The sequence below is a fragment of the Ceratotherium simum genome, chromosome 11 (genome assembly GCF_057802395.1).
Source record: "Ceratotherium simum simum isolate JZ-2026a chromosome 11, ASM5780239v1, whole genome shotgun sequence".
Lineage (NCBI taxonomy): Eukaryota > Metazoa > Chordata > Mammalia > Perissodactyla > Rhinocerotidae > Ceratotherium > Ceratotherium simum.
Window position 1 is genome coordinate 40,507,345 of NC_141910.1, and position 70,665 is coordinate 40,578,009.

Genomic DNA, 70,665 nt, shown 5'->3' on the forward strand with positions numbered 1-70,665 from the left:
GGATATCTAAGATTTTTTTCATCTCTCAGAACCAAGTTTTGTCTTCTTGGGAGGATTGTGCCCCTGATGAGAAAGCACGCTGTGGAGGACTCCCTGAAGGTTTGGGCCCAACGTGTTCCCTCATCCAACAGAACAACAAATAGCTGAATATCTAAGAATGGAACTGGGAACAAAAAAGGAAAGTCTTCTCTTGCCTTCTCCTCAAGCCAAACAAAAGCTCAAACATGAAGTGGGGCAGTGTGCTGGGTGTGTTCCTCTTGCCCCTCCTGATCCACTCTCTCCCCTTCACCCTGTTTTCTGTCTCAGAGGCCCGACAATTACAGACCTCATATCAAGCTCCCTCTGGCTTCAAGGTGGGTTTGACCAATGGAGAGCTCCATAAAAGATGGGAGTGGGGGCGGGGGGAGAGTGAGGTGAGGGTACGTGATCTTCTCGCTCCCTCCTGGTCACCCGGCCCAGCTGTGTCATTTTGTCACTTGACTTCTTCCTCCTTCTGGGTTCTGGTAACAGATCCCACTCCCTTCCCTTGGGTAGAGATGGTAACAGCTCTACTGATACTAGCCCCAGATTACAGCACTATCCCTTGGGGGTCTCTTGTACCAACCCATTTGTAAATATATCTTATGTTCATTGTGTTCTCCGTTTCCTGTTGGGACCCTGAATGATAGAGGTGGGAGGTCTTGTCACTGCACCTCAGGAGAGACATCCTGGAGCTGGAATAAGGCCAGCAGAGGGCAAGTGAGAGGATGTGAGGGGCTGAGCAGGGTGGGGCAGGAGGACAAGGGGTCACAGTCCTAAAAAAAGGATGGTGAAAGGGGCCTTGATCTGGTTTATGGAATGGGGTGGGAGAATGAACTTCCCCCTACACAGTCATCAAGGACCCTCTAGAGCTTGAGAGTTAATGTTAAGAAACATCATGGTCCATCCCCTTCACATAGTTGGGACTGATGTAGCACTGTCTCCACCCACGGGGGGAGCGCTGGCCTGGATTCACAGAGAAGTGAACAGGGGAAATAAAATTCCTACACAACAGACCTCTAAGGCATCCTTGAAACAGGTTGGGCCCTTTGGGGATACCCTCACCCTATGGAATGATGCCAGAGAGGCGGACCTGGTCTCCTTAAATTGCCTTTTGGGCTTCCCACCAACAGTAGGGTGTGGGTCTGGGAATCTTTCCCAAGGGAAGTGGGAGGTCTGAGTGGATCATTGATCTTTTGGGCTCAGGGGGATGCTGTGGTCCTGTGTGAGACAGTGGGTGGAGGGGAAGGGACACAGGCTTTCAGGGGCAACTGCCTAGGCTTGAATCCTGGCTCTTCACCTCTCTGGGTCATCACCCATCTCACAGAGCTGCCATGAGGATTAAATGAGAAAATGCAGGTAAAGGCAGCCTGGCCCCGCTTCCTAGCAGTCTGAGTAGTCTCATGCTCTGAGTCCACCAAGTCTTCCCAATTCTGTCCCCGGGAGCAGGGGGCAACAAAGCCTTACATGCTCCGGGCTCCAGAAGCCACAGAGTGAAAGCAAGAAGCCGTTGTCATGGATGGGAGGTGGGTGGGCACATTATCCTGAGGCCTCCTAATCCCATTTTCTGCTTTCATGTTAATCCTCTTCCTCCTTCTGTTTGCCACACACTCATCTCCCAGGGCAGTGACCCGGAGAGCTCGGCTCCACCTCCTCCAGGCGACGGCCTTGCTCCCTGTTGGGGTGCTGGAGATGGGGGGCGGAGACAGTGCCTTGGTCCTCCCCAGCCCACCTGGACACTCTTCCAGGCTGTAGATGAATGTGGAGGGCTCAGCTCACTCACAACAATAACAATGACAGTATCAGCCAGTATTTCCTAAGCACTTACTGTTTGCTGACACTGGCTAAGAGCTTTATGTACATAATTTCATTCAATTCCCATAACACTCCTGTGAAGCAGATATTATCATTTATTGTTATTTTTTTTCCGCTGAGGAAGATCCGCTCTGAGCTAACATCTGTTGCCAATCTTCCTCTTTTTGCTTGAGGAAGATCTGCCCTGAGCTAACATTTGCACGAATCTTCCTCTATTTTGTATGTGGGTCACTCCCACAGCGTGGCCACCGTTGAGTGGCGTAGGTCCATGCCTGGGAACCAAGCCCGGGAACCAAACCTGGGCCGCTGAAGCCGAGCACACCGAACTTAACCACTGGGCCACGGGGCTGGCCCCTGAAGCGGATATTATTAATCTGAAATTTGCAGATAGAGATGGAGGCTCAGGGAGTTGTCACGGCCCAGATCACACAGTAAGCAAAGAGCAGGACTGGCCAGAATTTCTCCAGAGCCTCGTGGGGGACCAGTGACACCATGGCCCCTCTCATGTTGCTTCCTGCTTCCCCAGCCCTGGGAAGGACCCACCTCCGGCTCCTCTCCTTTGGCACTGTCACCTGAGGCTTTAGTTGGGTGAATGCACTTCCGCCAGCTAGACCTGGGTATCACTGGCTGTGCAGTGGAATTCAAAGAACGTAGACTTTGAGGAGGGCAGTATGGTGCTGGCTTCCACAGGAAGGGGACAAGTTGTACCCAGGAACTGTACTCTTCCCAGAGAGACAGGTGGCTACTTGTAAATGGCCAACCATCTGGAGGGAGGAATGATTTTGCCAGAGGCTTTCACGTACTATCCCCTTCCTTTCAGGGCACTCCATCACCTCTCCATTCCCAGCTGCAAATGCTCTTCTCTCTACTCTGCAGGACTGAGCCTGGGCAGTGTTGCCCCCAGAAATAGGTTCTGAGGCAAGGCTTACTCACTGAGGAAGAAGCTATCTACCATCCCTTCAGCCACCTGCCAGTGAGTCTTTCAAAAAAGGTTTTATGTGCTATGGACCTCCATTTTAGTTTGTCACACAAAGTAAGCAAGGGCTCCCTAACTCTAACTTAGATTCCTCTTGTTTTAATTCTCCCCTCTGAGACAGGCTTGGAAGTTAGGGCTGGATTTGAATGCTCACTAAATCCCGTAGCAGCCGTGACCTGGGCTTCAGTTTTTAGGTCTGTAAATTTGGAATGATAATTGTACCTTGCTGAGGCCAGAGCCTGCCCCTCTCCACAGGCCAGTGAACCTCTTGTCTGGAAACTTCTAGAAGCTCAGAAGGCAGTGCCTGGTTCCTCTTCAGCCTTCTCTTTTCTCACTGAGCCATGCAGTTCCTGGGCTCTGTGGGCCTTTCTGCTGACTATAACCAGGGTCTTTGTTTCCTTCTTGACTGCAAAGACCCTGCAGACCTTCCTGTTCCAGCCCAGTGGCACCTCCTTGGGCCCAGCGTGGTGACGTGGTTCCTCCTGCCCTCAGAGCCCTCACAGACTGGTTGGCAGTTGGAGAAAAACACAGGGCAGTGTAAACTCTAACACTGATGGCATGCGGCAGGCTACACGTGTTGTAGCATGTGAATTCAGCAGAGGAAAGAGGTCTAGAGGCTGATGAAAGCCAAGGTCCTCCTTGGAGGGGCGGGGACTGTGGGTGGTGAGCATGGGCAGGATCTGGCTTGGTTGAGTCACAGTGTGAGGTTCTGAGGAGGCTCTGACCCTCCCCACTACCCACAATCACCGAGCCCAAGTAGCCAGAGGCAAAATGTTGGGAGTGTGGGTTTGGCGTGGTGGTGAGGTGCAGCCTTGAGGTCCAAGTGGCTTCCATGGTGAGGATGCCAGAGCTCACACTGGCCCCTCAATCACTTAGAACTACAGGGACACCTTGTATGTGAAAAATTACACCAACCACATCTGTTGAGGAGAAATTGGGTTCTAAGTTAAAGTTTGCTTATTCTTTTTATTATTATTATTTTTTTGTGAGGAATATCAGCCCTGTGCTAACATCTGCCAATCTTTTTTTTTTTTTTTGCTGAGGAAGACTGGCCCTGGGCTAACATCCTTGCCCATCTTCCTCTACTTTATATGGGACACTGCCACAGCATGGCTTGCCAAGCAGTGTCTCGGTACACGCCTGGGATTCAAACCGGCGAACCCTGGGCTGCCGCAGCGGAGCACACGCACTTAACCGCTTGCGCCACTGGGCCGGCCCCTGCTTATTTTTTTTAAAGCCCTCAAAGGTTTGTGCACTTTGAGAATATTCTAGAAACAGAATGGTGTACAGGAGAGATGTGAGATTTCAAGTTAGAAGGCTTGCATCCATGCTGGGGCTCTTTCTAAGAAGGCTTAGGTCTTCATTTTTGCTCTGGGCTTCCATACACTTGTGCCTTCCCCAGCTGGACCCTCCCTCCGAAAACCCAGGAAGAGGGGCTGGTCTTTCCACAGACCTTCCTTTCTCCCCACTTTCCCTATATTCTTGCTCAGAGAAAGGCTCTGAAAAGTGCCCATTACCTTGTGGTGGGCAGTGGTGATGATGGCCAGGCCCAACCCTGTACAGAGGCAAAGCTGACCCAACTGGAGGTTGCTCGGCGTCCCCTGACATGGCTGACATCTCATCATTAGGACATTAGTCCTTCGGGTAAAGGCTTTGTATATAAGAAGCAAGTGTATGTCAAAACGTCTCCCCGGGGAAGGAGCCCCTCATGTCTTTTGTTGGGACATGGACGTGGAGGGCCAAGGAGGGAGGTGGGTACCACGGGAGCAGGACCTGAAAACACACTTTGTTGACTTCCGTGTTAGCCATGCAGATTTCACTCCTCCAAAGGTCATCCCCCATGACATGCCCCCCACCAAACACACACCCAAGACAAAACTGAGGACGAGTAAGTCAGCCCAAGAAACTGTGGCTTGGGAAGAGTCCTTGCCGTGAAACATCATTTTATTGATTGATTTTTTTACAAAAATAAACATTTTAATGAACAAGAAGTACAAAAGCTTCTGGATATACAAACTCCAGGAGGGGGGAGAGGCTGGTTTTGGCTGCTTTGCGGCTTTCACTGAAAGCAAATGAGGCAGAAAGGCCCCGGCCCCACCCCCGCCCCAGGTCCTGGCTCAAACTGCAACCTGCTCCTCGACCCACATCTTGGCTCATACCACGTGTGCTCCTCTGCCCCTGCCCCTGGGCTGGCCCGAGAGCGCCCTCCTTCCGGTGGCCAGAGCCAGCCTCCCCAGGTACAGGATGGCCTACATCCCAGAGAAGCATCTCCATCAAGTCTTCTGTCCAGACCTTGGCTGAGAGAGCACTTGTGACCGATTGTCCCCACGCAGCCCCTGCCAGGCTGTGGCACGTGCAGCAGCAGCAGCAGCAGGGGCTTTGGCTACATTCTCACACTACGAACACAGTGATGGGGCTGCCCAAGGAAATGTCCAGTGAGGGGCAGAGGCCTCAATGGGGAGACCAGCCTGAGTCTTGCTGGCAGCCCAGAGGGTTGGAGAGGCAGTCAGCCCCCATGATTCCTGGCCCTGGAGCCAACAGTCCCATACCTAGACTGGTCAACTCACATTTTAACGTTTGGCATTATTGCACGTTGTCCTGGTCACCTCAGTCTGTCTGGGGTGTCAGCCTTGTCTGCAGTGCTGCGAGTACAAGTCACCCCCCCCCCCCACAGCAAGCCCAGCTGGCAGGGATGGTCAGCTGGTCAGTGGAGCCCTCAGGTCAGCCAGAGGCCCTCACATACGTGGTCTTGTTGGGATCAGGGACCACTTGGCTCCATCCTGTCTTGAAAAAGACCAGCTGCCGACCTGGGGGCAGAGGTGAGAGGTAATAGGACTGGATGTTTCCCTCCCTGCAGGCAGGCCCACTCTCCCTCATGCGACTGCCTTGAGGACACGTATACTTGTCTCTCATCATCTCAGCTCTCTTGTCTTATCATCTCTGGCTTCTGATGGGGGACCACTACCTGTCAATCTCTTCCAGGGAAGTCCAGTCACCTCTCTCAGGATGTCCTTTCCCACTGGCTCACCTGTCCAGGTGGTCTGGTTGGTGACCACAAAGGCTTGGCACTGGGCATGGCTCTCACAGACATCCACGGCCTCGGCCACATTGAACACTGAAAGGAGGCAGCTTCCGTGGTGGTAAGACGGCCAGCAGCGGTAGTCTTCCTGGGGGATGGTGCTCTCTGGGAGGTGCTGGTACTCTGTGGGTTGGGGATGGAGTTCAAATGAGAACTCTGTGTGCCCAGGGGTGTAATTCATTTTCTAGGTGAAAGCTGAAATCCAGCCCAGTTTCCCTAGTATGCAGATGAGGCCAGCTACCTCTGTGAAACTGGGCTGACCACTCAGTAAGGCCAAAGCTCAGATTTAGTTTTTGGGAGACACACATCTCTCAAATCTAAGGGCACACAGCATGTTCAGGCAGCACATGACAGCAGGCACATGCATGGCATAAATGGACACACAGAGCCACTGGCTGTCCAGGCTGGCTGCTGAGGTCAGGACACTGTAGACATTTAAGCTGGGCTTCTCAAACTTCAATGTGCATTGAAGTGCATGTGACTCTCCAGGAAATCTTGTTAAAATGCAGATTCCAATTTAGAAGGGCTAGGACGGGGCCTGGGAATCAGCATTTCTAGTTCTGCTGGTCTGCAGAGCTAACTTTGAGTGGCAAGAGTTTGGAGCACCCCTGGGTCCTACTTCCTCCTGGCCTTGGGGAGAGAGGTTAGGCAAGCTCCTCAGATAGGGAGGCAGTCAGGGATTTTTGAAGTTAAGAGGCATGCAAATGAATGGAAAACACAAAAATTACCATTTGGGAATCCACAATTTGAGTGTTTGGGGAGGAGGCTAGAGGAAGAATCTGAGATCTCCCCGTTACACAGAAAGAGCCCCCAGAGGCTCTGAAACCTCCTCAACCAGGAAGCTGCTCAGTGGCAGGCCTCCTGTTCACCCGAGTCTTTCCCGCTTCCTGGGGAGCCCCAGCTCTGGACTGATAATGCAGAAGCCCCGGGCCTCTGGCCACCCCGCCCTCCTGCCTCCTTCTACCAGGGACTAGACCAAAGTCCAGGACTGGCCGTGATTTATAGCCCCATAAACGGCGTCCTCAGGGACAGAGCCAGCCATTGTTCACCTCGTTAAACTTTATTTACAGGGCTAACGAGGGCTCCCCCACCCCTAAGACTGGCCAGAGCTCCTTGAATACGGAGGCTGCCCACCCCTCGCCCCCCTGCCAACCACGCTAAACCCCAGGGCCTCAGTGGAGGGACCACAGCCCATAAGCAGTAGCTAGAATTCTCCCCCTGCTCTGGGGCTTCTTGGCTGGCTTCGGTGTGGAGCCCCCCTCCACCTCCAGCTGCCCTCCTAGCCCCAGAAGGGTAGAGGAAGGAAAGAGAAGCAAACAAGTACTGTGTTCCAGCTGTGTAATAGGAATCAGGTTAATTGCTTTCACACACTTCACCTGGCATTTAATCCCCCATAAGAATTTTGTGAGGCAGGTAATATTGAACCCAATTCATAGATGAGCAAAGTGAGGCTTAGGGTGTAAGGAACTTGCTCAAAGTCACACAGTCAATACGTAGAAGGGTTTGGAGCCACCCAGAGAAGAGGTGTTAGTGCCCACCCCCCAGTTCAAGGCAGAATTATAGTTGTCCCCGCTCAGCTGGAGATGAGACCTCCAAGTGAAGGCTCATCAAGTTTAACCAGCGGTCTCTGCGTCACTCCAAGGGAGCCTTAGAGGGAGGATGAGCCGCTTAGCCCAATTAGGGCGATCACTCACTCTCCCACCTGCTCCCCACCTCCCCAGCCCCTGGATCCCAGCTGGGGCCACTCACCGGCTCTGCTGCCTACTGTGGAGTTCTGCAGATACTGCCCGCTCCGGTACAGGTGCAGCACCTTCTCCAGCTGTGCCAGGGTCTCATCCACCCCCCAGGTGAGCTCTCCTGCAGAGTGCGGTGTGGCTATGAGAGGGGACATGGGCTCCTACTCCTCCCTCAGGTAGACAGCCAGCTGCCTTTCCCTGTCTCCCCTCGAAGCCTGGGCCCAGATGACAGGTGGACTGGAGGGGGGTTGCCACAGAATGCCACTTTGGGAAATGATGGTTTCTGGACCATGTGCTGTCCTGGGTCACTCTTGTCCCCACACCTCCTGGGGGAGGGGCAGGGCCATGGGAAGCAGCAGGGCCCTGGAGAGCTCACCTGTGGCGTTGACGATGCTGTCCAGCAGAGGCCGTAGTGAGGGTGGGGCACTGTGGGGCAGGAGGTATGTGAAGAAAAACCTGGGGCAGAGAGAAACCAGGGGCTCGATGGTCCAGCCTTTGGGTCCTTCCTCTACCCCAACTTGGGACAGAACCCCAGTCTGGCCAGGGAGCCTGGTCCCTCAGGCCTACCAATGAGGCATACCCCCAGAGCGTAGCAGGAGCTTACCCAGACTCAGGATAGAGGTCTGGGCACACACAAAGGCCACGACTAACTTCATACCAAACTGAAATCCCCATCTACCCCCAGGTCTCCCCACCTCTCAGACCCACATTATCCCCAGGCTGACCAGTGACAGAGCAGCCCCATAGCTGGGGCCCAATGAGGAGCTTCTAGAGGCGAAGGGCCAGGGGAGGAAGGGGTAGTGCCGGTCCCACGGGCCCTAGGCTCTGACACTATTTTAAGAAGCCTCCAGCTGCCACCCCCCAACCCGGATTCTCCTTGGAGCTATTTTTAGGCTCATCCTCAGGAGCCTGCATGTTCCCTTCTCGACAGGGTGAAAGCCTTTCCCTGCCCCCGCCACTCCACTGGTCAAGGCTGAGTCTCCCTGCCCTGGTGGGCCTCCTGGACCCCATGTTGGCTGTCTCCCTGCCACGTCCTTCTGGGCCCACCCTCCCTCGCCGGCCTTCCTGAGTGGGGGACGGAGGTCACCTGTAGGCATTGTAGAGGTTGCGCTTCTCATTCATGCCCTCGCACCAGCCCTGGGCAGAGCAGGGCAGGGTGAAGTTCCTGGCTGGAAACTCGAGTATGCAGTCGGCGCTGCTTGCACATGGTGTCTCCTCTACACGTGCGTCATCCAGATCCGTCACCTTCAGCTCCCCATCCACCAGCACAAACTGTCGGGGGCGGAAGTCCAGCAGAGTGACCGAGCCCAGTGGGGAGTGGGCCAGGTGGTGGAGGAGGCGGCCCAGGCTCAGGCAGATCTGAGGGGCAGACACAAGGCTGCTCACTGCTTCTCTCCTGGGGGGGTTACCCGGGGGTCTCCAGGGCTCCCTCCTTTGGGGCTGTGAACTCAGCTCGGGGTTGGCCTTTCTCTTAAAGGCCCCAGTGCTCACTAAGGGCTGAGGCCAGGGGCCTATAGAACAAGCCCGTGGTTTTCTATTAACTCTTGCCTGGGCTGACCCTGGAAGTAACACGGAGTGAGTGGAAGATGGGCAGCAGGGAAGTCTGGCAATAATGAATCTCCTCCCTGAAGGTGCATCTTGAGTGGGGTTTTAGTCCAGTCTATGGAAATAGAGGGAGGATCAAGATGACCTTAGGTCTTTTCTAGTCCTAGGACACTGGCCCTCCTGCAGCCAGGCTGAGGAGGGGGCGGTGGGGAGTGTGTGTGTGTGTGCGCGTGTGTGTGTCTGGGGAGCAGGAGCTCAGAAACCTAAGGACCCTCTGTGTCTTGCTTCTTTTTTTTTAACCCTTTGGCTGATGGCCGAGTCAGCATTGCTCTGTCCTTCCCCCTCCTCCCTCAACTGAGGAGGAGTCGAAGCTGCTCTGGAGGGCTGGCCTTCTAAGGGAGAATCATCCTAGCAAAGAGCCCAGGGCCCAGGCCCTCCTCCCTGCTCACTCGGAATCGATCCTCCCAGGAAGTCTGCAGCAGCTGGATCATTTCCACAGGGGCGCCCAGCTCCGTGATGGTCGTCAGGGTGTCCGGGATGTCCTCGCTGTCCTGGTAGCAGTAGCCATAGAGCTGGGGAAGGCCCAGGGTGGGTCATTAGGTCACAGGGTGGGGGTGGGGACAGAGAAGGGCTGGGCTGTCAGCTGCCCCCTCCCTCTGCCTACTTGGCCATCCCTAGGCCTTTGCTTCAGCTCAGGCCAGAAGAGAAAAGCAGCATTGCCTGGGAAGCCTGCTCTCTGTCTCTCCAGCCCGAGTTCCTACTGACTATGTCAGCCCCTTACCTCTTGCCACTCAGGTAAATGGGCAGATCTGGCTACCATGTGTTAACCACGTGCCAGGCACTTTGTTAAATGCTTCACATGCATAACTCAATTCTTATAATAACCTTAAAGAGGTATAGTAAGTAATATTATTATCTCTAAATTACAGGTAAGGAAATCAGCTCAGAGAGGTTATGTTACTTGCACAAGGTCACACAGCGAATTAGATGCAGAAGCTAGGATTCAAATTTATGTCCCTCTGATTCCACAGCCTGGTTTTTTCCAAGAATACCGTTTGCTAATTGGTATTAGCCAATTAGCCAGCAAATGGTTATTCTATTTCTTTCCCTGCTCCAATCCTTGTCTATTCCTCATAATTTCCACTTTCGGGCAGCTCAGTTTTTCTCTACTGAGGTCTTGTGGGAGGAAAAGCAAGCTCTCTCAGAATTAGTAACAAGCAAGGATAAGAACAAAGTATTTAAGGGGCACATCCTCAGGTGCTCCTTGCATACGTTGGTGTGTGGGGAAGGTCACATGCATCAGTGGTGGTGGTAGTCAGGGATGGTTCCAGCAAAGATTAGTTCTTTGGGGGCATGGTCACAAGGGGCTGCCCACTCCATATGATCTGGGGGAGGGGCTCGGTACAGCTCCGCTGGTTGGGGGCTTCTGGGAAGCACAGCCTGATTTTGTCACTAACACCTAAACCAGCATCCACAGAGAGCCCTGCTTCTCCCACCACACTGCACATCAGCTAGGGGTCAGATGGTGCTCAAAACAGCCAGCACCCTGTGGGGTAGGAACACAAAGGCCGAGTTGTCCAGGCTGGAGTAGGGAGAGGGGAGAGCTGCATGGGGGGCCAGGAGAGGGTGGGAGGGGGGCAAGCCCATGGGCTAGATGTCTCTGCATACTATCACCATTCATGCTATCATTCACACCCTTCCGAGCTCCACTGTGGGCCTCACATACCCCCTCCCATCCCAGGAGACCGCTTTCAGCTCCCCCTCCCTGGAGCCAGCTCCCCACTAGGCCTGCTGGTGTGAGGGAAGGCACGACTCAGTGTCCCCATTGGATCACTAGGGCTGCGACTTGGGGGCTAGGGGGGTAGTCCCAGGCGCCCTCTTCTTCCCTCTCTCTCCACCCTCCCCAGCCCCCCCACAGCCCAGGGAGGCCCCAGACCCCAGTGGGGGGGGATAAAGGGGAGCAGCCCTAGGGCCTGGTTCTCATTTTCTTGCCCAGAGTCTGAGCCTTTGTGAGAAACTTCTGAAGGTTATTAAACACCCGGAGGTCGTTAAATGCGCTGTTAACGAGGTATTAATCAACACCCCTCAGGAAAAAATAAAAAGACACCATTAACTCCCCCAGGAAGGGTGAGGCTGAGCATTTCAGTCGCATCTTTTGTTCATTTGGGAGAAGAAATATACTCTAGCAGGGCCAGAATCTGAGCCCAAGTAGGCCTGGGGCGCCATCTGAGGCCTGAGGCCTGGAGGGATGAGAGGTGGAGGGGAGGGAAGACCCTTGTGCCCTTTGACCCCGGGCTATAGTGGCATCTGTCATGTGAGGGAGTGTGTGTATGTGTCAGGGGTGAGTTGGGAGGGATCACAGAAGATGGATAGAGAGATCTTGCCCAGGCGGTCCCCAGAGACCAGAGCAAGCGCTGGGAGGTGCCCAGTGGGACATGCTGTCCTGGGCATTTTCTATTAGAAGCCACAGCACTAACTTTGGGGCTGCCAGCGAGCAGGAGGGGGCCTTGGGAGGCCTGGGGGAGTGGGAACTCGAAGAAACTTTTTCTGGCTCCTCCCCAGTTCAGCAAACAGTCAAACGGTTTTGAAATTTTAAATGAATCTGAGGTATTCACATTACTTTTTACATTTAATTACAATTACATTTAATTAATTTTAATAATTAAAACAACATTATTTCTAGTTCCCCGCATACTGGCACTGAAGCCTCCTGAGCAAGAAAACCCCACTGCAGGCTTCCCTGGCAGCAGAGGTGGCATTGCTGAAGTCAGAGGGACACTGGCCTGGGGGTCGGGGGATAAATGGGGAAGGCCCACCCCCAAAGCAGTCCCTAAACTCACACTAAGGGACCCCTGCCTCCCCCTAATGGTAGCTTGTCACCTTTCCCCGACAGAAAGGACCTGGGACCGTCCCTACCTTATAACACCTGTGTCCTAGGGCAACTAACTTCAGTCTCTGTCCCTCTAAGAGTCACACAGGCAACCCCAGACAGACCCACTCTTGGTCTAGTGAGGGAATGGGCGAAAACCATTCAGTGGTAATTTTTTTCTTTGGCATCTTCAGCATTGGGCTGGGGGCCTGACATTAAAGTGGAGGACCATTCTGTGATATGTGTGGGGCGGTTAGCTGGATGCTTGTCAGAAAGTTCAGGTGGGGTAAGTGAGAGAGGGAGAAGTTCCTTAAGAGACAGGAAAGCACAGCAAACCTCAAACTTGTCCTAAGGGAGGGGGGTCTTGAGTAAATTAACTAACACTTAATGTTCTGCTAAGTCACTCAAGACCTTCTCCACTGCCTCAGAATCTCAGGGTTTCCAAAAAGTTCCCAAGAGCCCCTTGGAAGCAAAGAGAACAAGATCCTCCCAGTTAGAATGGCCACGTAACCAGCTGCTCACTCCCCGAAGCTCCAGACACAGTGTCAGCCATGCAACTAGGCATAACCACTTACAACTGCTGGCTCTGCCCGGCCTCCTGCAACCAGTTCAGGGCCTGGGACCCGGTCACAAGTGTCTGACCAGGGCTGGGGTAGCCTGGGGCCACGGGGAGCCAGCAGGAGTATAAATAGCTCTCTGGCCTATTCTCCTATTCTACAATGCCCACCCAGGCCGGGGGTCCATCTCACTCCTGAGGAAAGGAGGGAGGGATTCCTGGGTTTCTGGTCAGTTCTGCTGGTGCAGAAAGGTTAATCTGAGTGGGCTGGGAGGTGGAAGGTGTGGGCAAGGTTCCTCCGCTGGGCAGTCTGCACACACCCTATGTTCCCCAGGCCCAGAGCAGTCAGGGATTCCCCTCTCAGTCTGCTCAGACATGTGCAAGAGGAACGGTTTGTCTGATCCTACGGCCGAGTCAAGGAAGGTGAGCTGCGGAAGAGGAGGAAGTGGGTGTGTTAGGGCAGTGCTGGGACTGTGAGAGGCCCACTCTCCTAGTCCAGCCTGGAGGGGACAAGGTGAGGTCTCATTTTCCTGCTGTGCCCCCAGTGAATGGGAGAGACAGAGTGCCATTTAGTAGGAACCTGGGCATCTGGCCTTCTCAACCTTCCAGCCTCTTGGCCACATTTGCTCAGATAATTGACATTCAGACCCCCAGGCCCTCAACCTGTCCCCTGAGCACCAAGCTAAGACCCTGGGGCTTCCCTAGTGGTTCAAGGGCCCACTTTAAGGCTTGGAGAACCCTGGGGTCAGTTCTGGGAAGGGCTGTGCATTTTCTGGCCGACTACACAATCCCCTCCAATTCTTCCAGTGGCTTCTGGGTGGGGTAGGGGGTGGGGATATTCTCTGGGAATCAAGCCCGACACAGGGTGTCTTGCTAGCCCTTCCCACCTCCATTGCTGTCCCACCCCATCTTCAAAGCCAGACAAGGAACTGCTTGGAAGTTGAGAGAAGTGGGGTTCAGATTCCATCAAAAAATGGGACCCTATGACTGCAGTTGGGATCCTGACTCAGGGATGACATCTGTTCCGCGTCTTGGCGCGGGGTCATTTCCCCGGTGCTCAACACCCTAGCTTCAGCCAGAAGCAGTGTCCTAAGTACTAACGGACCCCCACCCTCACCCCGAGTTTTGGGACTCTCTGGCCTCTGCCTTCAAAGGATACGGCGTGGGAGCTGAGAAACTCTGGAGTCCCTCCGTCAAGGGAAGCCCACCCAGGAGCGAGAGGGAGGGTGCTGTAGTGGGAAGCGGCCATGGTCTGCGTTCTGCCCCTAGCTTAACTTGGGCACAGTCACTGGGGCTCCGTTTCTTTATAAGACCAAGGGTTCTCTTCCAGCCAGACTGACCGGGCCTGGGCACGTCCAGCCAGTACTCTCACCCCGCACCCCCACCCTCGTACCTGCAGCACGTTGGGGTGCCGCAGCCGTTCCAGCAGCACCATCTCCTTGAGCAGCTTGTGGGCCGCCAGCCGATAGCAGCCCCTCCGCGCCCCGAACTCGCGCACGCAGCTGCCCAGATCGTGGCCGCTGAAGTCCACCGCCTTGAGCGCCACCGCGGCGCCGCCGGGCAGGCGGACCCGGTACACGGCCTTGGTGTAGCCAGAGCCCACGTACTGTGCGCCGGTCACGTTGCGGAGCGCGGCGCAGCCCAGGCGCGGGCCCAGGCCAGGGGAGCCCGGGCCGGGAGCCGGGGGCCAGCTCGGAGCGCCGTCGGGCAGGGGCCGGGCCCGCGGGGGCCGGGGACGCTGCAGGCCCGGCCCGCCCGGAGCCAGGTCCATCAGGCGCCGCCGCTCCGGCCGGCCGGCCCCGGGCGCGGGGCCCCCCCGGGAATAGCGCTGCACCTCCTCGTAGCGCGCTCGGATCTGCCGGGCCAGCTCCCCGCGGTCCCCGCGACGGCCCGGGCCCGGGGCTGGGGAGGGCCCGGGGGACTGGCCTGGCCGCGGAGGCTCCGAGCCCGGTGCGAAGAGCACGTTGAGGACGGAGCCCAGCAGGAAGGAGGCGCAGAAACCCGCGGCCACCGCCGCTCGCCGGCGCCGCATCGCTCCCCTCCCCCCGGCCGGCCGGCCCCGCGCGGCTCCCCGGCCCCGGCCCCCGGAGGCTCAGGCTCCGAAGCGGCTCCGCTCTGCGCCCCGCCGGCCCCCTGCCCAGCCCGCGCGCATGGCCCCGGCGGCCCCGACCCCGGCCCCGGCCCCGGCCCCGGCCCCTCGCGGGCGGCACATCGGCCTGACACTTGCCTCCCTCCCGCCCTGCCCCCGCCGCTTATAAGGCCTGGAGCCGCCCCCGCTCCCGCCCCCTTCGCCTCCGCCTCCCAGCTCCCGGCCCGAGCCCGTCCTCGGCGCCGCCCCCTCCGGCCGCCGGCCCGGCCTTCCCCGCTGACTGACAGCGGGACCTCCTCCCGCGGCCGTCCGGGCCTGGGAAGCAGCGCGGAGGCGGCTCCGGCCCTGCCCAGCCCGCGGCCCCCAGAACTCCGGCCCGGGAGAGGAGAGGCGGCGGCCCCGCGAGGGCGGATAACGGGGCTGGGGCCGCCGGATAACGGGACCGGGAGGCGGACCACGGAGCCAGCCGGGCGGGGTGGGGGAGCAGAGAAAGGGGCGAGGCCGGCGCGTAACGGGCTCCGGAGGGACGAGCAGCTGGGTCCGGGGTGCTGGGATCCGTGTGATCCCGGAGCGCCCTCCCTGGGAGCCGTGGCCTCGGGGCGGGCTGGGCGCAGGAAAGGCGCGTGGGTCCCGCCTCCCGCGGGTGGGGCTGGGGGTGGCGGCTCCTCGCCCAGTCCCTGATTCCGGGGAGAGGAGGGGGTGGCGGTGTGGGGAGGCGGACGCAGAGGCTGGCACCTGCGAGCGCGCGTGGGACGGGAACTCTGGGATCAGAGGAATAATCATGAGGTATTCGGAGATGCCCTGTTCAACCTCCTCCACCAGGTCTTTCTGATTTCTGATTTTCCTTGTCCCTGACGCCTCAAATCTAACCCCTCCCCCCGGGGTCCCCGCAGTCACACTCAGTCAGCAGCAGATCGCGAACCATATGCTTGCTAGTAGTTTGTGCAAAGAGTGCATTTGTCCCCACGGACGCGCGTGGTCCAGACTGTCTGTGGAGTGTGTGCCTTGGTGTGTCTGAAGGGTCCACCGTGTCCGAGGAAGGAAATGTATATCGTGCGTGAAAGTTGGTGCAGACTCCACCAGAACTTCTGGTCCCTCCTTCTCCCTCCCTGATTGCATCATTAGTGCTAATTGAGGGGCTTTCACACGCCAGTGCATTAGCTGTTTGGAGTGAGCTCCCCCCTCCTGGGAGAGATAAGCCGCTGGCCCTCCCCCTCCCAGCACTCCACTTCCCCACCGCCCTGGAACTGTCCACCGAGATCCTCTCACCTTGCTGGGCACCTTTTTGCCTCCCTCTGGCCCTGGACTGGTTAATCTCTTTCCTCCCCGCTGTGTCAGAGATTAGCTGGAGAGGAGTCAGGGAGGAAGGGGAGGGCCCAGAGCCTCTTTTCTGAGGGGGTGTCCAGGAAGGGGAGATTTTCCTGCAGGAGACTGAAGAGGTCTGGCGTTCTACAGAATTCAAAGTCACTGTGATGAGAGAGGGGCCAGGAATCTCTGCCAGGTTCTTTTGGACATGGAAGGGCAGAGGAGAGGACTGAGTCCTTGCTCTCCAGCCTGTGATCTCACTGAGGCAGGGGCATCCAGCCCTGACTCCTGGGGTCCCCTAAGACTCAGAGAGTTGGGGCCCAGTCTAACTTAGCAGAGTGAGAGAAGCCACGATTCTCCTGAGAACCTTGGGTTTGATGGAATTTGGTCTGGTCCTGTTTAGCTGCTCTAGTCTGCACTGGCCCTTGGCTGCTGGGTGTGGGGGGAAGTCTCTGAACAGATGCCCTCCCCAGCCCTCACACCAGATGTCTTTGGTCTAATTAACTGTGCTGGGAAAACCAACCTGGGTTTGTAAACAGAGCTACTGGCTAAAGTCAACAGGGAGCAGCAGCAAACAGCAAACATTCCCCTCACACTCAGCCTCAGCCCAATCCAGCCCCCTGGGGAAGAAGGGAGCCTTGCCGCTCCTGAGGCCCCCTGGCCCACAGCTGAGTCAGGGAAAGCCTCTCTGCCTCTGTGACCCCAATATGGCTGTTTCCTTACCAGTTCTGGAGGCTCCTCTGCTGGGGAGGAACAGGGATTCTGGGAGGAACAGAGTTGCCATCCCTAGATAGGCTCTGCCCCCCTTCCAGCGATTTCCTCATATCTACCCAGCCAAAATTCCTGATCCATAAGGAAGCCATTGTGGGGGGAATATTCCTTAAAGACCTTTCTTTGGGGCTGCTCTGCTCTAGGGTCTTGGAGAAGCTGCTAAGGTAGGACTTGGCATTGTGGGTCTGTAACTCAGAGTTGGTGAATATAACGCGAACATTGTTAAGTTCGTTACACATCATGTAGGTATTATAATAACATGTTCTGAAATTAGATAATTATTCCTGTGATATCTTTGCCAAGCTTTGGTGTTTCTGTTATGGTTTGAAAGTTCAATGCACACAGGGGCCTGAGAAACAGGCACAAATATACGTACAACGCATACATACAAGCCCACGGAGCAGTAGCCTCACACATAGAAACAAAGGCATTTCAACTCTCCTTCTCACACTCACTCAGTCTCCCTCACCAGCTCTCAGACACACAGACATATACAATCTTTGATGGAAATAGGTTTTTGTCCTCTGAAAAAAAGAGATTGAATTTTTTAAACAGATTTGAGTTTCTGAATTGGCAGTTCTTAACCAAATTTTGCTACTTTGCTTTTTTTTTTGCCACCCAGGGAGAGGAATCATCATTTCAAAGAATTGAAAAAGACACAAAATGCTGCTTAAGGCTCCAGATCTACAGCCTGCCCACCCAGCCTGCCCTCAGACCTGGCAGGGCCTCCCAGGCTAGAGTCTTCAGGCCGGTGTCCAGCTCAGAGCGTTGAGTGCCATCTTCACACGGAGAGTCCTCCAGCTATCACTCAGGGCCACAGCAGCCCTCAGACCAGAGTGCCTGCTACTGCGAAGGCTCAGTGCTGCAGACACACCATGTTTTCCTATCCTCCCTCTGCCTGCCACAGCCCCCCCCAAAAACACTAGCTTGGATAGCAATCCTTAGGAAGGAGGCAGACGGCCCAGACTCCAAAATGCAAAATTTCTTTGGAAATGTCTTTTAGATACCCTCTTTCTGCATGTTTTGTCAGATCATCCTAGGCTGCCAGGATTGTAATACCAACCTCTCAGTAGCCCTCTTTATTGCCTACCTTTTCCCTCCAGTCCAGGTCTCACACACCTCTTTTGGAGTATTACTTTCCTGCTCAAAAACCTGGAGGCTAAACTGAACTGGGCATTCAGGTCTCCATGAGCTGACCCCTGCCCTCCACCTAGCTCTCTTCTCCCTTTTCATTTCCCTGCACAGAGTCAGACTCCGCCAACCTGGTGCCTGCGCCGTCTCTTGACTTGCAGCCCTCCCGGTTGCTCCTTCCTGAAATGCCCTCTTCTGGCCTTTCCACTTAATCTTTGCTGGCTGGTTCTTCAAGGTCTCCCAGAAAGCAGTGAGTCACAGCAGCGCTTCTCCCACTGGGGTACGTGGGTCCTTGGGATCTTGAAGGTATATTCTCCGAGTTCTGTGGATTTATTTCCTTTAAAAAGAAATGTACAAAATACATTTCTCAGGTCCTGGAAACCTTGATGTAGAGTAAAGAGCTTGGGACTTAGAGTCAGAGAAACCTGGGTTCCTATCTCATTAGCTGAGTTACTTTGGGCAAGTTAGTCAACCTGTCTGTGTATTAGTTTTCTCATTAAGAAAATGGGAGATAATAATAGTACCTACCACATAAAGTTGTTGAGTGAATGTAATGCAAAGACATATAAAGTGCCTGGCACAGGATGAGCCCTCAGTATGTATAATCTATGGCTAGTATTAATCATATTAAACAAATAAACATCTGTGACAACATTATAGACAACTTGGTTGGATGTAACTCTGCCTAGAGGCAGAAATGACTTCAACTACTTTCCATCCTTGTTTCCACTGAAATCTCTCAGCCTCCTGGGCTTTCTGTGTGCCTGGAATTTTTACTTTTTCCCAAATCAGCAAATCAGTGGTCGATCAGAAGAGGCCTCACTGCCTCCCCCACCCAGCAGTGAGCTGTGGAGGGAAGACCATGAATCAGGGCCTGATTCCTGATGCCACAGTGGCCTAGAGCAGGGAGGGCCTCAGCTCTGTGGTCCCTGGGGCAAGGAGCTGGGGGAGGGGATGGATTCAGAAAAGGAGGGGGGAGGGAAAGGGGTGGAGCCAGGCAGCCTGCTCCCCCACCCCCACTTCCCTCAGGTAGGAAGTGAAGCTGACGTTTCCAAAATATAAAAAACAGATGATGAAGGTCAGGTTTCCTACACACTGGAGAGCGGGAGCCTGAAGGCAGAGTCCCCAAGAAATTGTCTGTGACAGAGATGGGGGGCAGAGGGATAACGAGAGAGGAGACAACGATAGACAAAGATCAGAAACATGGAGATGGAGACAAAAACCCTGACTCCTGAGAAGGGTAGTTAGACAAACAAAGACAGAAAGCCGTGGCTCAGGAGAGATCTTTCCACCCGTTTCTGGAAAAGAGCTTAGTTCCTCTCCGTGGGTCTGAAGATGGGAACATGAGCCATTTTGGCTCCACAACCCTGTCAGAGGGTGAGGCCTTCCAGGACTCCAGAAACCAAAAGGTTCTGTGGGCTTTCAGAGCCCTCACTGCCCCGGCTGGTCTCTCTGTCTGTCTGGGCCTCCAGGTCTGTGGTCCAGAGTGTCCCTCTCAGTGTCCCTCCCTGGGCCCAGCTCTCTCTTCCTCCCTCCTCCTTCCTGCTCAGCTTCACCCACCAGCCCAGAGAGATGCTCTATGATAGCTCTCTTTCTCTCCCTTTCCTGGGTGCCTGAGACATGTGTCTTCCTCCTTGACTGTTTCCTTTGATTGGAGGAGTGAGGGGTTGCTGGTTCTGAGGACAGAGAAGGCTGCGAGATACCTGTTTAGAGGGGAAAGGAGCAAGGGGGCTGCCTTGGCATTGGACCCAGCCCAGAATCAAGACTCGGTCTTGAAGAACCTTTATAGGAGGGAGAACAGTGAGGGCTGAACCCCAAGGCCTCTGTTCCACGGGCGGATGGAGAGGCAGGTAGAGGGATGGAGAGCTGGCTATTGGATCAATGGGTGATGGATGGTTTCTGGCGGCAGGAGGTGGTGGAGGGGAGGCCTTTGCCTTTGTCTGGAGGATTTTGCATGGGAGAGGGATGGGAATGGGAGCATAGGGGCCTGGTGATTGGATTTAACACATCATACCTTCCCTGACCAAGCCAAATGCGCCCTGAGTCAACGGGGCAACTTTCTTCTAGGCTATGGTCAAATAGAAAGAAACAGTTCTTTTCAAGCAGCCTCAGGGCTGTGGTTTGGAAAGTGGAGAGAAAAGAGGAAGAAAGAGAGACTGTTGAGTTTGCACATCTGGTTCTGGACCTGTAGAAGGCTGACAATTGTCTCCCTATTCCCTGGTTGCCCCAGGAGGCTGGCCCGGACCCAGACCCAGGAGGAAGCCTGCTCCTTACAGTTAAGGAGGTCTTGGCCCTGCCTCTGCCCTCAGGAGCTTACAGTGTAATTGGGAATATTCACCCCAAATCGTCAGGGACTAATACAAAGGAGATTGTGGAGGATCTGGGGGATGGGGTGGGCAGACAGGAAAGAGCTGGCCCCTACCTGCAACCCTGATGGAGAACTATCGTGTACTGAAAGCCTGCTGTGTGCCAGGAACTGTCTAACCTCTTGACACATACTGTGAAGTCAGTATTATTACACCCATTTTACAGATGAGGGAATTGAGGCTCATGAGATTAAGGAATCTGTTGAATGTCACACAAATGGTAAGTGGCAGAGCAGACCACCATGAAATCAGGAAGCAGCGACTCAGGCCCTGATTCAGATGTTCTCTCAGCTCTTTGTTGGTCTGGGGAAAAAAAAATTCCAGTCAAAGGGAGAGGCAGAGAGGCAAATAAATGCCACCAGTGGGAACCAAGATGGAAGTGGATTAAGGTTATTTTTGCCTCCAAGTAACAAAGTTTGGTCATAAAGATTTATTATTTTATTGTTCTTGTTAATGCTAATGATAGAGCACACTTATTAAATGCCTTTCATCATCATTTAATCCACTTAATACCTCTAGGAGTTAAATACTATTATTATCTCCAATTTTCAAGATGAGAAAATTGACATAGAGAGAGGTTAGGTCAGTGGTGGCAGAGCTGGGGTTTGGACACAGATGCCTCTGACTGCAGACTGTGCTCTTCTGTCTTCTGTCCTACTGCCTGTAGTTTAGTTCGTGGGCTGGGCTGGGCTGATTTCAGCTATAAAAACCCCAGGGTCAGTCTTTCCAAGCCCAGCACTGCAATCTTGCTTCAAAGTTGGGTGTCTGATGATGTTTGAGCCTTTAAAGGAGAGAGGCAGGACCTGCTGGGGCAGGCGGCAGTGGGGAGAAGACGACGACACAGAAAGAGGTACATTGAGGAGAAACCCCCCACCTCTCCCTCTCCCCACCCGCCATAGGGAAAACCACAGACTCAGGAGCTGAGACTAAAGCCCTAGGAAGTGCTTTTCAGAGACCCTGGCAGACCCTGTAAATCAGTCCCTCTTTCCCCTTCCTTGTGGGGGAGAGGGAACAAATCAGGAGTGATGGTTTACAAAGGGTTAATGAGACTCTGAGAGTCTGCATAGAATTAAAATAATTATTTGAAAAATGCCAAAAAGTACAAAAAAGGAAGTAAAAATTACACAAAATCCCTCCATTAAAAGAGATTATGTATCATAAGATGTGAAAGCCCCCTTGCCTGCCCTCCAACCCCACCTGCAGAGGTAACCTCTGTGAAGGATGTAGTGTGTAAAGGCTCGCCAAGATGCCCCATGCATTCATCATTTCCTTCTCCCCACGGGCTTCCCTTGGTGACTGTCTCATTTCTGTACCAGCAGGCACAAGACACCTCAAGGTCTCTTTGATGCTTTCAAACTCATTCAAGTCCTGTGCTTTTTAAAAAATGTCTCTTGGATTTGCTCCTTTATTTCCTCACTTCCCTCCTCCCCAGTCCAGGCTCTTCCTCTCACGTCTGGTTTGTTGATTGGGTCCCTTGATGCTCTTCTCCCATCTCAAAGCATGTATGGGCACCAGATTCATCTGCCAAGAACACTGCTTCCAGCACGTCATTTTCCTGTTCTAAAATCATTGATGATTCCTCATCATTTGGCCGATAATTTATCGTGGCATTTAAAGTTGGTGGCAACCTACCTCATCCATTGTCGTATCTGCAACAACTACCTGACTCCGTGTTGCAGCCTGGCTGGTTGGTTCACCAATTTTAGAGCATACTCTGCCTTTTCTGCCTGACGACACCCTTTCCTGAACTATCCAAAGCTTGCCCATCCTTCAAGGCCCATCTCAAGGCTTTCTTTTTCCAGAAAGCCTTCCCTGACTGCTTTAGTTCACATCCACTTCTCATTCCCCAGATGTCAGCACACAAGGAGGCTGTACCTCATGGTTCAGAGAGTCCCGTGTTGGGAAGAGACCTTGGGTATGACTGTAGAATAGTAATTCCCAACATGGATCCCAAAGATCTCCAGGAGTCTGCAAACGTACTGGGGAGGGGGGAGCTATTGTCAATAGTTCAGAAAGCCTATAGGAAATTATACATATTTTCATGATAAGTTTGCCCAGTCAAGGGAAACATTGACTTTCTTTGCTTGTGGCCAGAATTACATAACGAACTGGGGGTCTTGTGCTAATGAATGAGATAGGTTGTTCATTAAGAAAAAGGTGGGAAAATTGTGTTATGTAAATGTAGCCTGGTAGGCAGACTCTAAAAAATTTGGGGTTTGTGGGGCAGCAGGAAGAATAAAAGGGATCCTTCCTGGTGAAAAAGTTGGAGTCACTGATCTTGCCCAATCTCTTCACCAAAGTAGGCCTCCTCCCTGACATTCGAATGGCCCGGTCATCCCCCACTTCCTGCCCCCGTGATGAACAAGTTCACTTTCTTACAGGTAAGCCAAGACATTATTTGATTGTAGTAAATCTGAACCATCTTCCTCAGGACAAGTATTTGAAGATAACTTAAAACCTTCATTGGCTTCCAGTTTCCTAGAGGCCAAAGACAAACCTTCTTCTGTGTTCTCTGAGGTCCCACATACTATAGCCTTGTCCACCTCTCCCACTTCACCCTTAACTATGCCTTGTCCACCATCTCTGCTCTAGACCCACTTACCCTCCCCTGCTCCTAATTTTCACCTTGCTCTCTCCCTGCACTTACTGTTCCCTCTGTTTGGAACACTCTTGTCTCCCCTCTTTGCTTAGTTACTCCACTCATCCTTAGAGCTCAGCTCCTAAGACACCTCCTCAAGGGCGCCCTCCCTGATCACCCCCAGTATGGGTTCTTGTAGCCCTATCTATTGAAACACTCTTGTAATTTCTCTCATTTGTGTCATTTGATTGAAGTCTGTCTACTCAGGACTATATACCCCATGAAAGCGGGGCCTTGTCTGATTTCTGCTCCTGATATATCCCCATCACCTAGCACGGTGCCAAGTCCTATAGGCAATTAGTTAAATATTGACTAATATTGTTACAGTTATGCGTCACTTAATGATGGGAATATGTTCTGAGAAATGTGTGGTTAGGCGATTTTATCGTTGTGCAAACATCATAGAGTGTACTTACACAAACCTAGATGGAGTAGCCTACTACACACCTAGGCTATATGGTACTAATCTTATGGGACCATGGTCGTATATGTGGTCTGTCATTGACCAAAACATCTTTATGTGGTGCCTGACTGTATTTTCTATTTCACAAGGCGGTTAGAAAGAGTAAATGTTTGCAAAAGCATTTTGTAAGCTCTAAATCAGGGCCTATAATAATTTTAGGAGTGATTACTGTTATTGTTTCTTCAATAATAGTAATGGACCCACATGTATATCTCCCATGCCTTCTTTCCCTCAGGCCCCCTTAGCTTGGTAATAAATGACTTAGTATATAGATTGAATTTTTTTTCGCTCTCTTTCTTTCTGATTTAATTGGTTGTTGGATTAAAAAATAATCTCACTAGGGGCTGGCCTGGTGGCTTAGTGGTTAAGTTCAGCATGCTCCGCTTCAGCGGCCCGGAGTTCATGGGTTCAGGTGCTGGGTGTGGACCTAAACACTGCTCGTCAAGCCATGCTGTGGCGGTGCCCCACATACAAAACAGAGGAAGATGGGCACAGATGTTAGTTCAGGGACAATCTTCCTCAGCAAAGAAAAAAAATCTGACTAAATGAAGTTCCCTCTAAGTGTTCAATCTTCTCCTTCCTCTCATTCCTTTCCCCCCTTTCAATCCTACGTTTATCAATTACCTACTCTGTGCTAGACACCAAGCAAATCACCAGGGATGCAAAGATAAATGATGGAATCTCTGTCCCGAGGTATTTCTCGAAGCATTCTTGATGTAAGAGAGTCTCCTGGGCCTCTCCCCAGATCATGCTCTTGTGATTACTTAGTCATTTGATAATGCTTCTCTCAAAGTGGGGCCTCTGGATCTTTGTACTAGCTGTTCCCTCTGCTCAAAAAGCTCTTCTCTCAGACCTTCCTGTGGCTGGTTCCTTCTTTGTATGCTCAAGTCTTGGCTCAAACGTCATCTCATCAGACTGGCCTTCCTCTGATGTTTTATTACTCTGTTTTGTCCTCAGAGCACTTCTCATTGTCTGAAATTATCTTGATATGTCTGTGATATTTTTACTTTTTTGTTGTGTGTCTCTCTTCATTAGAATGTATGCACCGTGAGAGCAGGTCTTAGTTTTGTTCACTGTCGTAGGCTCAAAGCTCCAAGTAGTGGCAGCCTGTAGCGGGTACTCAGTGCATCATTGTGGAAGGACTGAACCAGATATTCCAAAGATCTTCTGCCAACTCAAGCTGAGCCCTTCCCCTCCTATGGTTTGGACACCATATTTCTACTAATGCGTTTGTCCTCTGATTTTTTTTCAGGGATATCAGCATTGTGCCAGAGGCTAAATAACAAATGTCTCCTCATCAGCAGAAAAAAAACTTCTTGTTCTGTCTTAACCAGACCCAGCCTGTTTATCATGAGCCTGGCTTCCTGTTTCCTGCAACTGAGATCTGAACTGCTCCCCAGAATTTACCTGTCTAGTGTCTCATTCCCTTGGGGCTCTACTTTGTGACTTTTAAGGTGACAATCAGTTAATCCAATAACAGAATCCTGCTAATGTGCTAACGGGAGAGGGTGAAAAAAAGGCTCCCAGCTCCCTCCCTTCTGACTCAGGTAACATCTGTGCATTTAACAGGGCCCTTCTGGAGACAATTAAATAAATGCTTTATTGAAACAATAAAATTAATAGGGCTCTCATGGAACTCAATGAAAGGTTTTTAAAAATTAACTTCATTGTTTTTTAAGCTTCAAATTAAACTTTGCTAGGCAAGGGGGTGGGGCAGGGCCAAATTTTTATTAAAGCAGGTCCCTGCCCACAGGGCCGCATTAGGGGGTCAAGACCCCAAGCCTGAGCTTTCCCTAGGGAAGGGCTACTGCTGCCATTCTGGGGCCTGGCTCCAATGCGCTTCCCCAGTAAGAGGTGAGGTTTTTCTAAACCATAGGTCTAGCTCTGTTCCTGAGACTCTGTGACCTCATAGATTGATTAATCCCAGGCTTCAGGAGATTTGGGTGCCCTAGGTGAGGTGTCCTATCAAAGGAACTGTCCTGATGACATTTGTCATGTTGAATGAATGAAACAGTGAACCTTGGGAATACTCATTCTATCAGGAGGTGGGTGGGACATTTGTCTGGTTCTGCATTGTCTGGATCCAGGCCCATCAACCCCACCATTCTGCCTCACACCCCCTGCCCCAGCCTTGTAACCTGTGGTCACCCATTTCTCCCCAGGAACCATTTTCAGCCTCAAGAAAGGCCTAAGAAGTCAGAGTTTGTCAAATCAGAACCTGAAGCCAGAGTTTTTGGGAAACCTGTGGGTTGTTCTGCTGGTGGGGGCCAAGGAGCAGGTGTGATGTGGGACCAGGGGACTTCCTCATGAAGGATTTGCCTGACTTGAAGGGTGATGGGACCATGGACGGGAAAATTCTTATGGAAGATGTGATTCTCTGTCCAGACGGATGGAGCTGGCACAAGACTGTCTTCAGGACTCCTCATTATTCCTATCAAGGTAGCAAGTTGATTCAAACCATCTGTGGGCTTGTGAGGTCTGATTAGACTTGGCGTTTCCAACCCTGGGCTCCCGACTTACGCCCTATCTGAGTGTGAGGAGCAGGCTGGGGATGTGGTTGAAGTTTGGGGTGGACCATCTCTCTGAGCCTCAGATTCCTTGCCCCGCCGTGACTCAGGGCACACGCAGCTCCAGGCCCCTCCCCTCCCCTGGGCTGCCAAAAGGCATTGGGAGGGGTTCTAAGCCGAAAGTCAGAAGACGTCTGCTCCTAGCTCTGCCCTTAACTAGTTGTGTGACTTAGAGCAAGTTATTTAGTCTTTCTGGGCCTCATTTTTTTCATCTGCAAAATGGAGATAATGATACCTGCTGTGGTTGTTTTGAGAATCAAATGAGACACAGGTGTAAATCACTTTGACATGCATGAAAAAAAGATTGTACAAAAGTTGTTGTTCTCACTAATGGTGTTCCCAGTCTCAGGGAACAGGGCTTTCCTGCCCTGGACTTGCTGTCATCTGAGAACCTAGTTCAGAGCATCTTTTGGCTCTGGAAGGGGGAATAAAGCTTTTGGGGGCTCCTCTGGTCCCTTGCTTCCCCGGGAGGGCAGCTTCTACACCCTTCCCCACTCCACCACCATCCTAGTTTCCCAGACTGGAGATCTTGGAGGTGTCTTGACTCTTCCCACTCCTTTATCCCTTTATATCTGTTGTCAACACATCTTATTTCTTCCTTTGAAATCTCTCCCAGAGTCACTTTTTCTTTTCTGGTCCCACTGCCATGACCTTAGTCTAAGCCATCAGTACCTGAGTTTCCTCAGGAGCTCCCCAACTGGTCTTTACTCTTCCTCCCTTCCATGACTTCCTGCACAGGGCTGCCAGATTAATCTCCCCAAGGGCCACCTTTTACCAGGTCACTCCCCTGCTCAAGAAGGCCCAATGGCTCCCTAATGATCTCATCAAGGCCATTCTCCTCTATGTGCTTTCAGTCTTCCACTTCTCTGGTACATCTGCTCTATGCAACCAGATTTCTCATAGTTCCCTGCATGCACTCTCCTCTATAACCAGAGCTGTTGCTTCCTGTCCTCCAAAGAAACGGTACCCATTCCTACTTCTGTGCCTTTGCACAGGCCATTTACCCTGCTTGGAATGGGAATATCCTCTCCCATACTCTGTCAATTCTCTCCAGTCTGCGGCATCCAGCTCAAGTCCCTTGACACCACTCCCTGGAATGTTCTTAGGAGGTTGTCTTATGGGACTATCTCCCCGCTCTATTTATCCTAAATTCTTCTTGCTTATATTGACAGTACTGGCTTAGTATGAATTATCTTTCATTTCTTGTCCCCCTGTCCAGCCTCCCTTACCTAGATTATAAACTCTCTGAGGGCTGGGACTCGGTCTTCCATCTTTCCTATGACATCTAATCAAAGGCTAGATGCCCTGTAAAATCTCTGTTGATTGGGTAGACAAAAAGGTCTGGTTTGGTGCTTGGAGACTGAGTGTAGAGATTCTCTCTTCTAAATAGAGATTTTGTGTCCCCTCCACTTTACCCCCACCCCACCCCTGCTCTTCAGAATCCACCCCCCAACACACACACATCTTCATCCATCAGTAATAAAGCAGGAACAATAGGGGGTTTCTTTCTAATTAAAGGGAGCAGTTAGTGTTTCCACTTCAAAGCCCTGAGAGAGAAGACTTTTGTTCCTCGGGCCTGGGAGCTCTGGGAGCTGGGGTTGGGTTGGGAAGCGGAGTTCCAGGCCCAGCCAAGCATTAAGCTCGTGAACCTGAGATCCTCCCGTTTGCAGGCAGAGAAGCTCAAATTTAAAACAACAACAGAATTTGGTACCTCGGCTCTGATAAAACAGTTGGGGGAATTTCTTCTCTCCTAGCGTCTGAAGCCAATGTTATTACAGGTGTGTGCTTGTCTCTCCCACACCCTACCCAGCCCTCGACACCCTACCACACATAACACATACACATGTGCCACACCACAGACTCACACGTACGTGGGACTCACAAAGCGCACATGGCGTGTGCTTAGTGGGTATATCTCCTCACCCCTGTTCCCAGGGCACCCCGCCTGTGCTGTCCCACATACCCGGTTACTCTCACACATACCTCTTCACCTCTGAATGCTCAGGAACCAGGGACTCTGGCTTGAGAACTGTCCATTCTCTACTCAGCTGCAAGTCAGCTTGGCAGAGAGGTGTTCTCTTCCTCCAATATACACCGGCGACAGACTGATCCTCTATGTAAGGCCCAGACTGATTTCCACCCTGCTTATAAACTGGCCTCTAATTCTGACCACAGACTGAGACCCCAAAGTGGCTACAGACTGAGGCCCCAATATGGCCCTAGACTTAAGCTCCAAAGTGGCCACAAAGTGCGTCCTAACAGTAGACTGAATAAAGAACGTAGAATGGGTCTTTGGTCTAACAAATCGTCTCACAAATTTGATCCATTAATAAGGGAGGTGGGAAGAGAGCTTTCAGCCTAGTTTTACTGCTGAAACTCTGCAAAGCCCACATCATCCATCCATCCATCCAACCATCCATCCATCCTATATTGAGCACCTATTCTTTGCCACATAGTGGTAAGCAAGGCTAAATATAGACCGTGTCCTCAAACATCTCAGTGTTAGATTAATAGTGTGGATTTTGGCATTTTATGATCCTGTGTTCAAGATCTCTGTCCTTGATTTACTAGCTGGGTCACTTGGACAAGTTACTTAACCTTTTTAAGTCTCAACTTCCTCATGGGTAAATTGGGAATAATAATAATAATACTAATGATCTCTAGGGATGTTAAAAAGATTAAATGAGGTCATCCATCAAGTGCTAACACAGTGCCTGGCACATATAACATGCTTAATAAATAATAATGATCATTCATTTAATTATTATTCATTCTGGTAGGGATAGAGACATACACACCTAAAATTATAAAACAGCACCAGGTGAATGGCGAGCCCAGAAAGAGATTCTTGGTGTGCTGGGGACATCAGGAAAGGCTTTTATGTAGGGGGTGGGGTGGGGGTGGAGGCAGCTCTTGGATAGAGGCTTGAGGGAGTAGGAGTTTGTTTGGCTGACAACCTCTCTTGGTTCCAAGAGGAGGAAATAATATGCACGTTCCATGGGGTCAAGAATGGCATGCCCCTGCAGGCTAAGGATCGTGTATTTTAAAGACCATGGAGAGATTCTGTTCCCATGACACACTTAATCAATGCACGCCACTAACTGATGAAGGTGAGTAACATTCTAAGCATCCGGGCGCGTCTCAAAGGGCATTTGATGATGGTGGTGGGTGGTGATGCAGTGCTGTGAGCGTGGTAAAGCAATGACATGATTAAGAAATGGACGGCTGGGGTCTTCTGCTGCACACTGTTCCTCTGCTCCCACCTTGTCTTCTCATCTCCTTTTCTTTCCTGATCCCCACCCTCCTGCCTACTTCCTTCACTCCCCTTTGTCTCTGTGGAGCACAGAGAGACACCCTTGTTCTCACTGCTTGCTTTCTTCATCCCCCCAAGGCCCCTGGGTCTGAAGTCTGGTCTGGCTTGACCGAGGGGGGCTGTTTCCGCACACGTGGTACCAGCAGCGTGGGGCATGGCCGCCCTGCTGTGGCCTTGCTTGCTCCCCTGATTATTTCTCCTTAATTGAGCGTAAAGAATGTGAGGAATGTGGAGTAGACCGCATGAGGAGGGCTGCTGCAGCCCCCTCAGGGACCCAGGATTCTGAGCTCTGGATGAGAGACCTGCACATGGCTGCTGAACCCCACATAGTGTGTGTCATTTCTGGCCCCCCCACATGCTCCCCATGGTGCTGGGCCCACTTTTCCAACCTTTGATCATCCCTTCGCTGCTCTGGGGCTTTCTTCTCCCTCCTTTCTGCACAAAGAATTTCACTTCTTAGTAAAACTGGCCATGATCTCCCCTCTTCCCAGGAGTCTGCCTTGATTTAAACCCATCTGACATTAATAATCCTTATCAATCTGTAATTCCAGGTGGAAATCTAAAAGCTATTCACTCTCCGCTGACGGAAGAGGGGGAAGCAATGTTTCTGGCTACCCCTCAACTTGCTTGGCTGCAGGGAATCCTGTGCCTGGGCTGTGGGAAGATGTGAGTCCAGGTGTGAAGCCCGGATGCTTGCCTGTCAGGAAGGCAGCCAGGTGAGTCACAGTTGGAGCGTGACTGTGGGAACCGGAGGGAAGTGCTGCATGCGTCTCCTCCAATACTTTCCTCTGCCCACTCAGGCTCCAGCCTCCTGCCTTCTCAGGCGGAGTGTGGGACGGAGGAGAAAGCTCAGGTTGAACACTCAGACGTGGGTTGGAGTCCTGGCCCTGTCCTGTTGTCCAGTAGCTGTGTGACTTCAGGTGAATTTTGTTATCCTCTCTGAGCTTATTCCCTCCTGTTTAAGATGCTGGTGGTATTTCCATGCTTGTAGAGTCCTAAAGATGAAATTAGATGGGCCGAAGCGTATGAAGCATGTGATAGTGCTCAGGAAATATCAGTTTGGCTCTTTGGAGGAGACTGGAAGAAGGGGATGAATTTTTCTAAAACAGGTTTTGTTTCCTGTGGCAAATGCAGTAGGCCATGCCTAGAGATCATCGGAGGGACTGGGTGATGCTGAGAAACCCAATCCTAGGACTTCTACCCGGAGGCAGGTTGATCTTGGATCTGTACTCTGCAAATGAACGGGTCTGTGTAGCATGCAAAAGAGAAATGCGGGGATCGAGGGACTTGGCAATCCTGGTGCTGGGGCTCTGGCTCCTTAAGCGAGGACAGTGACAGCTGTCTTCCTCCACCTCCCCTCCCCTAAGCCCTGACCAAAGGAAATGGCTGATTCTGCAATGGGAGGGGTTCAGGGTATATTTAAAGAAAAACTTCCTGCCCAGGAGAGATGTTCCGTGTTGAGATAGCTAGTCCTCCGGGAATAGCCGAGTGTGGGCTGGTCTCCTTATTTTCACAAACGGGACTGGGATGATGGGGGCTGGCTGGGGTGCAGGCCAATTGCACCCAGAGGTGGGGGCTGGGCAAGGTGGTCCTCCATGGCCTCTTCCCACCCAGACTCCCCCTTCAGCCTCCCGCCTCCTCCACTCACTGGGAGGCGGCTCCCTGGGGGAGCTCTGTCTGAGAGTGGCAAGGCTGGGAATTCACTGATTATATTCTGCAACTTCTGGAAAGTTCCTGCTGTTAGCGATTTGCAAAATTCTCCCAAGATGAAAATTCAAAACAAAGTGGGAAGTAAATGGGCCTCGTGAGCAAAGGCACAGGGAGCTTTATCATTGGGGGTGTTTATGTGCAGGGCCCCCTGAGCAGGGCCGTGGGCCCCTTCATCTTTATGGAGCCTGGAATGCTGGGTATTAGCGGAGCTTAGGACAGAGGCTGACACTGACATTTGCCTTCATTTCCCGGAGGCAGAGCCAGCATTGCTGCCCTCCCCCCTGTGGCAGGAGGTGCCCAAGGAGAACCCCAGGGCCACCAGCAGAGGAGGGTCCCAATGAAGCTGATTCTGTGGCTGGAGGTAGAGGTGGGGAAGGGCAGCAGGGCTTGGAGGAGAGGGTAGGGATGAGGGTAATGAGGCTTGGGGTGGATGAGGGTGGAGTATTCATTTGCAAGAATCTATTTTCCCCAGGAACAGGCAGAGCCTTTTCATGAAGTCAGAGGCCAGACCTCTCTCCTCCGCAGAGCTACACCCCTCCCAGAGCCCAGAAGCAGCTCTGTGCATTGTCCCCTCCTCTGATCCCCAGATCCAGCCCCATCCCCATCTGGGTCTACATTCCTGTTCACAGCCACAGCAGCCCTGGCGGCTGCCATGGCTGAGCCACATCTGGGGCTCTGCCGGCTACATCTGCATCCGCCCCTCTCAGAGCTGATTATTTCTGTTCTGACTTTTTTCTGCATCTGTGGAATCTGGAGGGGTTGGTGGATGGTGGGTTCCTAGCCCCAGGAGCTGTCAGTTTCTGGGGGAGGGTTGGGGAGGACTCCATGCCACCAGGCCCAGAGGAGCTGCTCTGACGGGCTTTGGTTGAGGACATCGGCTCCCACCTCTCTGCCCTCACGGATTCCTGGCTCTTGGGTTCCAGGGAGAGATAGCTGGGAGAGATTCTGTCAGAGCCTCCCCAGGCCTTCTTTCTCCCTCAGTCCTAGTCTGCCTATGCTGCTTGCCCCTCCTCTTCCAAGAGCTAATTATACTTGTTATGGTTACTGACTTCAGGTGATGGCTCCCAAATGACAAATGGGGATGGTGGCGGAGGAGAAAGAACACTTATGTTGCATATGGGAGGGCGATAAATGTAGGGGGTGGGAGGAGGGAGAACGAGATGAGACTGGGCACAGGTGGCTTCAGGGGGCCACCCCAGGCTATCTCAGGGGTCCCTGGACTGGTTTGGAAAGGCTCCAGGTAATGTCAACAGGTAACGCCAGGGGCAAGGGTTGTGTAGCCAAGGTGTTGCATGTTTATAGGCCAGGAGTATCTATGAGAGGACTTATTCTGGCTTTTAAGCCGGAGCACCTTGGGCCATAGGCTGGGTCTCCCAAGTGGCCTCTGGTTGGGCTTCTTTGTCAGCCAGAGTTCCCTGGCTGGGTAGCCTTCTCAAGACTGGTGGAGAGTGGTGGGGCTGGTGGTGGGGATGCACTGAGCATTTCTTGGTGTGGTCTTTCATGGTTGGACAGACACTCTGGCCGTAAAAACTCTGACACAAAGCCTGACCTAGGAAGGGATAGAAGTACTAGAGAGCTAGTACTTTTCCTCTGGTCTGGCCCAGACCTGCTGATGCCCTGGGAACTTTGCAGGCCAGTGTCCCCCTGAGTGGGGTCCTCTAGAATGAGGGTATTGGCTTCCCTCACTGGACTAGAGAAAACATAAGGTTTGGGGCAGAGAAAAGAAACCTGAGATGTCTTGAATGGGACAGTGTGTAAGTGCACAAACAAGCCCATCTGTGAGTGGGGGATAAACCACTATGCTTAGAAGGTCATCATCCCTGTCCTGATTGAGGACTCTCCTCAATGTGTTGTGGAAGGCTCCGGGACCTGTGATTTAGAATGGCATTTTGCCTGGTACGTTCCCGAGGATGAATCAGAACGTTGGCTGAGCCCAAGTTAGAATTGTCTGATCAAGAAGAGCACTCCCAAAGTGGTAGGTTGGGGGCTGTGGTGGTGGGGTCCTCAGTGGTTCTGCAGGTCTGGGAGTTAACCCAGTTTGTGGTTGTTTGCTGGGTTAGATCCTTCCCACCTACGCTATGATTCTTCTGTCACTCTGCAGTGGGTTTCCAGGCTCTGTGACGTCAGAGCAACTGTCACTCAATATCTGAGCAGAGACCCCACCTGGATCTCATCTGCTGGGGTTGGTTTGGCTTCTAGAGCAGCTATAATGTCCCTCATGCAGATAGAAGACATCCTAGTTGAGGCCCCACACTCTGGGAGATATTGCTGATGGGAGCAGTGGTTCCACCAATCACATCCAGGCCCTGTGCACTTTACTGGAGTAACTAGCCTAATCTTTCCGAGCCTTGGTTTTCTCATCTGTAAAATGGCTGTAATAGTAATGCCTAACTCATAGGGTTGGTATTAATCGAATACAGCAATAAATAGAAAAAGCCTATTACAGAGCCTAACACCTCATAAATGCTCAATGCATGTTAACTCTTACTGTTTGTTAATTCCCACCCCACAGATACTTCTGTGCGGGTCAGACTTATGATTTACTCAGATCAGGGTGAGAGTCTGGAGTCAGGGCTGTAGTAGGGTTTTCGATGAGGATAAAGGTGTGAGGTTAAATTCAGCAATTTTGAATACTGTTCGGGTTGAGACTGGTTTGGGGTTCCTGTGAGGGATGGGTGTTAGGACTGAGTTTGGGGTTAGCATGCCATTTGGGATGGAAGTCTGGGAGAGTTAGGGTTAGGGATGGAGTTGCCCTTAAGGAAGCCCTTCTTTTAGGAGTGGAATGACTACATCTGTCTACCTCCCAACACATACCTAGGAGACACATTGGAACTCTGCAAGTTGGGCTTCCTGAGGGGGTATCCTGGCCTGCCTTAGCCTGGAGCTGTTCTCAGGATGACCCTCACCCCTCAGGCTCTGTTTGGTGGAGGGAGGAGTGCATGAGGTCAAGGCCTTTTTGAGGGGAGCCCTAGGAGATCAAGGCTGGAGAGAATGTAGGGAACTCACTGTGGCTGCCCGGAGTGTTTGGGTTGTGCTTTTGGGCTAGTCCCCTCCCTCTGACACAATAACGCTCTGTCCTCCCACCTCCAGCCCTCCCACTCCCCACCACACAGCACATTCTCATCTGACTCGCCCCAGCTCCCTTGCACATCTCACAGGGAGCAAGCAAGGAGAAACCTTGGCCTGGTCTGGATGGCCTCCAGCCCCTAGTCCCCCCACCTTCCTCCAGCCTCCACCTCCTGGGGGAGGGCAGGACACAAAGGCCGGATCTTTCCACCGGCCCCATCCTCCTCCCTCCGGCCTCTCTCCCTCTCCCTCCTGGGGCTGGCAGAGGCCAAAGAAAACAGAGCGCTTCCCCAGCTCACTCTCCCTCTCTCTCCCTCACTTCCTGCTCCGGGAAGATGGTGTACTCCCTCCCCCGCCCTGGCTCCGGACCTGGCCTGGGTGTCAAGTTTCTCCAGAGCTTCCAGATTCAGGGGCCCTGCCTGGCTCAAGCTGGACCCCTCACCTCTCTCCATTTCACCTCTTTTGTGTCTTTTTTTCCCCTCAACCCAAGGTCCTGTGCCCTAAAGTTAAAATTTTGTAAAATTTTGTTCTTCAGGTAGTGGAAAAGTCCAATGGATGGAAGGTTTTCTTGGGAGTTGGGGGACATGTAGGATGAGAGTGAGGTGGAGGAGGACAGATAGCTGCTGTGGAGAAGGGAACCTTCTGTAGGATGGTAAGAGAGTCCTGTGGACATAGGATCCAAATACACTTCCTTTCAGGCCTGCTGACCCAGTGGAAAAAAACTCCTGCTTGCAGCCCAGTCTGAATGACGTCCCTGGAGCTGTGCAACATGGCGGTCCCGGCCAATGGGCAGCTTTGATGATGTTCCCCAGAGCAGCGCCAGAGGGCCAAGCAACAGGTCCATCTGAGCCAATTCAGGTCACATGTCTCCCCCAGAACCTCTTGATTTCGGATCCCTGTTCAATCCACTTTCAAGTCCAGCTACCCTCCCCAAATTCTCTCAGAGGAGTCTCAGCCTCATTTCTTCTGCTCTGGGTGGAGCTTTGTCGAGGAGCCCCTGAGCTCCTGAGAGGACTGTGGGGATTCTGAAGCCTTGGACCTCTGCGTACCTCACTGACCTCCCCTCTCTCCCCACAAGCAGGCCTCTCTTCCTGCCCAGACCATCCTTCCTCTTCTCTTTTTCACTTGCTCTCTCCAGCTTCCTGACCCAGATTGTGGATCTCCTGGAAGTTACTGCTCAGTGGACTCAGAAGCAGAAGTTAAACATACGGGCCCCAGTGCCCCACTCCCTGGATTTGAACACTGACTCCCTCACTCACCAGCTGGGAAACCTTGGGCAAGACACTGGACACCTTATTTGTGAAGTAGGGATAATACTTGCATTTACCTCGCAAAGCTGTTGTGAGGACTGAACGAGGTAATGCAGTAATGCGTGTAAAGGACTTAGTGTAGTGCCTGGCACATAGCATACACCTGACAGGTGACAGCTATTATTATTATTGTATCTTATGATCACTCAGCTGCACCTGAAGGCAATTCCACAGGGACTACTGAAGTATGGTGGAAGAATGAGGGTGTTACTCTCCACAGGACTGGCTTGGCAGGAGTCCTGGTTTGCCGACTTACCTCTGTGTAATACCTATCCTGGCATTTAACATAAGTTAGACCTCCCTTCTTTCCTTCCATCTCCTTTCTTCCCTCTCTTCCTTTCTTCCTTCTTTCCTTCCTCCCGCCCTCCCTCCCTTTCTCACTCTTTTTTTTTCCTACGCTTAACAGTTATTAAGAATCTACTCTGACCTAATACTTTGCCATGCACTAAAGACACCGTAATAGATAAAGACAAAAAAAGTCTGGTCTTGGGGATGGAGGAGACAAGCATGTAAACCAGAAAAAACAATACCTCATCTTAGGTGCTATGGTGCATGCTTAGGTAGAAGGATGTCCAGATATAGTGGAGCATAAAAGGGCTGAGTGAGTAAAGCTTCCAAGCTGAGGGGTCCAGAGCAGGTTTTCAGGCAGAGGGAATACTTGAGCAATGACACAGAGGTGAGAAATACCACATGTTATCTGGAATATCTTCTTCAGTTTGGAGTTGAGGACTAGGAGCATGAACAGGGGATTTGCAGAGAATATCTTTCTTATGGAGAAGCCTAGAAGAGCAAAGTTTGCTTGCTCTTTCTAGAGTTCATTTAGGAAAGCCCTTCCTCCAGTTATCTGAATGGCTTCCTCGCCTCTTCTCCTTCAAGTCTTTTTTCAATTGCCACTTTCCCAAGGAGGCCTTCCCCACCATCCTGTTCTGAATGGCAACCTGTCCCTCCCGCCACAGCTCTAACTCCCCATCCTTCAACTTGCTTTAGTTTTCTCCCCAGCACTTATTGCCATCTAACTTTCCATATATTTTATTTTATTTTTTGTTTTGTTTGTCTCCTACTACCTGAAAGTAAACTCCATGAAGACAGAGATTTTTGTCCATTTTATTCACTACTGTATCCTCAGTGCCTGAACAGCCTAGCACATAGTGAGGGCTCAAGAAATATTTGTCAGATGGGTACTCATCCCCTGATTCATGCAGGAAATATATTTGGCCATCTCTAAAATGGGCCAGATATGGTGCTGGTGAGCCGTAGCCAAGGATCCCCAAACACCAATTCATAGGCTAGCTGCATCAGAATCATTTTAGGGTACTTGTTACATAGACAGATTCTGGAATCCCATTCAAAACCTAATGAATTAGAATATCCACAGGTGGATGCTGTATTTTAGCAAGGATGCCTGGTGATTTGATGTGCACCAAGGTTAGATACCACAGCTAGACAATCTGGGAAACAGAACATACTTTCTTCATCAATAATAGTCAATGAGAGAATGGAGCATCTGGAAGGAACACAAGAATACCAGTCAGGAGGCCACTGTCATAGTCTAGCTCTGACCTAATACTGTGCTATGCACTAAAGACGCCGTAATAGATAAAGACAAGAAATGTCTGGTCTTGGGGATGGGGGTGGCTTTGGCTAGGGTTGAGGCATTTGAGATGGAGAGAAGTGGATGGATTCAGAGGATACTCAGGAGCTAAAATCTTAGAGATGGATTGCATATGGCAGGCGAGGGAAAGAAGGTGTCAGGAATGACCTCTAGGTTCCAGGCTTGTCCAGATGCATAGATGGAGGTGCCATCATCCAGACGAGGCACGCTGGAAGACCTGGTTTGGTGGAGGGGGTAAGATTTTGAGTTTAGTCTTACATATATTGAACGTAAGGTGCTTTTGGCAATTGGAGGGGAAATGTCAAATCAACAGTTATGTGTCTGGGCCAGGAGATTGCCAAAGCCAGTCATCTGAAAACATGGTGCTCAGAATGGAAGTAGTCAACTTTCAACTAAGCAAGAAAGCTGAGATCAAAGGAGTTAATGTGGGCTGCCTCAGCATGTTTACTTGTCACTTTAAAAAATACACAAACATATACAGTTTCCATTGTGAGAGGCAAATGAAGTAATGGAACCTAAAATAAAATTACATGTGCTCTAAACTTAATTATGCTTAAAAAAAAAAAAGAGCAGGAACTATACAACTGTAAAATGCATGTGTAGCTCTTATTGAAAGATTTAAATCTTGCTGACACCAATATGAAATGATGGGTTGTGATTCATAGGGAAGGTAATGTGATTTCTGCACATGGGCTCTGACCTTGGGCGCCCCAGCTGGAGCTCGGAGAGTGCTTCTAATTGAATCAACACTGGGCTGGATGGGGGTGGAGTGGAGATATAATGTCTACTAGGACTGTGGGAAGAATAATCTTACTGTGCTTTAAACAGAAGGAATAAACAGGCCGGCAGACAAGAGGTGGTTCACATAGAAAAAGGAGTTTAGAGAAGCAAGATGTGTTAAGCTTCTCCAGCCTAGCCCAGGGGAGGGAAATACAGAATATGAAGGGCATGAGCAGCCTGGTGCCCAGAGGGTGTCCATTGTTTTAGGGGATGAGGGATGTTTCACTGACGTCTCCTGAGCTAAGAGGAGCTATCGCCTCAACTGCTCTTTGTTCTGATTCCGGACTCGCCAAGTAATCTTCTGGTCAATGATTCGACTTAATCATAATAGAGAGCACTTTCTAAGCACTTAGAGAACAATCATAGAGAACATTTTTCTAAGCCCTTTATGTGCATTATTTCATTTAATCTTCACAATAATGAATGATATAGGTTACTATTATTACCTGGATATTACAGATGATAGAATGGATGCACGGAGGTTAATTAATTTGCCCCACGTTATGTAGGTAGTAAGTGAGAGCTGGGATTCCAACCCAGGCAGTTGGGCTCTCAGGTCCCCAACTCTTAACCCCTTCCTCACACTTGCATACCCAGGTGGTGGTTTTGGCTGGGGATTTAAGTATTCTGGTCCCTGGTGAGGGAGTGAGGGGTCAATCCCACATTAATTTAATAAATTGGAACTCTTATTTCTGTAGCTGCTTCTGTGAGTTTTGCTAATCTGATTCTGCTGCTGAGACACCAGTGGAAGAACATCCAATTGCTGTCCTGAAAGGCAGGGCCAGAACTGGAACGTGGTCTCTCAACCTAATTGCTGCTCCTGAGAGCTAGTCCAGTGCCTGGCGCTTGAGAATCTCTTACTGTGGAACCAAACGTAGTGGAGCCATCGCCTGAGGGACTCTGAGGGATCTCTGGGTGGTACCCTCCTATGGCTCCCAAATGAAAAAATGACACTATTTTTGACAACTTTTAATAATTTTTCAATCTTTAGAGATTTTTTTTCCTGTTGATTGCAAACTCAGACTGCCTAAATGAACATTTGTTAACACGACTCCATACTTGTATTTTAAGTGCAGTTATGAAAGAAAAAAATGTCTACTCCCAGATGTGAATTGAACCCAAAATCCACACAGAATGTAGAGCAAGGCCAGGCCTTTCAGTGTAATCACTTTTGGGGAGAAAAGTTTCCAAAAGGCTGTCCCCCATGCCCCCCACACAAAAGGTTTCAAACAAAAGGCAAGTAGATGTTTTACAAACTCTAAGTCTTGAATGGCTGCAAATGTCTGTAATTTGGAGTCATTTTTTGGAGGCTATATTTCTATATTGCCCTCTGGAATGATAACAAACTGTGGAAGGGAAAGTTTCCAGCTTCAGTGTCTTCAAAATGCCTTGAAAGCACTCAGATGACGCCTAAAGGGAGAGTTAAATGAATTAAACTCCAAGCCGACGGGGCTATTTACTATTTTAATGTTTCTATTTTTAAACTTTTAAATTTTGAAATAAATGTACATTCACAGCAACTTTCAGAAAAATGTACAAGGGCTCGTGTATCTTTCACCCAGTTTCCCCCAATAGTAACATCTTGGATATTATTTTTAATTAAATAGAGAAAATTAACAAGTGGCTGAGGCCCTTCTGTGGCAAGCTTTCAGAAGACTGAATTTACACTTGAAAGATCACATTGATTTAAACAATGAGGGGAAGATTTTTTTTTGCCAAATAAACTAATTTGAAGAACTTTAAAGTGTATTTGAAAATTTTATTTCTTTTCTTTTAAAAGTGTAGAAATTGGTCCATAGTCACAGGTAAGTGACGATCCAAGCTCCTCTTACTTACAGCCCTGTGTAACCTGAGCCCTGACCACCGGTCCAGCCTCATCTCCAAGTCCTCCTCCTTTGTTTTCAGTATTCTCAATGCATCTCTTTAGCAATTAAAATTGGCAGCCCCCATAGTGGAAAGTTAGCAAAAAAAAAAAAAAAAAAAGTCTGGAGTAATCATTAAAATTTCAGTGATACTTTGGGCTAAATGAGTTCTCAGGCATTTTCAGTAATATAAGTACTTTCACTTATGGCAACTGAAATTCATAGCAAGGGAAATTACTAATTTACTGTGTTTATATATGTCAATTACTCTCTCTCCGCCTTCTCAAGACTGCAGTAGGAGAGAGGAAAATTATTTTAGCCATTTAAGTTAAATTTGTGTCTCCCACATTTTTCGAAAAAAAATGACAAGCGTTTGCCAGCTGAAAGGGTCTTCCCAGCCCAGTTTTTGCATGAGGGACATTTTATGCGAACCTTTTTTCTTATCATGCTCTTTTGTCCGCCTCTCTCATAAAATAATTTGCTAATTATTTTATGAAATAATTATTTTATGAAAGAAAGCTCAATATTTTCTTGAAACTGTAATTTGTTCTAAGAGAAGGTTTAGTGGGATGCCTGCAGAATTCATCCATGTATTTGTTCCAAGTGACTTTTTAAGGTATTATTTCTCTAGGGCTCCTATTGGAGGTGAAAATATCACACAAATTGATTTTGATGCTTTAACTTTAGAGAAATCTTCACCATCCTTGTTTAAAAAAATCCATCAGTAATGAAACATAACCTTACTTTTTACAAAAAATTTTTTGGAGAGCCTGACCTTTAGCCACTTAAAATGACAAGGCATTAAAAACTTATAAGTGATTGGAAACTACTCAAATGCCCAGAATAGGTAAATTGTGGCATATTCATACAAAGGAATACTATACAGCAATGTGAATGAGTGAACTGCAGTTGTATACATGAAAAAATATAGATGACTCACAAACAATATTGAGCAAAAAGGCCAGACATGAAAAGAGTACATACCATTTGATTCCATTTATATAAAGTTTTAAAATAGGTAAAATGTATCAGTGGTGTTGGAAGTCAGCCCTTGCCAGGGGGGGAGTGGGGCAGTTATTCCAAGAGAGCAGCAGGGGGGTTTCTGGGTTGCTGGGAATGTTCTGTTTCTTGGTGTTGATTACGTGGGTGTGTTTGATTTGTGAAAATTGATCAAGCTACATACTTAACAATTTTTTCATTTTCACTATGTAAGTTATACTCCCATAAAACATTAGGAAAAAACCCAATAAGTGCAATGGGATTATGGGGGAGCCTGGATCGCTGGCAGGCATCTCAGCATCCTTCACTCCAGACGTGACAGCGGTCTCCATTCAATCCTGTCTCACACGGGGTGGCGGAGGGTGGGGAGGTGGGGCAAGCTCCATGGAGACAGCATAAATGATCTCTAATTATACTTTTCCACTTAGAAAAAGGATTTTCTTTTTTCCCCAAAAGAGAGACTTTACATGATAGTTCATGGAAGAACCTCCTTGGTGTCATCTACTCTTGGAATACTTTTCTCACCGACAAATCCGTGTGACTAAACCTGCGCACACATCCCCAGCTCAGCACCACACTGCCTGGCAGGGAGGGGTGGTGGCCCCCAGAAGGCTTGGAGTACCACAGAGCTGGCTTCAACCCCCAGCTCTACTTCTCACCTGTTCTGCAACCTTGGGCAGGGTCTGCTCTTTAAGCCTCAATATCCACCTCACAGGTTGAGAGTTATCCTCCAGATGACACTAACTGAGTGGCAGAGTGGGATTTGAACTCTGACCATCAGCCCTGAGCCCAGGTGGCTAACCTCTCTGATATGCTGCCTCGGGCTCTGTGCCTGTAGCTCGCCTTGCTGCTGTGGTTCCAGGACCCCTGGTGGATGAGCTCCTGGACCTCAGATTATTTCATTTTCTTGGCTCCCCTGGCTGCAACTCTTGGAAGCCCATCTCTGTTTTCTTCTACCGTCTTCCCTAAACGACCATCTCTGTCCTCTCCTTCCACTGTCCCCAGAGTCCCAGGTGCCAGGGATCCACAGAACAATCTACCTGTGCCCTTCCCTGGGCCAGCCGTGATTGGCCCTCTGGGCTGCAGTGTCCATCATGGGGGGTCTTGCCCACACCAGGCTTCCTACATCTGGAATTGGCCCAGAGGACCCAAGAAGAGGGTCCAGGCCACAGAAATACCAGTGCTATTGGGCAGGACCAGCTATACAATTTGCAGGGCCCAGTGCAAAATAAAAATGCAAAGCTCCTTGTTAAAAACAAAACAAAACAAAACACTAAGAATTTCAAGACAGTGACAACAGGGCATTAAACCAAGCGTGGGCCCTTCCAAGCGTGGGACCCTGGGCCTGCACCCGTGAATCCTACCTGGTGATTCTGCTAAATGGAGTCCTGAGATTTGTGGCCCTAGACACAGGTCCAGACCCCAGGATCCAGGCTTGTTGGATTCCCTGGTCTCCTCAGAAGGGACTAGATTGTTAGTGAAGTCAGCAGCCTGCCTGTGTGTGCTCAGGCCCTGAGCAGAAAGACTGCAGTGACCTGGGGACTTGCAGCCCCAGTGATCTAAGGCTCTGAGGTCACACTAACCTTGGGTGTTAGGCCTCTGTTGTGCGGCCTCAGGCTCCAGGGCTGTGGCCTGGCTGATGGGTTCAGTGTGTGGTGGGGGTAGGGGGATGGGGTGGTGGGATCTTGACGGGGAAATGGAGTCCCTGGGGAGTAGCTGAGATGAGGCAGGGATGAGGGGATGCTTGGGATCTGGACCTTGGAAGGAAGAGGGAGATACAGCCTCTAGGGTTAAAATGCCTCAGGCCAGGACTTCAAGAATCTGGGGCCGGTGCCTTACAGACTCTCAGCCTGGAATGGCCAGTGGCTTCCAGGGCTCCAGGGGGCACGTCCTAGTCTCTGAGGAGGGAGTTCAGGGCCATGCTAGCCCAGGAGCACCCCACTCCTGTGGGACATGAGTGGGACTGATGACTGCTGTTTCTCTCCTTCAGCAGGGCCCTCTCTATGTCCTGTGTCCAGGGCAAATCCTTCTGTGTGTGTGCCACTTCTTCCACTCCCCTCCACCCCCAATTATGCTACCCCTTCCTCCAGACCCTCTTCTTAGCACAGACTCAGACAGGAAGAACACAAGCTTTGGCAGAGATCTGGGATCCAATTCTGACTCCACCATTTATTAGCTGTGTGACCCCAGACAAATAACTCAATCTCTCTGTGTCTTGGTTTCCCCATTTATAAAAGAGAATAATGAAAGTACCTGCCTCATAAACTGGATGTGAGGATTAAATGAAAAAATATAGCCAGAGTGCCTGGCACATACAAAGTGCTCAATAAAATGATAACCGTTAGCAATAGTAGTGTAGGAGGAATAAGACAATTAATGTGAACAGGCAGCCTGGTGTATGGGGATAATAATCACTATTCCAAAGTGTGGGTGTGAGACTCAAAATGAAATAGTGTCGGTAGTACAGAAGCTCCTAGCATGATGCTCGGTGCCCAGTAGCTTTGTTCCTCTTCTCTCCAGCCGTCCCCTATGTTCCACCCAGCACGTGGGGCCTCCTTAGATTCTGTCTTTCAAGACAGCTTATATCCCATGGTTCTCTGGCTGAGCAAGCAGCCCTGATGAGAAGGTTTTGAGTGTGGATGAGTGGAGGGAGAAGTGTGCCTCGAGACTCAGAGACCCTGGGCAGATGCAGTGAGAGGGGCAGCCTTCCTGGCTTACTCTGCCCACTGGTCTCTGCCTCTGGTCAAACTCCCCACTGTCTATCTGCCACTCTTCAGGCTGGTATCAACCTCTGTGCCCCCATCTACCTCCACTCCTTGGCCAACAATTCAGACCCAAGCAGTCAGCCCCACTGCCACCTTCTTCATTACCCTCTTGTCTCCTCAACTCAACCCTAACACTTTCCTGTCTCTACTCCTTCGAGCCTTCATCTTTTTTCCACCCTTGTTTAGCCCCCAGCCTGCCCTTTCTCACTAGATTCTAATCCAAACCTGACCACCCCACCCCTGCCCAGCTTTTCCCCTCTCCCTCCCCATCTGTCTCCTCCCCCAGGGTTCTGGTGAGGGTCTGTGTAGCCCTCCGAGATCTCTAGAGGACACTGTGTCTCTGGAGGAATGTTTGCCAGCCATTCCATTCTGGTGAGAGCAGATTCCCCGAGGCCAGAGTGTGCGCTGTTCCTCTTGCCCTCAGGCTCTGGGATGCCCTTGAAGTGCCCTCCTGTTTGCCCTCCTTCATCCCCACGAAGGGCTGCAGAGCTCCTGGGTACAGTGCATCAGGCCTGTCTCCACCATTGTTTATGTAATCCTTCCCTGCAGTAACAAGGTGTTTACTGTTGCACAAACACATTTTGGTTTAACGGCTGACAGTAAAACTGTCTGATAAAGTTTGATTTAGCGAAAGAAAGCAAAATAAATCTGGGGGCACAGAGAGCTGTTGGGAGGAGAGACTCCTAGGGCTTTAGGGAAGGGACAAGAGAGGCGGGTTTGGGGGGAGCCGGCTGTACTCCGCTGGACATTGTTTCTGCCTGTCTCCCAAGAACACCTCCAGCAGCTCCTCTGCAGGAAGCCGAGCTCCCGCTAAACTGGTGAGCTCCTGGTCCTGGCATTTCCTTGCCATAGCATATGCTCTGTCCTGCATTGTCTGCCCTCATGAATTGCCTCCATCCTTCAACATCCCGTGTAATTTGTTCCTCCCCCTGGGAGTCTCCCCGGATTGCTCCAGCTCGGCTAGAAGCTGGCAGTATGGCCTGAGAGAAAGATCCTTGAGCTAGGAGACCCAGGACTAAATCTAACTCTGGGATTTATTAGCAGTGTGGCCTCAGGCAAGTCACATTGCCTTAAGGGATTTCAGTTCACTCAGCTGCAAATTATGAGTGAAATAAAGTACATAGAAGTGCTTTGTTCTTGATAAAGCCCCACCCACATTTAAGACCCTTCTATCTCATTCTCCTCTGAAATCTCGTGAGGCCTGTGTTGGCTGTATACTCACTTGTACTTGCTCACAAAGCAAGGCAGGGTGAGCGTCTCTTTGTATGGGCATGATGATTCCGAAACCTGTTGCCGGTCACCTCTCTCCGGGCTGTCTCCTACCCCTGATTTGTCAGTACGGGGCTGGGGCGAGGCAATAGGTACCCATGAAATAGTTTTTGAACTTTTAATTGAAGTATTACATATATATACAGAAAGTATACAAATCATAAGAATATAGTTTGATGAAATTTCCCAAAGTGAATACACCTCATGTAACCAGCACCCTGATCAAGAAACAGAACATTTCCCCCACTTCAGAAGCCTTGTTCCCCATACCCTTCCCAGTTGATACCTGCTCAAGGGTAATCACTGTCTTGACTTCACCATAGATTAGTTCCACCTGTTTTTGTACTTTATACAAATGTGTATAATCAAATATATACTCTTTTGTATCTGGCTACTTTCTGCTTACGATCATGTTTGTGAAATTCATCTATATTGTTGCATGAAGTAGTAGTTCTTTCATTTTTGTTGCTCTGTAGTATTTCATAATGTGTATATACCACAATTATTCATCCATTCTATTGTTGATGGATCTTTGGGAGTTTCCAGTTTTTGTATCTTATGAATAGTGATGCTATGAACATTTTTGTACATGTATTTTGGTGAATGCATTTCTGTTGGATATACACCTATATGGAATTATTGGGTCAAAGGGTATGTATACCCAAAGGGCAGCTTTACAAGATATTGCCAAATAGTTTTCCAAAAAAAGGATGTGCCAGTTTATGTTCCACCCAACATTTGATATTGTCTGTCTTTCTCATTTTAGCCATTCTGATGGGTGTGTAGTGCTATGTCACTGATGTTTCAATTTATATTTCTGATTACTAAAGAAGTTGAGTATATTTTCATATGGTCATTGGCCATTTGTATATCCTTTTTGTGAAGTGCGTATTCAAATCTTTTGCTCATATTTCTATTGAATAGTTTGTCTGTTTCTTATTGATTTGTAGAAATTAGTTATATATTCTGGATCTGAGTCCTTTGCCGTATATATATATTCTGGAAAGTCTTCTCCCACACTGTGGATTTCCTCTCCAGTCTCTTAATTGTGTCTTTTGAAGAACAGATATTCTTCCTCTTAATAGAATCCAATTTATTAAAGTTTCCAGGAAATATGCTTTGACAGGTTGAATCCAGCTTCTGTCTTCCTAGTTGACTCCATTCTCCCCTTCTAAGTCATCCTATTTTCCATGCTCTGTCCTGTATTTTGGGGGAAATAAAAAGATGGTTTACAAGGAAAACCCCATTATTCAGGCCCAAACTGTTCACTTGAAGCCTTTTCCACTTGGAATGTTGCTTGAGCATCCCTGGTTGCTATGCCTGGGGACCTCCCAACCACGCCTTCTCCCTTTCCCAGGAATCCAGGTCAGTGGAGTGCATTAATCTTTCCTCTTCCACTTTAAATCTGATTAGCTCACTCAAGAGAACCTAAAAGGCCAAAAAGCATGAAGAGTTGCTGCAACTCATTAATAATCAGAGAGATGCAAATTAAAGAAATAAGGGGATGTCACTTTACAACTATTGGACTGGCAGAAATTAGAAAGCTGGATAACACCAAGTGCTGGTAGGGTGATGAGGGTATAAAAATGTGCATACTCTGCTGGTGGGAGTGTATCAGACAACAAGCAGGCACTACTGAATTAAGACTATGTACACCACATGTACCAGCAGTCCCACTCACACAGGCCCAGGACGGGCATCACAGCATTGCAGAGGTGGTGGGGAGCATCTGGGTGTCATCCCTGGGGGAGTGGATGGTTAGATGTGGTAGCTACACACCAAGGAGTATTATGTAACGGTTGGAAGCAACAGATTAGATGTACACTCAATAACATGCGTGAATCTTTGAAACATAATGCTAAGTAGAAAAGTAAAAAGCAGAAAGAGATATACAACATAATACTATTTGTGTACATTAAAAATACTTATGCACAAAAGAAAAATAAGCACTTTGCAAAAGCACAAACAAACCAAGAAATACATACACACCAAATACATTAAGACTGTTGCCTGTGGGGAGATGGGAGGGAGGAATAGGGATAAAAGAGGATTTTAAAAAGCTCTGATACCTCAACCTTCTCTTGCCTGATGTGTCTTCTGGCTCCATCTTTAAAAATCTCCTTCTCTGTAATCTCTTCTGGTTCCCTTCCCAAAGATCTCAGCCCTCACTCGTCAATCTCCCTTTAGAGCAGCCCCTCTCAGGCCCTGTCTGACCAACCTCAGTTAACAGTTATAAATATCCACATTTACCCTGAAGGAGTACTCAGCACACTGCAGTGCCAACACATAGCCTCACAGGACTGGGCAGAGGGAGACAGAGACTTGAGTGGGGACCCTGTTCTATTATTCATCGTGTCTGGGACCTGGGAACTGTTCAGTCAGTGTCTTTTGAATGAACCAAAGAAATTCTGACTCTGCTCTTTACCAGCTGTGTCAACCAGGGCAAATGCCTTCCCCTCTCTGAGCTTTGATTTTCCTCTCCCTCAAAATGAAGATAATAATTATAATTCCTCTTTCACAGGGTTATTGTAAGGGTTAGATGAGATCATTGCTTTGGATAGCACTTTGTTAATTGTAAAGAGTTGCCCAATGCAATGGAAAAAGTGTAGAGAAAAGAACGTGGGAGGCTCCAATCGCAGCTCTTCTGCATGTTAGCTGTGGGACCTTGAATAATGTAGCATCACCTAGGCTTAGGTTTTAAATACTGTAAAATGAAAAACGATAATGTCAATCTTATAGACTTGTTATGAGGATTAATGACAATACATATTTGGTATATAATAGTAGGTGTTTAGAAAATGGGAGATCTATATCTCCATTCGTTAATTTACTCAGTGAACTCTTGTTGAACGCCTACAACGTGTCAGATGGGGTTCTAGATACTGGGAATGGAGCAGTGAGCAAAACAGACAAAAATCCCCAAATCCCTGTTCTTTGGTCTGACGGGAGGTGTCAATCAAGAAACAACATTAATAAGATATATAGTATGCTAAATGATGATAAGGGCTACAGCAAAAACTAAGCTGGAGAGGGGAACAGGGAGCACCAGGGTTGAGGTGGAAGGGATTTTCTTTTTAAGTGGAGTGGTTGGGAGAAACCTTGCTGAGAAGGTGATGTTTGAGTAAAGACGAAGGAGGAGGGAGAGCAAGCCCTGGAAGTGCAAAGGCCCTGAGGTGGGTGCATACCTGGTGTGTTCAAGGCACAGCAAGGAGGCCAGGGTGGCTGGGACGAGCTCAGAGAGCTAAAGGCAGCAGTGGGGCTGATGGCAGAAACCCCACTTAAAGACTGCTGTAAATTATACCTGGCTGCACAGCGTTATCTCAGGGGAGGAGAAAAGATTGTGGGAGCTGCGATTTTCAGGTGTGGAGGAGGAGCCAAGATAGGTGTATTAGTTATCTATGGCTGCCTAACAAATTACCCTAAAACTCAGCAGCTTAAAACAACAATGGTTTATTATCTCATAGTTCCTGTGGGTCAGGAATTCAGGCACAGCTTGGATCTCTCAGATGGCTACCGTCAAGGTGATTGGGGCTGCATTTATCTCAAGACTTGACTCGGGGAGGGTCTGCTTCTAAACTCACTCCTGTTGTTTAGAAGCTGTTGGCAGAGTTCATTTCCTTACAGGCTGCTGTCGCTCTCAGTTCTTTGCCACGTGGGCCTCTCCCAGTTCAGCTCACAACAGCTGGCTTCATTTGGAGCGAGTGTGCCCAAGAAGGAAGCCACAGTTTTTTGACAACATCATCTTGGAAATGACATCTCATTACCTCTCCTTCATTCTGTTCACTAGAGACAAGTTACTAAATCCAGTCCTCACTCACTGGAAGAGGAGGTGACATGAATACCAGGGGAGAGGAATCAACGGGGCCATCAGGAGTGAGGTTGTCTACCACCGGGGCTGTGATTTTCAGGTGTGGAGGAATTGCCAAAGACTACGGATGGATGAGAAATGACTTTTGCAGATGCAGCAGGGACGTTTGAGACGTACCTTGTCAGTACAATCTAGTTGTACTACTTTCTACAAGGACTAGGAGTAATTGAATAACTAGGGACCTATCTGTCCGTCCGTCTGTCTATCTATCTATCTATCTATCTATCAATCAATCATCTATCTACCTATTTGTGGTGCTATGTGGTCCTGGCTAACCTGGCTAATAGGCCCTCTGGCTGCTCATTCTGGGGCTAGGTTTCAACTTGCAGGGAAAAACGGATTATTTGTGTATTTGCGCACGCGCACATCCATATCTGTGCTTATTTTCTATGGTGTTTGCATCTTGGGCTCTACTCTTCCCTGGGCCTGGAGACCCCTGGGTTCACCTTTCCTCTGCTCCCCCCTCTGCACTTTGTCGGGAGGTCACGTGTGAGGAAACAAGCCCCACGTGGTTTTAATCATTTTGCTATAAAAGCTGAGCTGCTCTCCGCTTTGATCCAGGCTGAGCTGCTGGAGGAAGGGCCAGGGGCCGGGCTGGCCTGTCCACAGAGCGCTCAGCACACGGCTCCCACATCAGACGGCAGCTGTAAAATGGAGCACAGCTCATTAATTCTCCCTCTTAACCAGGGCACCTGACAAGAAGTGACTTTGAAAACCCCGAGGACGGATGGGCGGGCAGGTGGGGGGCTCTTGGGCTATGCCAGGAACATCTGTTTCCAGGTCCCTGGCTGTTAAATTGACATCTTTTTATTTGAAACGTTTCTTTTATTTTCCAACTTCCTGCAATTGGCAAGATCTCTGTGTCAGGGAGTAGACTGTCGTGGCTTTGCTGGCTGTATGCGCTGAGTGGCTTCACTGTCCTGCTGGACAGGCCCATAAGTGCCAAAGTGGGCAGCCTGGCACTCTGTCAATTATTAAACCTATGTTTGTGCAGAGAACATCAAACCCCATAAAAAAGCAAAATGGCCTTGAAATCGAAAACCCTGTGAATGTCTGTGGGCCTCCATATGAGAAATATTAGCGTTTCAGAGCTAGAAAATTCACTGGAAGCCTGGCATTTTCCATCAAGAGTCTTCTCTCCTTGGGACCCAGCAATCAAGTTTCCTTAACAAGAATGATCCAACCCCTGTGCCTGCAGCCTTCATCCTGGATGCTGAGATAGCTCTTGGTGACTAAAGACCCAGGCTTGACCTTTAATCTCAAGCTGGCAAAGGTCACTAGCAAAGGTTGGGTTGACCTTTCTCAAGGTGACAGCTTAGGGATCTTAGGATGGGGGACTGAAAGTGGTGGGTAGATAATCCTATTTATCTCTACTTTGTCCTGGGGGCCTTTGGATCATCTTGTATTCCTGGCAGTCTGATCCACATGCTTTATCCTTCATCCTTCAGGAGCCACCCTTCCCTTGGCCAGGTGGATCATTGTCAGCAGGACAGACAACATTTGAGAAACAATGGCATTGCTGAGTTCCAAAGGATCATCAGGAGATAATTGCATCTAGTATACCCTTTGGTGTGCACAAAGGTGTGTGTGTGTGTATGTGAGTGTGTGGTGCCAGAAGACATATGTCTGAATGTTGGTGCCTCTGTGTGAAAGCATTGGTACCATGATGGCTGTGTGTTTCTGAAGCGTGTGCCTGTGAAGTGAGCAGATGAGTGTAACATATCTTTGTCAGAATGTGTTTCTCTGTGCTAAGGTGCACAAAGAACTGCTGGGATGAAGTGGCAGTGTGCATTTGTGGGTTGTGTGTGAGAATGAGAATTTCCTCACTCATGTTTCCTGAAAGTGATGGCGATGTCCTTGTTTGTTCTGCTTTACCAGTGACTCAAACACTCATGCCCCTTCATTTGGGTATTCTCATAGGCTCTCGAGTCAGATTGCCTGAGTCTGAATCCCGGCTCCGTCTCTTTCTAGACACATGACCTTGGGTACGTTTCTTAACCCCTAGATACCTCGGTTTCCTTGTCTGTAAAAGGCGAATAAAATAGTACCAAATTGGAGAATCCATGAAATAATTCATGTAAAGCAATTTGAAATTACCTGCATTTGGTTAGATGTCATCAGCACTACCCCTTGTCACTTCCATCATTCCCACCTCTTATCTCAGATTCTGAACTTCCACTATGCCTTGATAGTCTTCCATTCCTTCCATCTCCCTTCATCACATTATCAACCCTCCATTGACTCAGTTACCTCAGCCCCTTCGCCACTGCTGTTACACGCCACTTTTCCAATCCAGGCCACCAAACTGGGGAGTTTCCAGAAGGGTGAAACTGGCAGCGTGTGACCCAGCCAAGATGGGTCACATGGGTGGCAGAGCCAGAGTACAGATGTTCCTTGATTTCTCAAGTACTTGGGTGAGAACAAGAGCAGGTGAGTGAAAGTAGCAAGGGAGCCACCCACATTGGCCTCTGAGACATGCTTCCTTCTCCCTCTCTCCTCTTCCCCCTTTGGGCTTGACTTGGGGTGGGGAGGGAGGACCACTACCAGCTTGGGAGTATCCAAGAAAGAAAGTCAATGTCCTGGTCACTTTGGCTTTTCCATTCCAATTTGAATATATTAAAATGCAACCTTCCAGCTGTGCAAATCCCCAGGCCATTGAAATAAAAGGTTTTTAACTTTAACCATTAAAGATTTAACTAGCCAATAAATCTAAGTATGTGGGGGGTTGTTACCAAATGTTTATTACATTGCTCTTGCTTTTAACTTAAGAGCGAATGCCAAGTGTGGACTTCCATGAGAAAGACATTCCCGTATGGTCAAAACCGATGTCAGCCCCCAACCAAAAAAGCAAGCGATCACTGTCTCCAGAAGGGTCCACTCACTTTCCTCTCAAATCCCTTTAGGAGTTGAAATGGCTATATCAATTTTACAAACCAATTTGCTTGCTGCAAAAATGGCCTATAATAGGCTCTTATTGCCATGGTCGGAACATGACTGAGTAAATTAATCCAAAAATCTACGTTCAGTTTGAGCATCTTGGTGCCGACTCTTCCAGGACCAGATTTTATAAAGGCACAAAGAGGATATAGCTTTAGTGAGGAAATTCACAAGATCTTTCTCTTTTGGTATCTTCTGGGTGAGCTGGGTAATCAGCACCTTGGCTCGTATTGCTTAGCTTTGCCATTTTTACCTTTAAGGCAAGCAAGAGAGCTGGCCACTAGTGAAATATGGCTTTTAATTTACACAAATGTAAACGTATAGAACTTAACAATCATATTCACCCTGGACTTAAAAAATGAATAGAAGCCAGATAAATCTTGGCCATTAAAAAAACAACAACAACCAAAAAAGATCTGACATGCCTGTTGAGTTATACTAGCCAACAAGGGGACAGAGCCACATTCCAGATGTGCTATTTTCCTGCTCATTGACAGTTCTCCAACCCACCCCAGCAGTAAAAAAGTCCTGAGTGGATTTTTTAATCTGGCTTAGACTCCGTTTTGCCCAAGAGGCCTGCTGGGTGCGTCCTCTGGGTCTCATTTCTCGCAGAACAAACCAGCAAGCCCTGTTTGTGGGAAATACACAGTAAATCCTGGCCTTTGCTCACAAAACTTCCCTCTGGAACATTTTTCACATCTAAATAGGTGGTGAATAAAGTTGATAAGCAGTTGTATTTTTTTTAAGTGATTTTGCTTTTAGCTTGAAGAGTTTTAGCTCAAGATTCTTAGTTCTGTGAGGTCTTATCCTCTGCTCCCTAAATTATCAGCCAGAGTAGAACAACGATGGTGAGGCACTGCTTTTCCCCAGCCAGTCCAAACTGCAGGGGACACTGACATTTGCCTTTTGACTGGCAGCCCATCCACATCTCCCTGGCTTCATCTGATGAAGGGACATTGAGTGATTCGAGGGTTCTCTTTCTGCTCACACAGTCTCCTCTTCATCCACCCCCTCCCTTCCATTGCAACTGCCTAGAAGGAAGGGAGAATTCCAGGGAGCTGGGGTGCAGAAGTGTTTCCCCTGGAGGTCCCCAGCAGTGTCCTGTGATGTGAGTATGGTAGGGAAGGGCTAATCTTGATACATTTTAAAGCCTCCTCAATGGATTGGGAGGTGGAGGCACTGGAGAAATGATTTCCAATCAGACTGGAATAGAAGGGAAGCCCTGGCTGATTTGCTGGGAATCTCCTTGAGTCTGGGAGGCAAATCCGGAAACTCCAAAGACCTGTTTCAACCTCAGGAACTCGAAGAGCTAGCATCATCCCTCAGGGGGCAGAGGTGGACTCTCTGCCATCTGAGGCTTCTAAATAGCAAGGAGCACCAGGCCATGTGGAAAGAACACAGTGTCTCACAGCAGTCTCTCCCTGGGGCACTTCCAAATCCACTGTCCCTTCTACCGTCTCTGATTTTCAAGTCCCAACCTGCTAAACTCCCAGAAGCGAGAGAGAGCAAGAGAGAAACTTTTCAACTGTTATTAGAATATTTTGCTTTCTGAATGTCAAGCCGCTTTGGAAGGAAAATTTTTATTTGGATTTCTTGTACCTCTGCAACTATACATGGTAGCCTTGTTTTGGGGGGTGTAATTTTGGTGTTGATGGAGAAGAGGCACCCATACTTCCTCCCAGAAGGAATACAGTTGCTTAAAATATATTCATTTCATTCATTCATTGATCCATTCGTATATTGGCTCATTCATTCATTCCATAAATATTGCTGGATGCCTTCTATAAGTCTCTGCCAGGTGTTTGGTTCAGAGCCATAGGCAGAACAGGACCCAATGCCTGAGGAGACAGTCAGCCAGAGCCCTCTGGGAAGAGGAAAGTGACCCTTGACTCTATCTCTAGGGATTACTGGGTGGGACCCCCTCCTCTGTCGGCGTTCAAAAACAGGGGAGTCTCGCACGCATTAGAAGTCGGATCAGTCTTGTGGCTTTTGTAAAGAGCTCCTCACGGTGCTAATTCAGATCTTCCCACTGTCCATAACCCCCAACGCCATGGTCTCCTCCGCATTCAATTCCTGGTTTTAGAGAAGGCAGACAACGTTGACTATGCTTTCCGGCTACCTTCCTCACCTTCTGCTCCTACCAGTGCCCTCCCACTCACTAACCCAGCCTGGGTGTCAAAACGGATCCCTCCCATTTCTCTCTTGAGCCCTCTGCTCCCACCTTCTTCAGAAGCACCCTGTAGCATGAAATCCCTGTCTCCTGAACCTGTTCAGTCTCTCCTCCCTGTTAGGACTTCCGAGGCTCATCCTTGTGCTGTGGGCCTTCCCCTCCCAGGCTCTCCAGGGGCTGCAACCTTGGACCTGAGGGAGGGGGCAGGCCCCATCTGCACAGGCTGGGACCATACGCCCTCCTGCCAAGACATCACCCCAAACACGCTTCCCTTCTTTTTCCTTTTCCCTTCTGAAAATAGCCATTTAAAAAGGTTGAAATGGGCTTCATGAGGTTTAAGGGGTTTATTAGTTTTAAAAACCATGTTCTCTGGAGGGAGGGGAAACAGCCGCCTTCTTTTCACATGATGTCAATCCACAGGCGTCTGTAATTTACATTTTTTTAACTCAAATGTTCAGAAATAATGGAAAGGCTGCTTGAAAAAAGCAGATGAAATAAAAAACTAAGGGAAATGTGTATTATACAAAAACCAGACCCGTGAGCCTGAGGCGAGACACCCCGATGACCTGGGGAGCTGATTAATGAGGCAAACCAAGGAAGCCCAGGTGAGCGCAGACGCCATGATTTCTTCACAGTCACTGACGCCCATGTGCTGGCATTTCATTTCCCACGCACGGCTTCACGGATGGTTTTCATTCCTAAATTTTAGAACCACTGATGTTTCTGCCCTAGGAGAAAAGAGTCCTGAGCTGTGCAAGTTGGCAGGTGGGGGAGCGTGGAGGAAAGGAGTTGGGGGCGTAGAGATTGGGACTCTCCTGGATCCTAGCCTCTTTCTCTTCCTCCATTTAGTCCCTTCTTTATTCCCTCTCCCCTCCTCATTCTCTGAGAAAAAGGAGAGGCAGGTCAGATGGTGAGACCATGGTAAGATGGAGTAACAGTTTTATTTTCTGATAATCTTCTAATATAATCATTTCATTAAAATAAAGGAACCCAACTCCTAGTTGCAAATCAAATATCTGTTTACAAAATAACTTATTCTATTTCTGCATATAGTTTTTTCTAGGTATTATATCTTTGAAGCCTATGTCGTTTAATATTCCTTTGACAAATATTTTAAGTACATAACATCCGCCAAGGATGGTTTTAGGCTTTGGGGATCCAAGGGCACCAAAACACACATGATCTTTGCTGCCTGCATTGGTGGGGGCAGCAGGTTAGACAAAGCTGTCAGTGTGGGGTACCAAGGTCTCTGATAGTGGAAGTACCAGGTATTACAGTAGCACCTGTGGGAGTGGAGGGGTAGGGATGAGGGACCAGAAAGCTTCCCGGGGGAAGTGACTAGGTGCCTGGAAGAGGTAGTAGGACTTAACCAGGTAAAGAGGCTCTGGAGGGGATTCCAGGCAGATAGGAGACTGCGTGCCCGGGCCCAGAGGCAGAGGATGTTGAATGTAAGTTTTGTTGAGAGGTGGGACAGTGACTGGCAGGAGATAGACCTGGAGGGGTACTTAGGGACCCAACCATGCAGGCTCTTTCCGAGTGGCTTAGACTTGATTCTGTGGGCAATGGAAGCCTTTGAAGGATTTAAGCAGGAGAGTTTACGTCTCTCTGAATTACTTCCATACAGTGATGGAAGTGGTCTTAGAAATTGTTTAGTCCCACGCTCCTCTTTTACATGATGAAGTTGAGGCCCAGAGAAACAAACACCATTACCCCTCTTACTACTGTTGTTAGGAGCTGGTATTTATTAGCGCTTATAGACAATAGCATTGTGCTAAATGATTTATCTGCCTCTGCTCCCTCATCCTCACAACAACCCTCTGGGGAAGTATTAATAATTTCCCCATTTTACAGATGAGGAAACTGAGGCCCAGAAAGATGAAGTCTTTCTAAGACTTGTCTAAGGTCACTCAGCTAACAAGTATCGGAGCCAGTATTTGAACAAGGTCTGTCTGGCTTCACTATCTTAACTGTATAGTTTACTTTCCCCAGTTCCATAATTAATAGCAGGGCTGGAATTTAAACCCAGGCCTCCTGATATCAGTCTGCATAGTGCACTAGCTGCTCTCGGCATATACCAGGTCCACCTGCTTTCCTAAGAGGTGGGCAACAGACCTCATGTCATCTTCTCTGCTTCTGTTGACCGTGTCTCTGCTGACTCTGTGCACTTGTTTGCCATAGTGACTCTGAATATGCCCCTTTTATATCCTATTCTTCATATATCTCCTTGTATGTATTTCAGCAAGTTTATAACCTTGATACAGACAGTGTTGGTGTTTCAAGGAGGACAAGAACTGAACCTTGAGAAAGCTGGGGTGGGGAGAAGTTCTGAGCAATGGGTTCAACAGCTTTGTGGGATTCCCAATCTGTTGGCCTGCGGTGGCAGGGCTAGCTCCTTCCAGCCCCAGTTGGTGAGCTGGCCTGTCCCTCTTGAGGTCAGCAGTCCTCAGGCTGAGGACCTCCCAGGGCTGGCCTTTATAGGGCCAGCTGTCCCCTGGGACTGTCACCTTCAGGTTCTATAGGACTCGTGGCTGCCAGGCCTGGTGAAGTCCCAGGCACTTGTCATTGCTTCCCAGCTAATGACCCCCTGGCCTGGCCACATCTCAGCTAATTTCTGCAATTAGGGAAGCTTGTTTTCAGAGGCTGAAACAGGAACTTTTCTGAATTAGCTTTTATGGTTCAGAGCCTTTAATTTGAGATTTAAAAAACATCATAGCTCGCCAAAACCAAATAAACTGCAGCTAATGAAATTCGCAGAAGTTCTCGGAGAAAGCTTCTCACTGGTGCTCCTGCATGATTTATTGACAGCCGGTTGTAAAAACAATCTTATTAAAGGTCATAATGTTGGGTAAAAAAAAAAGCCCTTTAATTTATAGCATAATTAGGCTTCCTCCAATAGCTCCGCTGCCAGGGCTGTCACTTAGGGCTCCGAGGAAGCACTTGGTGTTTTTCATTATATCACAGCGAAGGAGATCCATGCGCCTACAGGGCCTGCTGACTTTCTCTTTATGGCCCTTTTATTGCTGCTAAAATAGTCAAAACAGGGGGTTGATTAGAGCCAACTGATGCCTACTGATTATGGGAACACCTCTTGTGGGGGGAATGAGAAAATGTGGGAGGAGGTTCAAGACTTCAGGACGTGCCTCGGACAGAAAGGGATGGCCTGTGAAACATGCCTGGGAAGTGTGACCAGGCTTCCCGGCTCTTCCCCAGACACTTGTGGATTGAAGGCTGACCCCAGGCAGGCGGGGCTGGGGTGATAAAAGGCATGTGGAAGGTGCTAATGCCTCAAGGAAGAGGACAATCCCAGGACAGGATGTGTTTGGGAATAAGAACCTTAAAAATGCTAATGGGTCCCTAGGTAGAGCATGGTGTGGGATGCAGCCCCAAAGAGTAGAAGGTCTTGCCTGCAGAAAGAAAAGAGGGGACTTGGTATTTGTGTATTATGGTGGGGTGGGGGAGGCGGGCAGGTCCTGGTCTCCCACCTCCATGAGTCCCTGGCATTGTACCCTGGAGCCAGCTCTCCAGGGCTGTGCTTGTGCAGTGGGGGCAACGAGGAGTTGAGGAGTCCCATAACGCCAGCACAGCATCAGGGATGCGTGTTGACGGCTAAACCCGACCATAGATGCCCCACCCCCTCCCCAAATCCTTTCTCCCTCCCCAAATCTGAGGCTCTTGTTAAGGGCAGGAGCTGAGAGCTGCAGCTCCGATCACAGAGGGCACGTGGCCCCAGCCCAACCCCATTCCAGCATTATCCCCAGCTCCAAGCCCTGATCCCCCACTGTCAGGCCGAGGGAACCATGGGTCCTGGAGCTTCCTTAGCTCTGCAGGCTGGGTGTGTGTGGAGGGTGGACTGTCCTTCCACCAGTGTGTGGTGTGGCCATTGTGAAGGGAAAGTGGTGGGAGGCTCTGTGGTTATGCCGGCATTCAGTCTGGGCCCTGGGTGTGGCCTGGAGCTGGCCTCGCACCAGAAAGTTTGGGTGACTGTGTAGGGTTTTAGCAGCCCCAGAGATTGGTCTGCTTCTTCTGAGTCTCCTTCGCTGTCTGGTCTCCCAAATGTTGGAGTGAGCTGCCTTGCCTCCTCTTGTCTCATCTCATTCAGTCCCGTCAAGTCTCATCAAATCGTGTCAAGTCTCATAAAGTCTCTGTCTTCTCTTCTGAGTTTTATCAACCACTCAGGTTTATCCACCATCCTGTGTGTAACTGGTGAGTACATCTCAGTCTCCCGGCATCTGCTCAACCTTTGGAGGGCTAAGGAATCCAATATCTGGCTCTTTGAAGCTGAAGGTTGGACCTAGGCCTGTGGCGATCTCACCAATGGTCACATGCTTTGGAGTTGCAGCCATTCTACCACGCTCCTCCTCCTCCTCCTCGTCCTTTCTCTCCCCCTTCCTTCTTCTTCTTTTGGAATTAAGTATGTAAAAGGTTTATTACAGGGTAATTTTGTAAGGAAGAGGGGAGACAAGGGGCAGGGGGAGCCTTGAGACCATGATGCAGAACTGACAAAGTCTCTTCTGCCTCTTCTCACAAGGTCACAGGCTTTATGCACACACAAGGGACTGGCGGGGAAGGCTCACCAGGAGCTGTCTGTCCGTGTCTCCCCAGGAGGGAGCACAGTCTAGAGCTGAGCTGAGAGAACCTAGCCATAGAACCTGGCATTTTTCTGAGGGGTTCCCTTAGATTTTTTTTTCCAATTTCATCTGCAGTCTGAGAGAGAGAGAGAGGTCTGCTAGCAGATGACTTGCTCCTTGGACCAAAGTCTTCAGTTATGTCATTCAAAGTTCGTACAGTGAACATTACTGAGCACCTACCATGTGCCAGGCACTATGCAGGAAGATGGGCTTACAGAAATGCAGTTAGGAAGTTCCCAGGCTGAGGCAGAGCCGGGAGAGAGACATTATATAATTAACTACAATATATGTGATAAATGCCAAGGCTGACTATATGCCAGGGGTAGAGGAGTACAAAGGCAGGAGCAGGTAACTGTCCAGTGTGCATGTTTCTCAGTGACTGTGTGTGTGAGTGTATGAGTGTGAATGTGTAGTCTTTGAGTGTGTAAGTGTATGTCGATGTGTTGTGAACATATGAGTATGTGAGTGGGTACATCAGTGTGAGTGGTTGTGTGTGTGATGAATGTATGCGGGAGTATGTGAGTGTGTGCACATGAGAGTGTGTCAGTGGTAGGTGGCCTGGGGGGGCACTGGCAGCCTTTGCAAAAGGTGGAAGTGCCCAGAGAAGGGAGGGTGTCTGCTGGGCTGTTACCCAGTGCCTAGCACGTGCCGGCACACGGGAGATGATCTGTACACATTTTCTAATGGAGAGCTGCCTTCCGTGGCAGTGCAGGAAATAGCCAGCACTGTAGCCTTGGTTTCTTTTCAGGAGGTTTTGTCCTCTTGGACAAAGAAAGAGAGCAGAAGTTTTTTTCTTCTAGGTGTTAGTAGCTGAACCTAGAGGGTAAAAGGATAAATTCTTGAAATAATTAAGTGCTAGTAACTCCTGCCCCTTTAAATGACTGTAACTCAAGACAAGGGGCTGTAGTTAATTTTAATTCACTTCTACAGACTTTTTATACTTTCTAAATATTCTTCTATTTTTTTCATTCAGAAAAAAGCATTATTAAAAAAGAAATCTGGCTTTTTCATGCAAACCTGTGAGCTGCTTGGGGTGCTGGCACAGGGACCCTGCCCTGGGATTACTTCAGACCCCTCCCCCACCCCCCCCACCGCCCCGTGTGCCTGCCCCGACCTGCACTTTCTGGGTCTGGCCTTCACTGCTCCAGGCATCCCGCCTGTGGGCTTTGTGTCTCAGCCTCGGTTACTTGTCTTGTTTCCCCTTGATTGACAGCCCACTTTGGAGTCACATTTCCAAACTGACCTCTGCCTTTCCAACAGAGCACAACTCTGGGACTCATCCCGGGCTTCACGCTCTGAAACTCCACTTTCCCTGCCTCGCATTCAGCCCTGTGCCCTCTGGGCCACAGGCGGCATCTCTACCCAGGCTTGCAGGGTCGGGAGGAGGCTGGACATAAGTCAGAATGAAACATGCTGGTGGCTTTTAAAAATCTAGCTTCTCCCTTTAGATTCTTCCATCTTCTCTCTTCTTAGAAACTGGCAATTATTCATCATTTACAAATTGAAGATAATCCCATTTCCTGATGACTTCTGGCAGATCAGGGGTTGGGGTACAAGGGTTTCTTAAGAACTTTCATCCCAGTCTGCTATTTGTAGAGGAAATAACTAAAATGCCTCTATTTCTTGGCTATGGACTTCCAAGGTTTGGTTCTTTCCAAATAGATTTCTGTATAAATCCTTTAATAATGGCAATAGTCTCCTATCGGGTTTTAAACCCAGAGGACAATTGCTCAAGGCATGTTTCAAGCTACAAATTGCAGACAGCTGTCGGTCAAGGCCACCAGATTGTGGGGCAACTGGGATTCTCTCCCCAAAAACTATTGATTTCTGTCTTTCCTTTGACTTAGGGTGAGGTTGGAATTGGAGTTAAAGTTAAGGCTGAAGGAGTATAGGATTGATTGGGGTTGAAGTTGCTGTTTGAGTTAATTTAGTTATTACATTTAGTAGTAGCATTGGGTTAGAGGAGGCCTGGGCTGGGATTCAGATAGTTGTGGTGTCAGCAAAGAGGGTAAGGGTCAGTGTGGTGGGGTGGGGGGTTTGGGTCAGTGTGTGCTTTGCTGTTGGTGTTGGGATTAGGGCTGGGTCAGGTGCTTTGCTGAGCTCTCCGAGGCTCATCGGTGGGGACCCTCTATCTGAGGGTTGTGCCACACCTGAATTTTCAAGCTCTTTGGGATCAAACCTTTGGTCTTGCCGTGGAATTTTGGGCCGAATAAGATAAGGATGCATTGTTTTCCCTCCAGGAGTATTTGGGGTTGAGGTGCCATATGTGAACTCCACGCAGCCTCCTGGGAAGTCTGGAAAGACCCAGTGTTGGGGTTTATCTCTTCTGGCTCCTGTGGAGCCAGGAGGGCAGGTAGAGGCAGTGGGTCCTGATGTTTCTTTGTCCTCCTGCACTGACAGGCAGTTGGGGCAGGACTCTGGAACTCAGTCTCAGGACTGAGGCAGAGTCAGCCAGTGGGTCCTGGCGACACCTATTGCCAGAAACAAACCCCACCTTGGACCTGGTGTCCAGCTGACCAGTTTTCCCCCATTTTAATCACTTTGAAGAAATACCTGGGAATGGCAATAAACTGGCTCCAGTCCTCCGCTCCAATGAAGAGGAAGGCAGGTGGCATTTCAGGGCCTTTCTGGGCTATTTCTGTGAAAAGGTACTCGGCAAACCCAGATAAAGAACCCACATGCCCCCAAGCCCACCGTCCAGCCATCGGCAGACGTCGTCATGGGTCTGAATCCTGCCCCTTTCGTTTTTGCTCTTACCAAGGCCGCATCCTAGTCACGCCAACACTACCCTAAACACTAGCCCCACATGCCTCCATGGCTTTGCTCATGCTGCTCATCAGCCTGCAATGCCCTCCCTGATTCTCTCCATGTGCCTAGAGGGGGTCCCCTCATCTTCCAAGATCCAACCCTTGCGACGTTTTGTTGCACTTATTTGTCTACGGATTAGATGCAGGAACAGCGTCTTGTTCACACCGTCTTCCCAGAACCTTTCACAGGAACTGGAAGAGTGGACACAAAATCAATGTTTGCTGAAAGAATGAAGAGCAGGAGAGACCAGGCCATCAGGCTGATGAGTTATACCGATTTTATTAAGACTTAGGCGGTTTTATGGAGCACCCTCAACTCCTCTATACTTCAAAAATCTCTATATATTTTAAAATTGCTCCCTTTTCCTTCACTTGAATTGAATTCAATAAACCTAATAAGTGACCATGTCTAGGAGCTATGGGGGTATGCAACACTCTTAAAGTATGGTCCAGAGTTGGAAGTGTAAAATACTTCCTCAACATCACTGACAAATAGAATATGGACAAAGAGAGGCAATTGTTCCTATATCCCCTAGCAGTGCACTTGGTTTTCAGATAAAATTTGACTCTTATAATGTTTTATTTATTTTCTGTTTTTTTTTTTTTGTGAGGAAGATCAGCCCTGTGATAACATCTGCCAATCCTCCTCTTTTTTTTTTTGCTGAGGAAGGCTGGCCCTGGGTTAACATCCATGCCCATCTTCCTCCGCTTTATATGGGATGCCGCCACAGCAGGGCTTGCCAAGTGGTGCATCGGTGCGCGCCTGGGATCCGAACCAGTGAATCTCAGGCCGCCACAGTGGAGCACGCACACTTAACCGCTGGTGCCACTGGGCCGGCCCCTATTTTCTGTTTTTAATAACTAATGTTTATTGTATCCTTAGTACATCTGGAAACCATTCTAGGCTTTTTGAATGTATTAACTCATTTAATCCTCTCAACAACCTGTGAAGTAAGTACAGTTATTATCCCCATTTTACAAATGAGGAAACAGGCCCAGAAAAAAGCAAGTAATTTTCCAAGGTTCTCACAGTTAGTATATGGAGGGACAAGAATTCAAAACTAGATTGTGTGACTCCAGAGTCCATGTTCTTACTATTATTCTCTATAGCTTCCTAAAATAGCTCTCAAATTCATGCCTTCTTTTCCCTTCCAGTTGATACTACCATCATTTAAACCTCATTGTTTGCGCTTCTTTTTCTAGTAGGCTCTGAATTGATCTCCCTAGCCAAATTCCATCCCTCTTCATCCTTCCTGGACACTACAGCCAGGGTGACCATTGTGAAAAGATAAACATCACTTCCCTGACCCCCTCCCCATTGTGGTGGCTTAGGGATGCCTGCAAGTTCTTTGACATTCTTCCCATTGAGAGGTGGGGTCTAATCCCCTTCCCTCAGCTGGCTTTAGTGACTTGGTTGGCCAATAGCATGCAGTGGAAGTCAATGTCTGGAATTTTCAAGGTAGGTCATAAATTACCTTGAAGCTTCTACCTGGGTCTCTTGGAACTCTCTCCAAGCCACCAAGTAGAAAGTCCAACTACTCTTAGAACAACATGCTGGTGAAGCCACTCATATCAGTAGCCCTAGCTGAGTCCAGCCTCCCAGCCATCAAAGAACCAGAAATGTGAGCAAAGCCATCTTGGACCGTCCAAACCAGACCATCTGCCAGCTGATGCCATTGAATGACCTCCATGAATACCATGTGGAAGAGATGACTCGCCCAGCTGATCCTTTCCCTAATTACCGACCCACAAAATTGGAGGATAAAATAAAATGATTGCTGTTTTACACTACTAAATGTTGGGATGGTTTGTTACGCAGTGATAGATAATCAGAACACCATTCTTTTTTTTTCTTTTCTGTCTTTTTTTAACAAACATGATACAAGTTTTTGATACAATCACAAGGGATACAGTCATGAGCAAAATAAATTCAGTCCTGCCTGCAGGGACTCCTAGTCTAGTGGAAGACGTGGTAGTAAACAATAGTACAAATAAATACATACTTTAAAAGATTGTGAACTGTCATCAGTGCTATCAAAGTGAACTGCTACGAGGAACGCTGGGGACTTGCTCCATGCTTTGGGCCCATGTGGGTGGACTAGGGTGAGGAGAGGAAGTGGCCAGGGGCCGTGTGGGGCTGTGTGGCTGATCCCAGTGTACCCTGCATTGAAAGAGCTCCTTGTCTGCGTCCCCGGCTACGTGGGAGTTCCTTGAGGCCCTGTTTCAAAGTTTTAGATGATTCCTCATTTTAGAAATAAATCCACATTTTTAAGTAACATTAACCAGTTCCTTCAGGATCAGTCCCCCTTCCCCTCTTGGTGCTCCTGCTATCCCGAATCACATGCAGCATCTGAACAGACCTGTGCCCATTTGCACTTGGACCTCTTCCTTCCAGTGGGTCGTTCCCCTCCCAGGTTTGCTTGGCTAACTGCTACCTTGTTCTCAAGACTCCTCAGCTGTCACCTCCCTATGGCAATCCCACTATGGCTGCGAGCCCATCCTCTGCGCTGCTGTAACCCCCCACGCCCCCTCTCTATGGTAGCACAAGCCACAGTACATTGTAACAGTGTCCTTGTCTCTTTTGCTTCTGGCCTCTGAGCTCTTGCAGAAAGAAGTGCTTTTCATCCCCTTGGCTTCTTCATTTAGAAGCTTTTGATAAAGGTTTATTGACTGGAAGACCAATGATTCCAGATTGATATTGTATGCAGATTTAGTAAGCATGCCATCAATATTCTCGCCCACATCATTAATAAAAAGTTTAAACAGAGCGGGACAAGGGTGAACCCTGAAGCATGTTTGTATCATCAAACAATCTGTGTCATTTGTTCTTACCTATTATAAGCTATTTCACCAAGAGCTTGAAGAAATACAGATAAACCAAGTCTACTTCCTTCCCCTAGTCTAGCAGGGTAGAGGGTTTATGAAAAAGAGTGATATTAACCTGGCAGGACAGAGGAGCCTTAGTGAACCCATTCTGCTCCCAGAGATTCTGGCCTTCCTTTCCAAGAACCCCAAATGCTCTTTGAAAGACATCCCATCGCCAGTCAGCCTCTCATGGTTTTCCCATTACACCCAGGCCTATTCCTCATTTCCCAAGGACTGTCTGGGGATTTCCAAATGCAAAGGGATTCCTTTTGGTTTGAGTGTTATGCTAAGGATCTGTCAGTCCCTTTTCAGGAGTGGGACAGTTGTACACAAAGAGCTCACAAATCATACCCTGTCCACATAGCTGAGCTCTGGGCATCTCTTGATACCTTCTGATGGAGAGAGAAAAGCATTTTGGAAAAAGCTAGCAATAGTTTATATGTAAAGGGAAAGTGTTATCATGTGGTGGGGGTGGGGCAATGAGAAGTTGAGGAAGTAACAAACCTGGAACTGGGAATCGGAAAACCTGGGTGTTGGTCCTGATTCTTCCACCACTTTGCTGTGTGACCCTGAGTGAGCCCCTTTCCCCCAGTGTCCTCACCTGTGGAAGGAGAGGATTAGAGGGATTAGAAAATTTTTTTCCCAAAGAAAATCTTTTGTCAATGGTTTTTAATCATTTTAGGTGTCACAAACTTCTCTGGGAACCTGATGATACTATGGAAGCTTGCCCTAAAAATTTACACACACACACACACACACACACACACACATGCATGTGAATGCTCTGAATCTGTTGCAGAACCTTGCCTGAGGTTGATAGTCTATGGTTACCAATTTCTCCTCTTCTGTTTTAAAAATTCCTAAGTATATCTTCGCAGCTACAGAACTCCAGCACCTCTCCCAACCTTCATGACGCGCTGAAGTTCCTGGATTATTTCATCCACAAGTTCTTGTGAGTCCCTGGGATGTAGAGAAGCCTCAGACTCGTGGAATCTCTTTTCATAACTTCAGCTTCTAAACCGATTTACAAATATTCATTCTTTCTGATTTGAAAATCTTGCCTAAAATTTTCTTGCCTTTTGGAAGCAAAATTGGATTTGCCACACTTACTTTCCTTCCATGGTTGACATCACCCCTCTGCCCTCAAGAATGGGTCCACACCTTCCTTCTTCTTCATGTAATTAAAGGGGCCCTTTGTGCTCTCTTAGGAGGTTTTGTTTTTGATTTTTTTTGCTTGTCTCAACCCTTTCTGTGCTCTTGTCTTCCTGGAAATATTCATATACATCAGTGTCACTTTCCTTCTAGAAACTGAGTCCACTGGAAAGCGTTCTGGTTGGTCTTGCATTTTTAGATCTCAGGGAAGGATGTGGTCTTTCTTGCTGGAGGCCAACCCAGAGGTGATTACCAGGAAGCTAAGGAAGTATAAGCTCACAGCCCCGACTTGTATGACTCCTTCCAAGGACCTGCTGGTGGGAATCCAAGTCATACATCCCATGGGGTAATATGTTTTGGTAAAGTTACAAAAGTCCGATATTTTAACCAAATTGCTAAGATGTCTATCTTTTTCCACTCTGATTTCCTTGCCTTCACATTTTCAGTTGTGTTGAGTGGCTTTGGAAGACGTGAGAGGATTTGTTGGGATCTAGCTAAAGGGACGCTGAGTTGGCGATGTGTTTAGTGAGACGTATTTATGCAGCTTCCAGTCACTATCATGTGTAGTTAAATTGTTGCCAGTCATCCGCGGTGTGGGACTTCTGCGCAGTTCACTGTGCTGAACTACCCGGCACCTGGAGGTGCATGGCGGGAGGGCGTTTCAAACTGTGAATGTGTCTTATTGCAGCCCCACAGGGAATGTTTGGATAGTAGGAGAAACAAAGTTTGGAATGTACGGAACCTGTATTAGTTTCCCTGGGCTGCTGTAACAAATTACCACAAACTGGTGGCTTAAAACAACAGAAATGAATTCTCCTACAGTTCTGGAGTCCAGAAATCTGAAATCAAGGTGTTGACAGGATGGCACTCCCTCCAAAGGTTCTAGGGAAGACTCTTTCTCTGCCTGTTTTGGCTCCTGGCATTTCTTGGCTTGTGGCAGCATCACTCCAGTCTCTGCGTCTGTCTTTACATGGCCTTCTCCTCTGTGTCTATGTCTTCTCCTCATCATAAGGACACTTGTCATTGGATTTAGGGCTCATTTGGATAATCCAGGATGATCTCAAGATCCTTGAGACCTTTAATCACATCTGCAAAGATCCTTTTTCCAAATAAGGTCAAATTCATGGGTTTAGGAGATTAGGATATGGACATATCTTTTGGGGGACCACTAGGCACTTGCTACTGAACCATAGGCTAATTTAGGAAATTTTATTTCATTCATCAGAAATGTAAAACTGTAAGTGAGAATTTGGTTCTCATCAATGCCAAGTCAAGATGGAAATTCTCTCCTGCTAGGAATATACTCAGTTGTAAATGCACCATGTATTTTTCCTTTTTTAATGTGAGATATGATTTAATCAGAATTCCTGTGGGGCTGGCCCCGTGGCTTAGTGGTTAAGTGCGCGTGCTCCGCTACTGGTGGCCGGGGTTCGGATCCCAGGCGTGCACCGACGCACCGCTTCTCCAGCCATGCTGAGGTTGCTTCCCACGTACAGCAATTAGAAGGATGTGCAACTATGACATACAACTATCTACTGGGGCTTTGGGGAAAAAAAGGAGGAGGATTAACAATAGATGTTAGCTCAGAGCCGGTCTTCCTCAGCAAAAAAGAGGATGATTGGCGTGGATGTTAGCTCAGGGCTTATCTTCCTCACCAAAAAAAAAAAAAAAAAAGAATTCCTGTGTTGGTAGAGCACAAATTTGCAGCAATGCTACAAATAGCTAGGATGCTTGTCTGTAAATTCATGTGTTTATGATACTCACGACTGAATCATATAAACAGTATTTAAATTTCTCGCTCATTTGATATGTAGTACTGACGTTAACCAGTTAATACAAACTCATAAACTTCTATAAGAGAACATCAACAAACTGGTTAATGAATATTGTCAATTCAAAAAATATTTAGGATGAGTCACTGTGCAAGAAAACAACACACCCTGAAATACTATGGCTCATATATGAAAGGATCTTGATAGTGGTTTTCCCAAATATGACAACAATCCTAAAAATTTATATGATATTACCAATATCAAGTTGTGAAGCTGAAAAAATTTTCTAAATCATTAATAATAAAAACCAAATTGTGATGAACTACGCTAGAGCAAAGACTGAGTTATTTTTCTATACTCTCTATATAAAATAATACCACAAAACCTTTGAAAAAAGAGGAATAAATAAAAGAGTACACAGCAAAATAAATGCTTTTTTTCTAAAAGTATTATAGAGGTGTGCCAGGCAGTTAATTAATAAATGCATTATTTTTCTGGGTTTTGTGATTGTGGTATTCATCAGCATAACATTTTAAAAAATTTTCTTGTGAATGATTTTCTTATTCTATATAAACATACATTTTTGTATCTAATTTTGCATTCATACATTTGCCTTCTTTTTCTTAGAGTGCCTCCATCCTCAAGTTATACCAGTCTTAGGCCCGTGTCATGAAACCTGGATTACCTCTGGGTTTGAGCCCTTTGCTCTGAGTGTCTTGCTCCATCAACCGGCCTTTTCCTTTCTCGTATCTTCCATCTGGCCTTCTCCCCTGGCCCACATACGTGCTCAGGTTGCCCCCAACCCAAGGACGTTTCCATCTTTGCAGTTAGTCCGTCAGTGGCAGTTGTCTCTTTCGTCTTGCTGCCAAAGAAAGATAGTTGAAGCCTCTGCTCCTGCATCCCACCCTGCCACCATCCTATTAAAACAGCTTTGCAGGATCACCAACCTCTCCTTGCTAATTGCACCACTCTGAAACAGCTTTATCAGGTTCCGTGACTTGACCAGTGTGCAATGGTCACACGAGTGGTCCTGGAGCACTCTCAGATCTCTTACACTCCATTGTATCACAGACAGTTTGTGTTCAGCATCATTTTCCCCAAACAACAGTTCCTAGCACAGGGCCTGGCACACAGGAGGGGAGGGAAGGGGAATGAATGAGAATCGAGTGCCAATTAGGTTCCAGTCCTTGTGCTGGGCATTTTCATATATTTTGTTTATTTCCATATACCTTTACCTAATTGTTACAGCACCTGGGACATAGGTTATATTAATCTCCCTTTTATAACGAATTGGAAAACAGAAGATCCATCCAGTTGGGAAATAGAAGTTTAAGTAACTTGCTGAACATTTCACTATTAATTGGTAAAGAGCTGTTCTTAGACCCAAGGCTTGTCTGTTTCTCTTTCAAGTCCACCGTCTACTAAGCTTTTCTGTCTCTGGATTACTTGGGGAGCAGGAACACAATTTTATCTCAAATAGAATTGAACTGAGAGGACCTTCCTCTTGAAGCTCTGTCTTCCATTAACTTTGCTGATGCTCCACTTTCCTGATTCTTCTCTCTCTTGTTTCCTGCTGCCTTCCCTAGCTTTTTATCCTCGAATTCTGTCCTCGCCTCTCTTCTCTCCATTCTCTCTCTTGCCTATGTCGTCTGGTCATGCAGCTTCAGCAGTCACTTCTCAGATGATGACTTTGCAGGTCAAACTGCTAGCTGGGCTATCTGGTCCAAGGCCTAGTCTAATTTCTGTAACTGTGTACTGGATAGCTCCAGTCTCAGCGTAACCCATCATCTCCTTATCTCCTCTCCAAACCATTTTTTGAGTTCTTATCTTCTTAGTCACTCATATTTTAACCTGGAAGAGGTGTGTCACCTTTGTCTCTTTCCTGTTCCTTTTAGTTCATCCAACAAACATTATCGTGTATTCACTATGTGCCCAGCACCAAGCTGGAAATTCACTTATAAACAAGACAGACAGAGTCCCTATCTTCGAGGAGCATATATTCTGGTCGTAGTCTGTTGATATCATTGGGAATACCCAACAGAATGCCATTTTCCACTTGCAGAGCTGTCTGTTGGTATCTCTTTTTTTTGAGCACTGACTGTACTGTGCTTTATAATGTAGAATTATGTCTTCTACAAGAAGGCAAGCTCCTTGAGGGCAGGGGCTACACTTTGCTCATTTTTAATCTTCTGGCTACCTAGCATAGTGCCTTGTCCCAAGCAGGTGCTAAATAAATGTTTGTTGAGTTAAATGTGTTTTCTGTAGGTCTCCCTTTCTTTCCGTTTTTAAGCCCTTGTCTCTACACTCTGCTTCCTTCTTCTTGCCTTTGTCCTGGTGCCATTCTGTCTGTTTCTTTTTACATTCACAGAATTCTAGCTCTAAGAGAACTTTCAGATTCCAAGTCCAATGTTTTCTGTATTAGACTGATCATCAGAAATATGTGGTAGTTTAAAAAAACTATTTTTATTTAGAAAATTATATTGGGGTACATCATACAAGCAGTAAAGGGTACAATTCTTAAGTGTATAGCGGGGTGGATTTTTATACCCTTGTAACTACCATCCATATCAAAACACAGAACATTTCTAGTATGCAGAACACTCCCTCATACCTGCTTCAAGTTAATATTAGCCTCCCTAAAAGTAATTGCTATTCTGATTTATCTCATAGTAAATTGGGTTTGCCTGTTCTAAAAGTTCATAAATATAATCTTTTGGGTCTGGCTCCTTTCAATATTTTGTCTGTGAGACTCATTCATGCTGCTGCTTGTATCTGTAGTTTACTCTTTTTCATTGTTGTATGGTATTCCATGGTATAAATCTAGCACTGTGTATTTATCCATTCTATTGTTGATTGGCATCTAAGTTGTTTCCAGTTTTTTACTATTACAAATAAAACTGCAGGCTGGACACCCAGGAGAACTGAGTTGATGGTGAGTTCCAGTTTGAGTCCAAAGGCCTGAGAACCAGGAAAGCTGATGGTGTAAGTTCCAGTCTGAATGCTAGTGGGCTCAAGACCCAGAAAGAGCTGATGTTTCAATTCAAGTCCAAAGGCGCAAAAGAATTGATGCCCTAGTTCAAGGCAGTCAGGAAGGAGGAGTTCCCTCTTACCCAGCCTTTTTGTTCCATTCAAGTCTTCACTTGATTAGATGAGGCCCACCCACATTAGGGAGGGCAATCTGCTTTACTCAGTGTACTGATTCAAATGTTAATCTTATCCAGAACCACCCTCATAGACTCATCCAGAATAATGTTTGACCAAATGTCTGGGCACCCCATGGACTGGTCAAATTGACACCTAAAATTAGCCATCCCGTATGCACTCAATACTGTGGGGTATGCATTTTTGTGGGTGTACATGGCCATAGGATCAGAATACATTTAGTTTTAGTAGATGCTACTAGTTTTCCAATGTGATTGTACCAAGTTACACTCCCGCTAGCAATGCCTTGGATTTATACTTGCTCTACATTCGTACGCTTGGTGTAATCAGTCTTTTTCAGTCTTTTTAGCCTTCACGGTGGGTGTGTAGTGGTCTCAGTGATGTGCTAGAGCCAGCCTGTGTGTCTCGTGAGAGTCAATTGTATACATCTCTTCCCAATTCTGCAATCAGTGATGTCACATTGGTAGCTTGAAATCAGCCATAGTGGGAGTATTACACTAAAGAAATGCTTTTATTCCTGGAAAGTTGGTTGTTAAATATTTACCAGTGTACTATGGTAGTGGTATCTCATTGTGGTTTTAATTTACCTTTCCATGATGGGTTATGAGTAAAGATCTTTTCATATGTGTACTGGTTATTCATTTATCTTCATTTGTGAAGTGTCTGTTTATGTCTTTTTTTTACCTAAAAAAAT

General features: G+C 48.7%; 1 protein-coding gene and 1 long non-coding RNA gene across 5 annotated transcripts; one reads left to right on the forward strand and one right to left on the reverse strand.

Moving 5' to 3' along the window:
• Positions 1–4,727: 4,727 nt before the first annotated feature.
• Positions 4,728–14,707, reverse strand: PKDCC (protein kinase domain containing, cytoplasmic). Of its 4 annotated transcripts, none has more exons than XM_087436849.1 (7): positions 13,988–14,706; positions 9,619–9,741; positions 8,712–8,983; positions 8,001–8,080; positions 7,638–7,763; positions 5,838–6,011; positions 4,728–5,616 (listed from the first exon to the last, which is right to left on the reverse strand). In XM_087436849.1, the coding sequence occupies exons 1-7, from the start codon at positions 14,624–14,626 to the stop codon at positions 5,531–5,533; spliced, it is 1,500 nt and encodes a 499-aa protein (XP_087292975.1). In that variant the 5' UTR covers positions 14,627–14,706; the 3' UTR covers positions 4,728–5,530. The 4 variants fall into 4 exon arrangements, 3 of the variants coding, with proteins under 3 accessions (XP_087292975.1, XP_004436777.2, XP_087292976.1); XM_004436720.3 differs by having other exon boundaries at positions 7,638–7,745; positions 13,988–14,705; XR_015553663.1 differs by lacking the exon at positions 7,638–7,763 and having other exon boundaries at positions 5,838–5,976; positions 13,988–14,707.
• Positions 14,708–15,399: 692 nt separating this feature from the next.
• Positions 15,400–24,989, forward strand: LOC147915982 (uncharacterized). The gene is made up of 4 exons (XR_015553573.1): positions 15,400–15,505; positions 17,382–18,140; positions 22,557–22,637; positions 24,610–24,989. It is a non-coding gene; the product is annotated as an uncharacterized LOC147915982 (long non-coding RNA).
• Positions 24,990–70,665: the final 45,676 nt, after the last annotated feature.

Excerpts from the sequence above, each read along its gene's own strand:
- PKDCC (XM_087436849.1), bottom strand. The coding sequence starts at position 14,626 with ATGCGGCGCCGGCGAGCGGCGGTGGCCGCGGGTTTCTGCGCCTCCTTC. Across the intron at positions 9,742-13,987 it reads GGCACCCCAACGTGCTGCAG|CTCTATGGCTACTGCTACCA; the intron begins GTACGAGGGTGG and ends GGCCTTCCCCAG. Across the intron at positions 7,764-8,000 it reads CAGCATCGTCAACGCCACAG|CCACACCGCACTCTGCAGGA; the intron begins GTGAGCTCTCCA and ends CCCCTCTCATAG.